The 71,243-nt window shown below is 38.9% G+C and overlaps 1 protein-coding gene and 1 non-coding gene across 2 annotated transcripts; both read left to right on the forward strand.

Moving 5' to 3' along the window:
* The first annotated feature begins 9,622 nt into the window (after window positions 1–9,622).
* LOC121483722 lies at window positions 9,623–9,747 on the forward strand. Its single transcript, XR_005985831.1, has one exon. It is a non-coding gene; the product is annotated as a small nucleolar RNA SNORA77 (small nucleolar RNA).
* Window positions 9,748–38,910: 29,163 nt separating this feature from the next.
* On the forward strand, window positions 38,911–39,700 carry LOC121483132 (ferritin heavy chain-like). The gene has a single exon (XM_041741422.1). It carries the CDS (start codon window positions 39,040–39,042, stop codon window positions 39,589–39,591), a length of 552 nt encoding a protein of 183 aa, XP_041597356.1. The 5' UTR covers window positions 38,911–39,039; the 3' UTR covers window positions 39,592–39,700.
* Window positions 39,701–71,243: the final 31,543 nt, after the last annotated feature.

Genomic DNA, 71,243 nt, shown 5'->3' on the forward strand with positions numbered 1-71,243 from the left:
AGTGAGCATTCCAAGGGCCCAGGTGGAAGCTGCAAGGTTTCTAAGATCTAGCTACATGTTTTACATCCCAGAATGCCACTTCCGTCACACTCCATTGGTCACACAGAGCCAGCCCAGATTCTGTGTGGGATGTGACTGCATAAAAGGAAGAATACCAGGAGGTAGGGAACGATGGGGGCCACCTTGTAGACTGGCTACTATTACCAGGAATTCACACACTGGGGGTGAAGTCAGAGTCACAGGCTGTAACTCAGACTCTATCATCAACTAGCTAGTCATGCTCTAGGACTCGACTTTCTCACTTGTAAGTTGAGAGAACTAGAATAGATGATCACTAGTATCCCTTGTGGCTCTATGATTCTCCATCTATTTCTCAGTCACTAAATGTCTTTTTATTTTAATCTTTTGTTTTTAGTCCATTTAATAATACTATTTCATGAAGATATTGTTTATATTTATTAGATGTTATTTGTAAAAGCCTACAAAATTTTGTAAAAGTAATTAACAATTGGAATCAAATATGTTCTTTATGGAGAACTTCAAGCCACCTAATTCTGGTATGCAGCCCTATTATCTTACTGAAATTAAAAATTGTATCAGATAAATGGTAGATAATTTGCAAAGGACTCCTAAATTTTTATAATTATAATTAGTTTTAAACTCCAGTGTGCATGCATATATCATTGATTCTCAGAATTTTGAGTGAATTCCAACATTAGAGTTTTGCTGTTTAAACTAACATTTTAAGTTTAAACTAACAAAATCAACATTTATCAGAAACATAAAGAGGACTAGGAGTATCTTAAAGTACTGTACACAGTATAGAGCATAGCTTTAAGTAACTGTCTGCCAAAAATACCTTTTCACGGAGAGTGATATTTTCACAATTTAACAATGAATTCATTATGTGGAAGTGGGATACCTCTGGAGCTTCTTCCTCTTTATCCTGCCATCTCAGGTTCCCACCTTTTGCCCCAAGGTTTGATTCACTTGTTTGGATGCATGAGGCAGCCTGTGGATCTTCTGGAACCAGAAAAATCACATTATGCTCAACATCTTGCAGTTTTATGGGCAGAAAACTACAGGTGTTCCTTTGAGGTCTGGTATACTATAATGCTTGTCAAAAAAATTTTTCCCTTTATTGATGTCACAGCCTCAGAGCTGGAAACAATGAAAAGTTGGGTTATTTTCCAGAATGCTTCTCTTACGCCAGACAGACACCATTATCATCACCTTCTTGTTTCCATTCTCCTGCTGGGTACACCACACCCTACACTCTCTACACAGAGACTTTCTTTACTTTTCAGAATTGCAGTGTCTCACATCACATGCACTGGCACTGTTTTAGATTCTGCTGTGAGACTTTTCTAAATTGTCCCTATCTCCTTAGAATCTTATTTTGTAAGGAAGTTATTTACAAATTTTATTGTTATTGCTTTCAAAGAAAGCCTGTGTTATAGTAGTTTTTTGTTCAAAACAAATAAACTTTAGTTCAATTTAGTAAATGGGTGAGATTTTTGCAGGACTGCCAGTTAGCGAACCAATTTCCCTAATATGGTACAATTTGGAATGCCTGCAACACTTGTCTACTTTAATTCCTAAGCTGGCATGTGAAATTCAGAGCTAAAGTATAAATCTTTCAGGGTTTTAAACGTTTTATTAAGAGATAAATTGCCTGCCTTTGCCTTCTGAATCATTAACATAAAGGTACTTTATATAAAGAACAACACACCCTTATGAACCTCCCCACCAATGTTCACACTCACATATATGCAGATGTTAATCCCGCTAACATACACTTTCAAGTACCTCCACCACTTTCAAACTCATTTCAAAAATTGAACTCTATTTTAGATACTCAGCAGTCCTTAATGATGACTAAGATTTTTTTAAAAGATTTTATCCATTTATTTGAGAGAGAGAGAGAGAGCTCAAAACAGGCAGAGAGAAAGAATCTTCTTCAAGCAGACTCCCCACTGGGCCTGGAGCCTGACATGGGGCCCAATCCCATGACACATGAGATCATGCTAAGCCAGAAACCAAGAGTTGGATGCTCAACCACTGAGTCACTCAGGCACCCCTGACTAAGATTTATTATTTGGAGACTAATACATAGGGATGCCTGGGTGGCTCAGTGGTTGAACGTCTGCCTTTGTCTCAGGGCATGATCCTGGGATCTGGGATCGAGTCCCACACTGGGCTTCTTGCAGGGAGCCTGCTTCTCCCTCTGCCTATGTCTTGCCTCTCTCTCTGCTGTCTCTCGTAAATCAATCAATCAATCAATCTTTTAAAAAAGAAACTAATACATATATATTAATTTATCTAAAAAGAACCACAGCACACTTGACTACCAAAATTCACTAACTCCAGAGACAATGTCAACTTTAGAAAAAACGTTAGATGACCTATCCAATTCATACCCAAAACTGACAGAAATAACTTTATCTTGATCAATGGCCTCAGGCTATTTAGAGTAAGCTGAACCATTTGTAATGTTTAAAAATCCTACGAGCTTATTCTACCATCCATTAGTTCTATTTTTATGATCAAAGAAGTTTAAATGCAATGCTATAAACTTGAGAAGGGCAATTATAAAATGAAATTTACATGTGGCAGTGAAACTCAAGAATTTAATGTCTAATATTTCATTGTGTTTGAGTGAAATCATCTTCTAATTTAGATCAAAACTCCATTCTTAGTGAAAGAACATTATCAACAATAAATAAAAGCAGTAGTTTAAATTTCAAAGTGACTTTTTTACATGTAATTCTTGTGTTTAAGTCGTCTCATTTTCACAGAGACAATAGAGGTTGAGAAACAAGCATTGAACTCAAAGGCCTGAATTAGACTCTAATCACTGCCATACTGACTGAGTGACTCTGGGCAAGTTCATCTCTCTGAGTCTTTGTTTTGTCACTTATAAACTGAAAGCACTGGAGTAATATATTAGGACATAAGTTAATCTCTTTCTCTCATGTAGATGTCTGAGCATAAGCCTCCCAGGGTAGTGTGGGAACTTCAGGTAACAGGGCCCCAGACTCCTCTCATCTTGCTAGACCCTTTGTAGGATGTTGTCATCACCTACATGGTCCAATATGGCCCACTACCACCACTCTGCATTCCGCCCAGCAGATAAAGGGAATGGAAAGTGGAGGAAACTTATTACTTCAGCTTATATCCCATTGGTCAGAACTTAGTTACCTGGCCCAACTAGCTGCAAGGGATACATGGCATAGAAGTGTTTGTACTGGTAGGCATGTGCCCAGCTAAATACTGGAACTTCTATGAAGTAGAGAGAAGAGATAGCAAAAAATATTGGGGACAATTGGCAATGTTTACCACAATGAGATAGCCTTTGAAGTCTCACCTAAGGCTGTACTTCTTAGGTGCTAAGTTGTGATTTTTGCTTTCAATATAGAGTCTTTGGATTTGTAAATCCTGCTCTGAGGAGATAGTTTACGAATTAAGAAATAGAGATATGCTACTAACAGATGGAAAGTGGTATTTTATATGAAATAAACAGACTTCCCAATGGTACAGGTTGAGAAGATATGCCAGGCTTTCTCTAAGATGGTCACTGATGTGTACATTGAGCTACATGGATGTGCCAATATTTAAATATTTTGTTGAATAAAGGAGGAATTCCATATGATTGAAACTTAATATATTCACATACTTCATATAGAAGGAGTATGCCTAAGGATAATTATAAAATAGCACTACCAATCATAATTAAATAAGTTATGACTATTTCAAGAAAAATAAAAAACTGGGTTCTTCACAGTATAGTTGACTCTTGAACAACATGGGTTTGAACTGCATGGATCCATGTATACATGGATTTTTAAAAATAAATATATTGGGAAAATTTTTGAAGATTTTTTACAATTTGAAAAATCTCAGACAAACCACATAGCTGGGACATATAAAAAAAATTGATAAGAAGCTAAGTATATCATGAATGTATAACATATATAGAAACAGCTTATTTTATCATTTACTATCATAACATATATACAAAGCTATTATAAAAAGTTAAAATTTATTGAAACTTATGGACACCTAGAGACCATACACGGCACCATTTTCTGTTGAGAGAAATAGAAACTAACATAAAGATGCAGTCTTAAATCATAATTTCATAAAATTAACTGTAAAGTATACTTCTGTAATAGTTTCATAGCCACCTCCCTCCTGTTGCTATTGCCATGAGCTCAAGTGTAGTGAATATCCACTTAAAGCACCATGCAGTGCTAACCAGGTCCAAGTGAGCAGTTTATCTCTCCAGTAAATTGTGTAGCACAGCAAAAAGTGATCTCTTGTGGTTCTCATATATTTTTCATCACGTTTTGTATAATATCTCAAACCCTGAATAACACTGTGGGACCCATACAAAGTGCTACCAGTGATGCTGGAAGTGTTCCCAAGAAGTAGAGAAAAGCCATGACATTACAAGAAAAAGTTGAATTGGTTGATACCTACTGTTGATTGAGGTCTGCAGCTGCAGGTGCCCACCATTTCAAGATAAATGAATCCAGCATAAGGATCATTGTAAAACTAGAAAAGGAAATTCGTGAAGCCACGACTGCAGCAATGCCAAAAACCTTGTACTTTTTGCAAAATACCTTTTTATCTGGTGGTGAAAATGTAGCTTTTATGTAGATACAGGGCTGCTCTACAAAAGGCATGCCTATAGATTCTAATATTATTTGCGAAAAAGCAAAGTCATTATATGACAACTTCATGCAAAAGGAAGGTGAAGGATTTAAAGCTGGAGAATTTAATTCCAGCAAAGGATGGTTTGATAGTTTTAGAAAGAAGTCTGCCTTAAAAGAAATGTCAAGATAACAGAAAATGCACCTTCTGCTGACAAAGAGGTAGCAGATGAGTTCCCAGACACCTTTAAGAAAATCATTGAGGAGAAAGGATATCTGTTTGAACAGGTTTTTAAAGCAGATGGAACTGCTCTATTCTAAGAAAAAAAAATGCCACAAAGGATGTTTATTAGTAAGGAAGAGAAATGAGCACCAAGATTTAAGGAAGGAAGGGATAGGCTAACTACTGTTTTGTGCAAATGCAGTTAGGTTTATGATCAGGACTGTCCTTATGTATAAAGTTATTAAGACCAAAGCCAAAAGGGAAAGATAAGCACTGGCTACTAGTCTTCTAGTTGTACCACAAGAAGGCCTGGACAATGAGAACCCTTTTTCTGGATTTGTTCCATTGATCTTTGCCCTTGAAGTCAGGAAGTACCTGGCCAGTAAGAGACTGACATTTAAAGTTCTTTTGATATTGGACAATGCCCCATTACCATCCAGAATCCCATGAGTTCAACATCAATGGTGTCAAAGTGATCTACCTGCCCCCAAACACAGTGTCTCTAATTCAACCTCTAGATCAGGGGGTCACAAGGACACTTAAGGCTCATTACACACATACTCTGTGGGAAGGATTGTCAGTGCTATGAAAAAGAACCATGATAGGACATCATGGAAGTATGGAAGGATTACACCATTGAAGATGCCATCATTTTTATAGGAAAAGCCACGAAAGCCATCAAGCCCAAAATAATAAATTCCTGCTGAAGAAAACTGTGTCCAGATGTTGTGCATGACTTCAGAGGATTTATAGAGAGCCAGTCAAGGAAATTATGAAGGAGATTGTGGCTATGACAAAAAAAAAAAAAAAAAAAAAGGTAGTGTGTAAAGGGTTTCTTCTTTTTTTAAATTTTATTTATTTATTCATGAGAGACACACAGAGAGAGGCAGAGATGTAGGTAGAGGGAGAAGGAGGCTCCCTGCAGGGGACCCAATTGTGGGACTTGATCCCAGCACTCCAGGATCACGCCCTGACCCAAAGGCATACGCTCAACCGCTGAGCCACCCAAGCATCCTGAGTAAAGGGTTTCAAAGTACAGATCTTGGAAAAATTAAAGGCCTAATAGATACCACATGAGAGGAATTAACAGAAGATGACTTCATGGAGTTGAGTGCGTCCCAACCAGTACTAGTGAGGAAGAAGATGTAGAGGTAGTGGTGCCAGAAAACAAATGGATATTAGACAATCTGGCAGAAGAGTCTCAATTATTAAGACTGAGTCTGACTTCTTTTACATCATGGACCCTTCTATGTGTCAACACAAAATGAACAAACCTTTTAAATCTCTAAAAGATAGAAAGTGAGTTTTATTCAAGCCCAAGTTAGGATAGCTGCCCAAGATACATAAAGAACGTGCTTTGGGGAAGGCATACTTGGTGTAGGGTTATATACATTTTTTTTACATAAAAAGTTGCAAATTATCATGATAGAAGACATTTCAGAAAATTATAGACTTTAAACTTTTAGTATGAGCAGGTCTGTATGACTTCACTATCATGAGAACCAGGGATGTCTTACTTTTATCTTTATGTTTGGAATGTTCTTTTTAGGTCATTTGTCAAAAAAGTAGATGTACAATGTGTGCTTGGGGTAGAAAAGGAGCCCATGCTTTGAAGTTTTGCCAAGTCATTCTGACCTTGGTAAATGTTTAAGTATAGCTTTCCTAAGAGCCCATGAGCAGGGCCCACAAATAATAAAAAGTTGAAATTTTCCTTTATTTTATCATATGATACAGGCACTGATTTTTTTTAACAAACCCATAATGTTAAGAATCAGTTTTATATAGCTCTTGTGTAATTGGGCTAGAAGTATGAAACTCTTAAGAACCAGTCTTCCTGGAATATATTTATGACTGGACCAGTATTGTAAGATGTCTTCTTAATATTTATAAAGGGAGGGGTGCCTGGATGGCTCAGTTGGTTAAGCATCCAACTCTTGATTTTAGATCAGGTCATGATCTCAGGATCCTGGGTTTGAGCCACATGTCAGGCTCTATGCTCAGCACACACTCAACTCGGGATTCTTTCTAGCCCTTTCCTTCTGCCCCTCCTCCCATTCACACACTCTCTCTTTAAAATAAATAAAATCTTTAAAAATATATAAAGGGGGCCTACAAATTTTTGTTTTTTTCTTTTAACACAGCAAATATAAAAGAAACTTGAGCAAGCATTTCATCACCTCCATATCTACTGGTATGAACTCGGAAATTTTATTTCTCCAGTCAGAAGGGGAAAACATAGCCAGTGACCTTTAGTTGACTGCCTAAGAGCAGTCTAAAGAACATTGTTCTTTAGAGCTGTTTCTCATATAACTGCCCATGTACCTGAAATAGTCTCTTGGCAATAATCACTCATCCAGAGCAAAACACTCTTTCTGATACTCTTTTTAAGACAGCCAAGTTTTCATATTTGAAAGGGATCAGTTTGCCTTTCCAGTTAAAAATACAAAGTTTTAAAAGCACATTTAGGGGTACCATGGTATTATTTAACAAAGAGTTCTCAGTTTTAAACATATATAGTTAAATATTTATGGATAAAAAAATAACAATGTCTTATAGTTTCTTCAAAATAATAAGAGAGGAAGGGGAGAAATATTGCCATAAATTAATAATTGTTGAAGGTAAAAGATAGGAACAAAGGAGTGTATGGTAATATTCTATTTTTATACACAATTGAAATTGACCATAATCAAGAGATACCCCCCACAGTACATATAGGTTGAACAAAATATTATTTCATACAAGTATAGGATCATCACAAAGTATTGCAAAAACAACTTTGTTTATATTTATTATTAATTTTACTATATGGTACTGTTTAAAGGTAATAAATCTTATTTATAATAAGCAAATTAACTTGGGATGCCTGAGTGATTCTCTGGTTGAGCATCTGCCTTTGGCTCAGTTCATGATCCCACCGTCCTGGGATCGACTTCTGCATCAGACACCACTCCCGTCAGGGAGCCTGCTTCTCCCTCTGCCTGTGTCTCTGCCTCTCTCTCTCTCTCTCTCTCTGTCTCTCATGAATAAATAAATATTAAAAAAATAACTTGAGAATAAAACCTAGTTAGTTCTCCCTCACATTTATACATCTTGTAAGAAATGAGTTTCTGATACTTATACCATTTTTTTATAATATATTTTAGAACTTTCCCTGGTAACTTTTTTCAATATTTATATACCATCATAGTTGGATAACTTAACCTTGAAAAAATATTTTTCCACTCCTGACAAAAACAACAATGCATAAATCTTTCATTGCACATAAAAACTATCTTAGAGACTTGAAGAAAATGGGAGAGTGTGTAGTTTTGTTTTATGTATAAGAAACATATGGCTATGCTTTTTTTGGGAATTGTTGATTGACAATATGAAAAGTGATTTAAATTTAACTTTCAAAATTAACTTTACTCAAAACAATTCCCTTTGGCAACTAAGATTTCAAAAGCAGATGAGAGTAATGACTACTTAAAAATGCAACTTTACAAGTTATTACCTGAAATACAAATGTAATGTGTAGATCATGGCCAGTTAAACCATTTCCCAGTTTTACAAAGCAACAATTTTATTCAGCACCATTAACTAAAAAGGTTACCACTGAATATGGAAACATGATTTGAAACTTGTTTCCTCAGGCAGAGTCTTGAAAGTCTATTTTGTTTCTAAACTATAAACACAATTAAGGGATTCAACTGATAAGATAAGAACCATGACTTCAGACCCTAAGCAGCTTTTCTCCCATGTAAAGATGTATTCTCTCCTCAGAGACAATATAGCTCAGGACCCTTAATCACCATCACCACCATTTTCTCCCTCCCTTCATCTCCCCCAACTGACATGGTCATGTGACATTTTCCTGCACAATCCCACACCAGAAGTTAGAATTCTATGATGCAATTTGATGGTGATAATTAAAGAGAGTTGGGGCAGTTATTACTAAGTGTTTGGTATATGATCCAATAATGTGACTCATTTCCAGCATGCCCACAGACTTATATCTACTTTTCACACATGCCCTTAATTATCTCATTCTCTACATACTGTTCATAGCCTTTTATCACATTTGCAAAAAAGTACATATTATTGGTTACTTTCATCAGGACACAGCAATGTAACATATGAAATACTATTTTTTTTAACATATGAAATACTACACACTAGCAAACCAGTATTCCAAATGATATTAATGGTACCAAAATGGTGTTTTAAAGTCTCTCTTTATTAACTTTAAAAGCCCAATCATGCCTGAAACCTCCCTTACTTGTCTTAGTAATCTTCCACCTATGAATTCATCTATACTTTATTAAAGTCATGAATATCCTGAAGCCATACACTCTCCTGGGAAATATGTCCTTCACATTTACTGTCTACTATATAGAGTATACATTGCTGCCTTTAATTTGAACTAAACTATCTTTTGCAAGCTCTGCAGGGTGACTCTTCATTCCAGAATTTGAAAAACAAACAAGCCTAAATTAATTTTCTCTCTATACATCCAGATTTTATAAACTTTAATCTTGTACTCATGTTAGGATCTGTCTTTGAAAACTGAAGAGTGTTCTTACTTAGAAAGCTTACCCAATCAAAAAAATAAAAAAATAAAAAGCAGCTTACCCAGTACAGTTCTCCAGCCCCTCAATTATACAAATTGCTGTTACTGAAGATGTTTCCAGTACTGCTAATGTCCTACTTGAAGTCTGTGATCAAAACTGAACAAGGAAATGTATGTGGAAAAAAATCAGTGTGTACAGATTCACTCTGTAGCCAGCTGTAGCCCCAGGTGGGTGCTTTTTCTGTCTGCCACAAAGACATCCCCAAGTGTTGTAACCACCTTGACCTGTCAGGGCAGTGCAACCCTCTGGGGACTCAGGGAAAAGAAGAAATATAAATCACTGTAGATTTCTATTGGGTACTGTGACATGTGGAAGCTTACATTTTGAGAGAGATACTGCCTTGCCCAGACCAAGTCCAGAGCATATGATTTCATTCATTAGACAATTGGTTTGTTTACTTGTTAAATCATTCATCTTTTAAGATCTAATATTTATTGAGCTGCTACTGTGTGTCGTTCCCTGATCTGGGTGTTGTTGAAACAATGGTGACCTTGCCTTCATGGCATTTATGGTATAGGTAGTTGTATGTCTTTCTCTTTTTTTTTTATAATTTTTTTTTAATTTTTATTTATTTATGATAGTCACAGAGAGAGAGAGAGAGAGGCAGAGACACAGGCAGAGGGAGAAGCAGGCTCCATGCACGGGGAGCCCGACGGTGGGATTCGATCCCGGGTCTCCAGGATCGCGCCCTGGGCCAAAGGCAGGCGCCAAACCGCTGCGCCACCCAGGGATCCCTGTCTTTCTCTTTTTGAAAGAAAATTTAATTGGCTAGCACTCGTGTATTTAGAGCACTGTGTGTTAGAGGGCTGTTAAAAATGCATAGCCTAATAATGAGGATAAGGAAGAGAGGGAGCAAAGTTACTTAGCATTAGTAACAGAGATATCCAGGTATTGTTAAACTTCACGTCCAAAAAAGTTTTAGGTGTAAGAACATTCATGAGGACCCATAGTCGCTTTTCTTTGAGTCCATACTCCTAATTTTATTGTGTTTAAGGACTCTTTTTAAAAGCAAAATAAGATTCATATCCATTCCCCACCCCCACCCCCCATAGAATAATGTTTGTCATACTTATAAAAGAAGGCCCAAAATAAGGAAAATTCCTGGTAATGAATAAGGTTTTGTCTTAGGGTTCCCTCAAGCATATCCTTGAAACAAAGATTGGACTGCAAGTAATTTATTTTGGAGGTGACACCAAGAAACACAATAGGGAAATGAGGAAGTGAGACAGGGAAGGGAAAGAATCTAATAGATTAAGTTCACAGGCAGGTTGCTGCTATAGGCAACTGAAGCTCAATACCAATGGGTAGTCTCAGAGAGACTATGAACTATGTACCTCAGAATTATCCCCTCCATGAAAAAAGAACCTGGAATATTTATGTACCAACTACTGTTCCTCCTTGTATGAGGGCAGTTCCTATGGGCATTAACTCTCCAGCCCTTCTGACCTGTCATCCATGAACTGAGCTCACTCCTGCAGACAGAGAAAACTCTAAGGCAGAAAGCATAGGAACTATCTTCAGATAACCCCAGGGTAGGCCTGGGTATATTGGTATTTGCCAGCAACACATTTTAAAATAAATTTTTATTTTCTTAATCACAAGAGTATTCATATACTTATGAGAACAGCAGTCCATTGTGAGCCATTCTTCAGTCTTCAGACAACCCTCTACCAAGGTCTACGACCCAAAATTAGGACTATTGTTCTATATAATTCGAGAAACAAATGTTATAAGAAAATGGAAATATTTCTCTTCTTAAAACATAATAGAGAAAAAAATCACATTGCACACTTAATTCTTTAGAGGATAATCCTATTCCTTCAAGCATTTTTGCAACTAAACTCTGCCTTAGAGGATGTAAAATAAGATGTGGTACCTTTATGTAGGGCAGCTCCTACCACCAAGATTTTTGCTATTCAATTTTATCCTATAGTGGTTCTTCCACATTCCCCTTTGGGTCAAACTGACCATTTGATAAGTAGTAAGAGGTCACTGGAGTCATTGCTAGTCTAGAACTTTCCACAAAAAAGTCACAGCCTCTGGCCACATGTGACTGAGAAATCATTATGGTCCTTCTAGAATAAAAAATACAACTGGGTTATTGGATATTTGAACCACATGTGCTCAATCATAAAATAACTGTCAGGAGAGTATTAAGGACCATGGCACTTTGAGCTCATTTCTGTAAGAATTGAGCTTGAGTCTATTGGAGGCTAGAAAATACTGAAAGCAGGCCATATTTTTTTTCTTTTTGCCATACCACCCCTACTTCTCACTCCTAGACTAAAAAATGGCAGTGGTACTTCTGAGTCACATTTAAAGTGTTGGTTTAGTTAATCCACGTGGTGGGTATATCCATTAGGCAATTATTTGAGACCTATTATGTGCACCAAACAGTTTAAAGGGGGAAGAGTGAAGAAAATATTGTCAAGACCTCACAAAATTACATTCTTATTGAAAATAAGCATACACAAATAGCAATGGTTATTAGCTGAATTGACCAAGGAACAACAGGTTGGGAATGGGGGAGCTAAATAACTTTCTAGAAAACTACTTTTAGTTCTACAAGGAAAGGCAATCCAAATCTCTTCTCTATCTTGACAATGAAATATTGATCTTTCCAAATGAAGGATAGAAGACCATGTCTACATATGGAAATGCCACCTATAAAACAGAAGCACAGTATCAAAATCAAGAGTAATAAAAAAGTGTGATGCTGGTTAGACAGCACATGAGAGGAGAGCCTGCCCAACGTAATCTCCCTTGTCCTATCCATGGCTAGAGGCTTGGCAGCCCACTGAGGAAAAGTACTGTTTATTCTCAAACAATAGTCTTTCATAATTTTTAAAACTTTAAACTCGTCTTCTAATAGAAACTGAGCAAGCAGAGACTATTTCGTTTAGCTGAATAGGAGAAAACTGGCCTTGCCAAAGGTTAGGACAGTCCCAAGAAAGCTGAGCTGGAGGTAGGTGGTGTTAGTGTGCTACTATGGAATCACAACAGCTTTTTCCTGCTTCTGGCTGTAATTCTCTGTTCTCACATTACTTAAACTGGGAGAGGCCTCAAGAAAGTACATAGCCCAGGGTCCTGTTTATACTCCATTTACTAAAGATGACTGAGGTTACTATGGGGTACAGTTGAGAGTCAGATCTGACTTTAATCTAGTTTTCAGATCATCTTGGGCAAATAATTTATAATCTGTATTTCAGTTTTCTCATGCTGGAAAATTATAAAGAAGCAATTCCTACTTCACAGAATTGTGAGGTTTAGTGAGAATGCAGGAAAAAAGTTAGTCTGGACTCATCACATCTTTCATTTATTATCTGGTCACAGCACTGGGACTGGCTCCCTGGTCACCTCTATCACTGGCACTAGTCCCTGTGGAAACTCAGAGCTTAAAGCACTATAATTCATTCCTGAGGAAGTTTATCTAACACATGTATTCTCTGTAAGGCACATCACAGCCTTCTTGAACTTAGGAACATTGGCAGTTCTTCAGCACTACACTTGGGGACAACTTTAAGTGGCTAAATCACCAAAAAAGAACAAAAGGGGGCAAAAAACTTGGTTTAGAATAGACCATGAAAAGACTTCTTTACAGTATGAAAGCTGAATCAAGAAGGCAGAAGGGGGGATGCCTGGGTGGCTCAGTAGTTGAGCATCTGCCTTTGGCCCAGGGCGTGATCCTGGAGTACCAGGATCAAGTCCCACATCGGGCTCCCTGTATGGGGCCTGCTTCTCTCTCTGCCTGTGTCTCTGCCTCTCTCTCTCTCTCTGTGTCTCTCATGAATAAATAAATAAAATCTAAAAAAAAGAAGGCAGAGGGGGGTTCTGGTTCAAGATGGAGACATAGGAAGACTGAATTCACCTTTCCACAGACACATCAAATTACACCTATTAATAGAACAATTCCTCCTGAAGAAGAATAGAGGGCTGACTACAAAACTACTGAACAGCCAAAGACAGAGAGAATGGTAAGAGAATAGCAAGAGAAATGAAAAAATGGTAACAAAGGTCACCTCCATCCCCAAAACTGTGAATGGCAGTGGGGATAGAACTGAGGGACCAGGAACAGATCCCTCTGTCCTTGGGCACAGGAAAAAACCTTCAGCTTAAAGGGGCAACTAGCACATAAAAGAGACAACACTAAAACTCTGCCAAGTAGTAGAGGAGCTATGGGAAAGCTCTTCAGGTTAGAGGGAATAGAGAACCACACAGTTTACATTCCATCTCACCATAAATGCCTAGACCAGAGCAGAATTCAGACAGCATCAAGGATCAGGCCAGTCATTTCAGAGAACTTGCTAACTTCAGGGTCCACAAGCTGGGAGTCCACAAGCCTACACCCACTCTAGATCTGCTGGGACACAGAAAAAAAGCCTCAGTTTAAAAGGGCCGAAGAAGTACAGGGAAGTTCTCTCCTTCTCCCCCTTAAAAGCTCAAACCAGAGGAGGGTCTGGCTCACAGTGAGCCTGTGACCTCAGCGAGCCCAGGCTTCACAAGCCCATACAAATTCCCCTGCAGTGCTAGGACACAGAAAATAAGCTGTGATTTGTGTGTGTGTTAATTTTTACTTTTTAATTTCATTTTCTTTTAAAATTTTGACTTCTTTTGTTTTTTTTTTTTTCATTTTGTTGGGAGAAGAAGGAAGAGGAGGAGGAGGTGGAGGAGGAGGAGAATGATGTAGAAAATTTGAAGAAAAGAGTTAAAAATAGATCTGCCCTACGACCCAGCAATTGCACTGCTGGGGATTTACCCCAAAGATACAGATGCAATGAAACGCCGGGACACCTGCACCCCGAAGTTTATAGCAGCAATGTCCACAATAGCCAAACTGTGGAAGGAGCCTCAGTGCCCATCGAAAGATGAATGGATAAAGATGTGGTCTATGTATACAATGGAATATTCCTCAGCCATTAGAAATGACAAATACCCACCATTTGCTTTGACGTGGATGGAACTGGAGGGTATTATGCTGAGTGAAATAAGTCAATCAGAGAAGGACAAACATTATATGGTCTCATTCATTTGGGGAATATAAAAAATAGTGAAAGGGAATAATGGGGAAAGGAGAAAAAATGAGTGGGAAATATCAGAAAGGGAGACAGAACATGAGAGACTCCTAACTCTGGGAAACGAACAAGGGGTGGTGGAAAGGGAGGTGGGTGGGGGGTGGGGGTGACTGGGTGATGGGCACTGAGGGGGGCACTTGATGGGATGAGCACTGGGTGTTATGCTATATGTTGGCAAATTGAACTCCAATTAAAAAAAAAAAAGAAAATTTGAAGAAATAACAACTGAAAACTTCCCTAATCTAGGGAAGGAAATAGCTATCTAAGTAAAAGAAGCAGAGAGAGCTCCCAACAAGATCAACATGAGGAGAGGCAGCCTGGGTGGCTCAGCGGTTTAGTGCCACCTCCAGCCCAAGGCATGATCCTGGAGACCTGGGATCAAGTCCCATGTCTGGCTCCCTGCATGGAGTCTGCTCCTCCCTCTGCCTCTCTGTCTCTCTCTCTGTCTCTCATGAATAAATAAAATCTTAAAAACAAGATTAACATGAGGAGGTACATGTCATGGCACATAAAATGTCAAATATTAAACAGGAAAAGATAATCTCAAAAGCACCAACAGAGAAACAAAAAGTTGCCAACAAGGGAAAACCTATAACACTATCAGCAGAAATTTGTAGGCCAGAAGATAGTGGTGTGATATACGCAAAGTGCTGAAAGGGAAAATATCCAGCCAGTAATACTCTATCCAGCAAGGCTACCATGCAGAATAGAAGAAGAGATAAAGAGTTTCCAAGATAAATAAAAACTAAAGGAGTTCATGACCATTAAATCAGCCCTAAAGAAATGTTAAACGGGACTCTTTGAGTGGAAAGGAAGACCATAAATGAGTATGAAAAGTAAAAAACACAAAAGCAGTAAAAATAAATATTTCTGTAAAAATCAGTCAAGGGATTCATAAAATGCAAGAATGCAAAATATGACACCATATACCTAAGATGTGGTGGGGTGAGGAGTAAAGAATGGGTTTAAACTTAAGAAACCATCAACTTAATATAGACTGCTATATGTGGAAGATGTCATATACAAATCTAATGGCAACCACAAATCAAAAACCAGTAATAGATATTCAAATAAAGAGAAAGGAATCCAAGTATATCACTAAGTAAAGGCAACAAACTATGAAAGAGAGCAAAAGAAAGGATCAGAGAAAATCTAAAGAAAGAACCATAAAACTAGTTTAAAGATGGCAACAAATACATAAATATAAATAATTATTTTGAATGTAAATGGACTAAATGTTTCAGTCAAAGACATAGGGTGACAGAGAAGATAAAAAAAATAAGACCCACTTATATGCTGCCTTCAAGAGACTCATTTAAGACCAAAAGACCCTGGAGATTGAAAGTGAGGGGATGGGGGACACCTAGGTGGCTCAGTTGGTTGAGCAACTGACTTGTGGTTTTGGCTCAGGTCATGATCTCAGGGTTGTAGGATCAGGTCCTGTATTAGGCTCCATGTTCAGCAGGGAGTCTGCTTGATATTCTCTTCCTTTCCCTTTACCCCTCACCCCACTGGAGTACACACTCTCTCTTTCTGAAATCAACAAATAAGCTTTCCAAAAAAAAAAAAAAAAAGAGGAAAGTGAGGGGATAGAGAAATATTTATTATGCAATTGGATGTCAAAAAAAAGAGCCATGGTAGCAATACTTATATCAGGAAAAATAAACTTTAAAAACAAAGACTGTAATAAAGACAAGGAAGAACATTACATAATATAAAGGGGACATTCCAACAAGAGTATATGATTGTGAATATCTATGTACCCAACATGGGAGCACCCAAATACATAAAAATAGTTAATAACAAAAATAAAAGAAATAATTGGTAGTAACTCAATAATAGTAGGGGACTCTAATATTCCACTTACAACAATGAACAGTTCATCCAAACAGAAAATCAATGAGGAAATAGGAGCTTTAAATGACATACTGGGGGTGCCTGGGTGGCTCAGCAGTTGAGCATCTGCCTTCGATCTCAGAGTCCCGGGATCAAGTCCCACATGGAGCTCCCTGTATGGAGCCTGCTTCTCCCTCTGCCTGTGTCTCTGCCTCTCTCTCTCTCTCTCTCTCTGTCTCTCATGAATAAATAAAATCTTAAAAAAATAAATAACATACTGGACCAGATGGATTTAACAGACATATTCAAAATATTCCATCCTAAAACAGCAGAACATACATTCTTTTTCTTTTCAAGTGTATATAGATCATTCTCCAGAACAGACCATGTATTAAGTCACAAGTCTCAACAAACTCAAAAAGGTCAAAGTCATACCATGCGTCTTTTCTGACCACAAGGCTATGAAACTAGAAATCAACCACAAGAAAAAATCTGGAAGGAGCACAAATACATGGAAATTAAATAACATACTACTAAATACTGAATGGAGCAATAAAGAAATCAAAGAAGAAATAAAAAAAGTACATAGAAACAAATGAAAGTGGAAATGCAATGGTCCAAAGTCTTTGGGATGCAGCAAAAGTGGCTCTAAGAGGGAAGTTCATAGCAATATGGGCCTACCTCAAGAAGCAAGAAAAATCTCAAATAAATTATATTTGGGATATAAATCTACTTTTGCCAAAAAGAGATAGAAAAAGAACAAAGCCCAAAACCAGCAGAAGGAAGGACATAATAAGTATTAGTGCAAAAATAAATGATATAGAAACTAAAAAAATAATGGAAGAGATCAATGAAACCAGTAGCTGGTTCTGGAAAAAAATCAATAAAATTGATAATCTTCTAGCTACATGTGATATATATATATATATATATATATATATATATATACACACACACACACACACAATGGAATATGTGAGATATATATATATATATATATATACACAATGGAATATGATTCAGCTATAAAAAAGAATGAAATCTTGCCATTTGCAATTACTTGGATGGAGCTAGAGGGTATAATGCTAAGTGAAATAAGTCAGTCAGAGAAAGGCAAATACCATATGATCTCACTCATATGTGGAATTTCAGAAACAAAACAAACAAGCAAAGGGAGGGGGGAAGAGAGACAAACAAAGAAACAGAGTCTTAATTATAGAGTACAAACTGATGGTTACCAGAGAGGGAGCAGATGGGGGGAAGGGTTAAATAGGTGATGGGGATTAAGGAGTGCACTTGTTGTGATGAGCACCGGGTGTTGTATGGAATTGTTGGTTCACTATATTGTACACCTGAAACTAATATAATACTGTGTGTTGGCTAATTGGAATGAAAGTAAAGACTTTAAAAATAAGATGAGGAGCACCTGGGTGGCTCAATTGGTTAAGTGTCCAACTCTTGATTTCAGCTCAGATGTTATCTCAGGGTAGTGAGATCAAACCCCATTTGGGCTCCATGCTGGGTGTGGAGACTGCTTAATTTTCTCTCTCTCCTTCTCTCTCTACCCCTCCCTCACACACACACTCTGTCTCTCTAAAAAAATGAGTTAATACCTATCCTCTTCAAGCTATTCAATAAAATATGAGGAAAGCTCCCAAGTATATCCTACAAGGCCAGCATTATTCTGATACCAAAACCAGACAAAACCACCATGAGAAAAAGAAAACTACAAGCCAATAACACTGATGAACATAGATACAAAATTTCTCAAAAAAAATATTAGTAAACTGCATGCATTACATTTAGAAGATCATTCACCATGATCAGGCAGGATTTATTCTTGGGATGCAAGGCTGGTTCAATATTTGCAAATCAATGTCATACACCATATCAACAAAACAAAGGACAAACATCGTATGAACATTTCAATAGATGTAGAAAAAGCACCTGACAAGATCCATCAAATATTCATGATAAAAACTCTCCAAAAATGGGGTTAGAAGGAACATACTTCTACTTAACAAAGGCCATCTAAGAAAAACGCATAGTTAACATAATCCCCAATGATGAAAAATTGAGAACTTTCCCTCTAAAGTCAAGGACAAGGATGTCCACTGTTTGCATTTTTATTCAACCTAGTACTAGAAGTACTAGCTACAGCAATCATAAAATAAATGTAAATAAGAGGCATCCAGTAAACAAGTTAAACTATCACTATTCACAGATGACATGATACTATACATCTATACATAGATACTATAGATATCTATGTATAGATACTATACATCTATACATAGAAAATCCTAAAGATTCTACCAAAAAACTACTAGAAGTAATAAATGAATTCAGTAAGATGGCATGATAGAAAATTAATACCCAAAAATTGGTAGTGATTCTATATACTAAAAATGAAGTCTCAGAAAGAGAAATTAAAAAAAAATCATTTACAATTGCACCAAAAAGAAAAAAAATACCGAGGAAAAACCTCAACCAAAGAGGTGAAAGACCTATACTCTGAAAACTATGACATATTGATGAAAGAAACTGAGGATGACCCAAACAAATGGAAAGATATTCCATGCTCAGCGACTAGAAGAATTAATATTGTCAAAATGTCTACATTACCCAAACCAAACTAAAAATTCAATGCAATCTCTATCAAAATACACCAACATATTTTTGCAAAACTAGAACAAATAATACTACAATTTGTATGGAACCACACAAGACCTTGAATGGCCAAAGCAATCCTGAGAAAGAGCAAAGCTAGAGGCATTGCAATCCCAGATTTCAAGATATACTACAAAGCAACAGTAATCAAACACTATGGTACTGGCATAAAAGAGACACATAGATCAATGGAATAGGGTAGAGACCCCAGAAACAAACCCACCTATATATGGTCAATTAACCTATGAGACAAGAATATACAATGGGGAAAAGACAGTCTTTTCAATCAATGGTCCTGGGGAAACTGGACAGCTACATGTAAAAAAATGAAACTGGGCAGCCCGGGTGGCTCAGCAGTTTAGCGCCGCCTTCAGCCCAGGGCATGATCCTGGAGACCCAGGATTGAGTCCCACGTCGGGCTCCCTGCATGGAGCTTGCTTCTCCCTCTGCCTGTGTCTCTCATGAATAAATAAATAAAATCTTTTTTTTTTAAAAAAAAAAAAAGAATGAAACTGGACTGCTTTTGAAGACCATAACAAAAATAAATTCAAAATGGATTAATGACCTAAATGTGAGACCTAAAACCATAAAAATCATAGAAAAGAAAACAGGTAGTCACTTCTCTGACATCAGCCACAGGAATACTTTCTAGAAGTGTCTTCTAAAGCAAGGGAAACAAAAGCAAAAATAAACTATTGGGATTATATCAAAATAAAATGTTTCTGCACAATGAAGGAAACAATCAACAAAACTAAAAGACAACCTACTGAATGGGAAAAGGTATTTGCAAGTGATATTTCCAATAAGGGGTTAATAAACTATAAAGATCTTGCACAACTGAACAACAAAATAGCAAACAGTCTGATTAAAAAATGACAAGACCTAAAAACTTTTCCAAAGAAGATATACAAATGGCTAACAGACACATGAAAAGAGCTCAACATCACTCATCAGGGAAATACAAATCAAACTCATAATGAGATACCACCTCACACCTGTCAGAATGGCTAAAATTAACAACATAGGAAACAACAGATGTTGGTAAGGATGTGGAGAAAGGAGAACCCTCTTACACATTGCTGGTGGGAATGCAAACTGATGCAGCCACTCTGGAAAACAGTATGGAGGTTCCTCAAAAGAATCAAAATAGAACTGCCCTATGACCCAGCAACTGCACTTTTAGGTATTTACCCAAAGGATACAAAACTACTGATTTGAAGGGACATATGCACCCTGATGTTTATAGCAGCATTATCAACAATACCCAGATTATGGAAAGAGCCCAAATATCCATCTACTGAAGAACAGATGGTGGTATAATCTATACAATGGAACATTGCTCAGCCGTCAAAAAGAATGAAATCTTGGAGGGGGCAAGATGGCAGAAGAGTAGGGTCCCCAAGTCACCTGTCCCCACCAAATTACCTAGATAACTTTCAAATCATCCTGAAAACCTACAAATTCGGCCTGATATTTAAAGAGAGAACAGCTGGAATGTTACAGTGAGAAGAGTTCCCACTTCTATCAAGGTAGGAAGATGGAAAACAAAACAAAACAAAACAAAGAAATAAAAAGCATCCAAGGAGGAGGGGCCCTGCAGGAACGGGCTAAGGCTGCGGGGCAAGTGCCCCCAGGACAGGAAAGCCCCGCCTGGAGAAGCAGGAGCTTCACCAATCTTCCCAGATGGAAAGGCACTAGCAGGGAATTGGAGCAGGATCCCAGGAGGGGCGGGGATGGCCTCAGGCTCTCAGGGGCACTAACAGAGCACCTGCACCCCGGGGGAGAGCCTGCCACACCCCCGCAGCAGAGCTCCTTAAAGGAGGGCCTCGGCCCAGGAACAGCTTGGAGGCGGCTTCGTGTGGAGGGGGCTGCACAGCCGGGAGCAGATTCCAGCAGCACAGGCCCCAGAGCCCAGGGTGCTGGGGGGACACAGCCTAGGACCTGGCGCTCCCCCCGGGACAGGCGAAGGCCGGGAGGACACAGGACAGCAGGGACGCCCCTGCCGCTGGGCATCCCTGAGCTGTGCAGATCAGCGGCCCCGCCCCGGAGCATCCAGGCCCCTGCAGACTGGGAGCCGCAGGAGTTACTGCGGGAGCTGACTCCAGGGCTGGAGAGCTGGCCGCTGCCACTGTTGTTGTTCTCTGGGGCCTCACAGGATAAACAACCCCCACTGAGCTTCACAGTGGCCTCACCGGATAAACAGGATAAACAATGCCCACTGAGCCATGCACCAGGCAGGGGGCTGAACAGCTCCCCCAAGTGCTGACACCTGAGAATTAGCACAGCAGGCCCCTCCTCCAGAAGACCAGCTAGACGGACAGGGGAAAAGCAAGTGATTGACCAAGCAGCACTGGAAAGTTCCAGGGGAAGTTGAGGGATTTACAGTATATAGAATCAGAGGATACTGCCCCTTGTTTTTTGTTTTCTGTTTGCTTCCCCCCCTTTTCTTTTTCTCCCCCCCCTTTTTTTCTCTTCTCTTTTTTTTCTCCTTTTCCCATTACAACTTGTTTTTGGCCACTCTGCACTGAGCAACATGACTAGAAGGAAAAACTCACCTTAAAGGATCAGAAACAGTCCTCTCTCCCACAGAGTTACAAAATTTGATTATAATTCAACGTCAGGAAGCCAATTCAGAAGCACAATTATAAAGCTACTGGTGGCTCTAGAAAAAAGCCTAAAGGATTCAAGAGACTTCATGACTGCAGAATTTAGATCTAACCAGGCAGAAATTAAAAATCAATTAAATGAGATGCAATCCAAACTAGAGGTCCTAACGACGAGGGTTAATGAGGTAGAAGAACAAGTGAGTGACATAGAAGACAAGTTGATGGCAAGGAGGGAAACTGAGGAAAAAAGAGAAAAACAAAAGATCATGAAGATAGGTTAAGGGAAATAAATGACAGCCTCAGAAGGAAAAATCTACTTTTATTTTTATTTTTTTAAAAAAGATTTTATTTATTTATTCATGAGAGTTACACAGAGAGAGAGAGAGAGAGAGAATGGCAGAGACATAGGCAGAGGGAGAAGCAGGCTCCATGCAAGGAGCCCGATGTGGGACTCAATCCCAGGGCCTCCAGGATCACACTCCGGGCTACAGGTGGCACTAAACCGCTGCGCCACTGGGGCTGCCTGGAAAAATCTACTTTTAATTGGGGTTCCCGAGGGCGCTGAAAGGGACAGAGGTCCAGAATATGTATTTGAACAAATCATAGCTGAGAACTTTCCTAACCTGGGAAGGGAAATGCATTCAGATCCAGGAAATAGAGAGATTCCCCTCTAAAATCAATAAAAACCGCTCAACACCTCGACATTTAATAGTGAGACTTGCAAACTCCAAAGATAAAGAGAAGTTCCTTAAAGCAGCAAGAGGCAAGAATGAAATCTTGCCATTTGCAACAATGGATGGAGATAGAGTGTATTATGCTAAAATAAGTCAGAGAAAGAGAAATACCATATGATTTCATTCATATGTGGAACTTAAGAAACAAAACAGTTGAACATAGGGGAAAGGAAAAAAGAGGGAGAGGAAAGCAAACCATGAGAGACTCTTAACAATAAAGAACAAACTGAGGGTTGATGGAGGGAGGTGGGTGGGGGATGGGCTAAATGGGTGATGTGTATTAAGGAGAGCATTTGTTGTCCTGAGTACTGGGTGTTGTAAGTGATGAATCACTAAATTCTACACCTGAAACCAATTTTACCATGTGTTAACTAACTAGAATTTAAATAAAAACTTAAAGTAAAAAATAAACTACAAAGAGATAGCACCTTACACCTGTTAGAATGGCTAAAATCAATGGATACCTGGGTGGCTCAGTGGCTGAGCATCTGTCTTCAGCTCAGGGCATGATCCTGGGACCTGGGATACCGTCCTACATCAGGCTCCCCACAGGGAGCCTTCTTCTTCCTCAACCTATGTCCCTGCCTCTCTTTCTGTGTCTCTCATGAATAAATAAATAAAATATCTTAACAAAAAGAATGGCTAAAATCAAGAAGACAAGAAACAAGTGGTGAGGATGTGGAGAAAAAGGAACCTTCATGCACTGTTGATAGGAATGTAAATTGGTACAGCCACTTGGAAAATAGCATGGAGGCTCCTCAGAAAATTAAAAATAGAAATACTATATGATTAATTCCACTAATCAGTATTTACCCAGGAAAAACAAAAATACTAATTCAAATACCATATAATTCCATTCATAAATGGAATCTTAAAATTAACAATAAAACAAGACAAAATTAGAGGAGACAAGCCAAAGAGACTCTTTTTAAAAATTATTTATTTATTTATTCATAGAGACACACACAGAGAGAGAGAGAGAGAGAGAGAGAGAGAGAGGCAGAGACACAGGCAGAGAGAGAAGCAGGCTCCATGCAGGGAGCCCGATGTGGGACTCGATCCCAGGTCTCCAGAGTCACACCCTGGGCTGAAGGTGGCGCTAAACTGCTGAGACACCCGGGCTGCCCCAAAGAGACTCTTAATCACAGGAAACAAACTGAGGGTTGCTAGAGGAGAGGGGTTGGGGGATGGGATAACTGAGGGATGGGCATTAAGGAGGGCACATGATGTAATGAGCAGTGGGTGTTATATATAACAGATGAATCACTGAACTCTACCTCTGAAACTAATAATACACTATGTTAATTAAGTGAATGTAAATAAACTTAAAAATAAAAATCGTCAGTGGTATGTAAAAAAAAAAAGCAGAATCAGAACTATAAATACAGAGAAAAAACTGATGATTGCCAGAGAGAAGGGGGGTGTGGTTTGAACAAAATGGGTGAAGGGAAGTGAGAGATACAGGCCTCCAGGTATGGAATGAGTAAGTCAGGGGAACAAAAAGCAGAGCATGAGAATATAGTCAACGATATTGTAAGAGCAATGTAATAAGACAGCGGGTAGCAATACTTGTGAACATAGCATAATGCATAAACTTGTCAAATCACTAAATAGTACACAGAAAACTAATGTAACATTGTGTGAGCTATACAATCAATCAGGTAAGGGGCGGGGCAAGATGGTGGAAGAGTAGGGTCCCCAAGTCACTTGTCCCTGCCATCTTACCTAGACAATTTTCAAATCATCCTGAAAACATTAATACGGCCTGAGATTTAAAGAGAGAACAGCTGGAACACTACAGAGAGAAGAGTTTGTGCTTCTAACAAGGTAGGAAGGTAAATAAACACATATACATACATACATACATACATACATACATACATACATACATAAGAATCAAGTGGGAGAGGGGCCCACGAGGAGCCGCGGGGCTAAGGCAGCGGCGAAAGCTTCTAGGACAGGAAAGCCCAGTCCTGGAGGAGGAGGAACTTTAACAATCAGCCCTGGATTCTTCCTGGAGGGAAAGGCACTTGCAGGGAACTTGAGCAGGATCCCAGGAGGGGCAGTGGAGCCTCCCAGGTTCCTGGAATCACTAACAGAAGATACACCCTGGAGAGAGCACCCCACACACCACAGGCCGAGCACAGTAAAGGACTGGAGCACGTGCCCGGTGGGGCCTTGGGAGAAGCTCAGGTGGTGACTCCAGGTGGAGGGGGCTGTGCCCTGCTGCCTTTGGGAGCCGCAGTCCCGGGAGCGCGATTTCAGTGGTGCAGGCCCCGGATCCCATGGCACCAGGCGACACAGCCCAGGATCCTGCACTCCCCCCAGAACAGACAGAGGTGGGGAGGGCACAGGACAGCAAGGCTCTCCTGCCGCCAGGTGCCCCCAAGCTGTGCAGGCCAGCACCTCCTGCCCGGGAGCATCCAGGCCAGTGCAGACTGGGAGCTGCGGTAATTACTGTGGGAGCTGACTCAAGGGCTGAAGAGTTGGCTGCCCTCAGTGGGATTGTTCCTCCTGGTGTCCCCTGTGCCTGGGACGGAGCAGGGCCCCAGGGGACAGAGGCCTCACAGGGTAAACAGCTCCCACTGAGCCGCCACCGGCAGGGGGCAGGGCAGCTCCCCCAGGTGCACACACCTGAGAATCAGCACAGCAGGCCCCTCCCCCAGAAGACCAGCTGGAAGGACGGGAAAAGCAAGTTATTGACCAAGCAGTGCTGGAAAGCTCCAGGGGAAGTTGAGGGATTTACAGTATATAGAACCAGAGGATACCTTGCCTTGTTATTTTTTTTTGTCTCTTTGTTCTTTTTTTTTTTTTCCTTCTTTTTTCCAGTACAACTCGTTTTTAGCCACTCTACACTGAGCAAAATGACTAGAAGGAAGAACTCACCACAAAAGAAAGAATCAGAAACAGTACTCTCTCCCACAGAGTTACAGAATTTGGATTACAATTTGATGTCAGAAAGCCAATTCAGAAGCACAATTATAAAGCTACTGGTGCCTCTGGAAAAAAGCATAAAGGATTCAAGAGACTTCATGACTGCAAAATTTAGATCGAACTAGGCAGAAATTAAAAATCAATTAAATGAGATGCAATCCAAACCGGAGGTTCTAATGGTGAGGGTTAATGAGGTAGAAGAAAGAGTGAGTGGCAAAGAAGACAAGTTGATGGCAAGGAAGGAAGTTGAGGAAAAAAGAGAAAAACAATTAAAAGATCTTGAGGACAGGTTAAGGGAAATAATTGACAGCCTCAGAAGGAAAAATCTATGTTTAATTGGAGTTCCAGAGGGCGCCAAAGGGACAGAGGACCAGAAAGCGTATTTGAACAAATCATAACAAACTTCCCTAACTTGGGGAGGGAAACAGGCATACAGATCCAGGAGATAGAGAGATTCCCCCCCCTAAAATCAATAAAAGACGTTCAACACCTCAACATTTAATAGTGAAACTTGCAAATTCCAAAGATAAAGAGAAAATCCTTAAAGCAGCAAGAGACAAGAGATCCCTAACTTCTATGGGGAGAAGTATTAGATTAATAGCAGACCTCTCCACAGAGACCTGGCAGGCCAGAAAGTGCTGGCAGGATATATTCAGGGTCCTAAATGAGAAGAACATGCAGCCAAGAATACTCTATCCAGCAAGGCTCTCATTCAGAATAGAAGGAGAGATAAAGAGTTTCCAAGATAGGCAGAAACTGAAAGAATATGTGACCACCAAACCAGCTCTGCAAGAAATATTAAGGGAGACTCTGTAAAAGAAAGAGGATGTCCAAAGAAATAATCCACAAAAACAGGGACTGAATAGGTATTATGATGACACTAATTCATATCTTTCAATAGTAACTCTGAACGTGAATGGGCTTAATGTTCCCATCAAAAGATACAGGGTTTCAGACTGGATAAAAAAGCAAGACCCATCAATTTGCTGTTTACAAGAGACTCATTTCAGACCTAAGGACACCTACAGCCTGAAAGTAAAAGGTTGGAGAACCATTTACCATTCAAATGGTCCTCAAAAGAAAGCATGGGTAGCCATCCTCATATCAGATAAATTAAAGTTTATCCCAAAGTCTGTAGTAAGAGATGAAGAGGGACACTATATCATACTTAAAGGATCTATCCAACAAGAGGACCTAACATCATGAATATTTATGCCCCTAATGTGGGAGCTGCCAAGTATATCAATTAATAACTGAATTAAGACATACTTAGATAATACCTTTTTTTTTAAGATTTTATTTATGTATTCATGAGAGACAGAGAGAGAGAGAGAGAGAGAGAGAGAGAGAGAAGCACAGACATGGGAAGAGCGAGAAGCAGGCTCCATGCAGGGAGCCTGACATAGGACTCAATCCTGGGTCTCCATGATCACACCCTGGGCTGAAAGCAGCACTAAACCGCTGAGCCACCCGGGCTGCCCAGATAATACACTTATACTGGGAGACTTCAACACGGCACTTTTTGCAAATGACAGATATTCTAAATACAACATCTCCAAAGAAACAAACAAAAAAAAAGAAACAAAAGCTTTAAATGATACACTGGACCAGATGAATTTCACAGATATTTACAGAACTTTACATCCAAACGAACTGAATACACATTCTTCTCAAGTGCACATGGAAATTTCTCCAGACTAGACCACATACTGGGTTACAAATCAGGTCTTAACCAATACCAAAAGATTGGAATCATCCCCTGCATATTTTCAGACCATAATGCTTTGAAACTAGAACTCAATCACAAGAAATTTGGAAGAAATTCAAACATGTGGAGGTTAAAGACCATCCTGCTAAAAGATGAAAGGGTCAAACCAGGAAATTAGAGAAGAATTAAAAAGATTCTAATGAAAATGAAGTGAACCATTCAAAATCACTGGGATACAGCAAAAGCAGTCCTGAGAGGGAAATACATCGCAATACAAGCATCCCTCAAAAAACTGGAAAAAACTCAAATACACAAGCTAACCTTGCACCTAAAGGAACTGGAGAAAGAATAGCAAATAAAACCTACACCCAGCAGAAGAAGAGAGTTAATAAAGATTCGAGAACTCAATGAAATAGAGACCAGAAGAACTGTAGAACAGATCAACAAAACCAGGTGTTGGTTCTTGGAAAGAATGAATAAGATAAATAAACTATTAGCCAGCCTTATTAAAAACAAAAGAGAAAAGACTCAAATTAATAAAATCATGAATGAAAAAGGAGAGATCACAACCAACACCAAGGAAATACAAATGATTTTAAATACATATTATGAGCAGCTATACGCCAATAAATTAGACAATCTAGAAGAAATGGACGCATTTCTGGAAAACCACAAACTATCAAAACTGGAACAGGAAGAAATAGAAAACCTGAACAGGCCAATAACCAGGGAGGAAATTGAAGCAGTCATCAAAAACCTTCCAGGACACAAAAATCCAAGGCCTGATGGCTTTCCAGGGTAATTCTATCAAACGTTTAAAGAAGAAACAATACCTATTCTACTAAAGCTGTTCTGAAAGATAGAAAGGGATGGAATACTTCCAAACTCATTCTATGAGGCCAGCATCACCTTAATTCCAAAACCAAAGACCCCACCAAAAAGAATTATAGACCAATATTCCTGATGAACACAGATGCAAAAATTCTCAACAAGATACTAGCCAATAGGATCCAACAGTACATTAAGAAGATTATTCACCATGACCAAGTGGGATTTATCCCTGGGATGCAAGGCTGGTTCAACACTCATAAAGTAATCTATGTGATAGATCATATCAACAAGAGAAAAAACAAGAACCATATGATCCTCTCAATAGATGCAGAGAAAGCATTTGACAAAAGACAGCATCCATTCCTGATCAAAACTCTTCAGAGTGTAGGGATAGAGGGAACATTCCTCAACATCTTAAAAGCCATCTACGAAAAGCCCACAGCAAATATCATTCTCAATGGGGAAGCACTGGGAGCCTTTCCCCTAAGATCAGGAACAAGACAGGGATGTACACTCTCACCACTGCTATTCAACATAGTAGTAGAAGTCCTAGCCTCAGCAATCAGGCAACAAAAAGAAATAAAAGGCATTCAAATTGGCAAAGAAGAAGTCAAACTCTTCCTCTTTGCAGATGACATGATACTGTACATAGAAATCCCAAAAGACTCCACCCCAAGATTGCTAGAACTCATAAGCAGTTTGGCGGTGTGGCAGGATACAAAACCAATGTCCAGAAATCAGTGGCATTTCTGTACACTAACAACGAGACTGAAGAAAGAGAAATTAAGGAGTCAATCCTATTGACAATTACACCCAAAAGCATAAGAGACCTAGGAATAAACCTAACCAAAGAGGTAAAGGATCTATACCCTAAAAACTACAGAACACTTCTGAAGGAAATGGAGGAAGACACAAAGAGATGGAAAAATATTCCATGCTTATGGATTGGAAGAATTAATATTGTGAAAATGTCAATGCTACCCAGGGCAATTTACACATTTAATGCAATCCCTATCAAAATACCATGGACTTTCTTCAGAGAGTTGGAACAAATCATCTTAAGATTTGTGTGGAATCAGAAAAGACCCTGAATAGCCAGGGGAATATTAAAAAAGAAAACCAGAGCTGGGGGCATCACAATGCCATATTTCAGATTGTACTACAAAGCTGGGATCATCAAGACAGTGTGGTACTGGCACAAAAACAGACACATAGATCAATGGAACAGAATAGAGAACACAGAAGTGGACTCTCAACTCTACGATCAACTGATATTCGACAAAGCAGGAAAGACTATCTACTGGAAAAACGACAGTCTCTTTAATAAATGGTGCTGGGAAAATTAGACAGCCACGTGCAGAAGAATGAAACTAGACCATTCTCTTACAGCAGACACAAAGATAAACTCAAAATGGATGAAAGATCTAAATGTGAGACAAGAATCCATCAAAATCCTAGAGGAGAACACAGGCAACACCCTTTTTGAACTTGGCCACAGCAACTTCTTGCAAGATACATCCACGAAGGCAAAAGAAACAAAAGCAAAAATGAACTATTGGGACTTCATCAAGATAAAAAGCTTCTGCACAGCAAAAGAAATAGTCAACAAAACTAAAAGACAACCTACAGAATGGGAGAAGATATTTGCAAATGACATATCAGATCAAGGGCTAGTATCCAAAATCTATAAAGAACTTATTAAACTCAACAGCAAAGAAACAAACAATCCAATCATGAAATGGGCATAAGACATGAACAGAAATTTCACCAGAGAAGACATAGACATAGCCAACAAGCACATGAGAAAATGCTCTGCATCACTGGCCATCAGGGAAATACAAATCCAAACCACAATGAGATACCACCTCACACCAGTGAGAATGGTGAATATTAACAAGACAGGAAACAACAAATGTTGGAGAGGATGTGGAGAAAGGGGGACCCTCTTGCACTGTTGGTAGGAATGTGAACTGGTGTAGTCACTCTGGAAAACTGTGTGGAGGTTCCTCAAAGAGTTAAAAATAGAGCTACCCTACGACCCAGCAATTGCACTGTTGGGGATTCACCCCAAAGATACAGATGCAGTGAAAAGCCGAGACACCTGTACCCCAATGTGTATAGCCCCAATGTCCACAATAGCCAAACTGTGGAAGGAGCCTCGGTGTCCATCGACAGATGAATGGATAAAGAAGATGTGGTCTATGTATACAATGGAATATTACTCAGCCATTAGAAACGACAAATACCCACCATTTGCTTTGATGTGGATGGACTTGGAGGGTATTATGCTGAGTGAAGTAAGTCAATCAGAGAAGGACAAACATTATATGGTCTCATTCATTTGGGGAATATAAAAAATAGTGAAAGGGATTATAGGGGAAAAGAGAGAAAATGAGTGGGAAATATCAGTGAGAGTGACAGAACACGAGAGACACCTAACTCTGGGAAACCAACAAGGGGTGGTGGAAAGGGAGGTGGGCGGAGGGTTAGGGTGACTGGGTGATGGGCACTGAGTGGGGCACTTGATGGGATGAGCACTGGGTGTTATGCTAAATGTCGGCAAATTGAACTCCAATAAAAAAAAGAAATATATTATTAAAAAATCAATCAATAAATAAAATTCTGTAGTGGATATTTAGGAATGCAAGTGACATATGTAACCCCTCTTTTATTGCTCTGTATTAGTAAGAAGAGACTTATTCCCATTGACTGATTTTATAACAAATTCATTTTATAGACACCCAGAAAAGACAGTGTCGGCATGTAAATTTGAGTACCTCAAATTTTTTGTCACTCTATCTGTGAATTCCTATAATTCACAGATTAGAGGTATTAAGATTAGAAAATAGATTTTAGTGAACAGGCAAATTTACGAATGACAGAATCTTTAACAAATAAGGGTCCATTGCTAATTGCAGAAATCCAGAGACAGATATCATAAAAGACAACCATAAATGTTTCTAATGTGCTTTTTACCTCTAGAAAATATTTAAGAGAAAAAAGTCCACATAAAAATCCTCAATACAGGAAAGATTTATTTCATCTACCCATTTTCTATAATATAGAGATTTCAAGATGAATGTTTTTTTCCCCAAATTTATTTATTTATTTCAGACAGAGAGAGAGAGAGCACAAGCAGGGGGAGAGGCAGAGGGAGAGGGAGAAGCAGATACCTTTTCGACCAGGGAGCCCCTATATGGGGCTCAATCCCAGGACCCTGGGATCATGACCTGAGCCAAAGGCAATGCTCAACTGACTGAGCCACCCAGGAGCCCCAGATGAATGCCTTTTAAGAAACTCTTAATACCTTAAAAACTATCCCTTTGAGAGAGATTGTTGTAATATATGTATTAGTTATTTAGTGCTGCTGTAACAAGTTAACACAAACTTAGTGGCTTAAAACAACACAAACTTCTTACCATATGATCCAGTAATTCCACAAAGAAAACAAAAACACTAATTCAAAAAGATATGTGCACTTCTATGTTTATTGCAGCATTATTTACAATAGCCAAGATAATGGAAGCAACCACAGTATCCACTGATAGATGAATTGATAAAGAAGATGTGGGGTGGGATCCCTGGGTGGCGCAGCGGTTTGGCGCCTGCCTTTGGCCCAGGGCGCGATCCGGAAGACCCTGGATCGAATCCCACATCGGGCTCCCGGTGCATGGATCCTGCTTCTCCCTCTGCCTGTGTCTCTGCCTCTCTCTCTCTCTCTCTGTGACTATCATAAATAAATAAAAATTAAAAAAAAAAAAGAAGATGTGGGGTGTAAAAAAAAAAGATGTATATACACAATAGACTATTACTCAGCTATAATAAAGAATATCTTGCCATTCATGACAACATGGATGGACAAGAGGTATTATGCTAAGTAAAATAAGAGAAAGACAAATACTATGTGATTTCACTTATATGTGGAATCCAAAACAAAACAGACTGAAATACAGAGAACTAGGGGATGCCAGAGTAGAGTTGGGGGTGGATGGGTGAAATAGATAAAAGGGATTAATAGGAATAAACTTCCAGTTATAAAATAAATAAGTCATGGACATGTAAAGTACAGTATAAGAAAACAGTCATTAATATTGTAATATTAATACTTTTTACATTATAATACGATACCTTGTAATAACATTGTATTACAATATTGGTGATTACACTTATCATGGTAAGCAGAGTATAGAATTTGAATCAATGTGTTACACCTGTGAAACTAATATAACATTATATGTTATACTTGAATGAAAAGAAACACAAATTTTGCGTTGGTCAGTTCTGTAGGTCAGAAGTCTGACAGGTCTCACTGGGTTAAGATCAAAGTGTAGGCAGGGCTTAATTCCTTCAGGAGGCTCCAGGGTAAAATCTATTTCTTTGCCTTTTTTTTTTTTTAATATTTTTATTTATTTATGATAGTCAGAGAGAGAGAGAGAGGCAGAGACACAGGCGGAGGGAGAAGCAGGCTCCATGCACCGGGAGCCCGATGTGGGATTCGATCCCGGGTCTCCAGGATCGCGCCCTGGGCCAAAGGCAGGCGCCAAACCGCTGCGCCACCCAGGGATCCCTTTCTTTGCCTTTTTTAGCTTCAAGAGACTGCCCACATTCCTTGGCTTGCAGGCTTCTTTCTCAATCTTCAAAGTCAGCAATGCTCCATCTCTATGATTATTCTTCTTCCATAGCATATCTTCCTCTGACCATAACTGGGAAAATTTCTCCTTGTTTAGGACTCATGTGATTATATTTGTCCTACCCACATAATTCACATAATCTCCCTATTTTAAAACTCTTAATTTAATCAAATGTACAAAATCCTTTTTGTCATGTAAAGTAACATATTCACAAATTCCAGGGATTGGGATGTAGATATCACTGGGAGATCATTATTCTGTCTACCATATGCTACTTTATAAAGAAAACTAACTTAACACGCCTTGTAAGGAACTAAAGCCAAATAACATGCACTTAAAGAGGTATTTTTTCTTTGCATGTATAGAAAAGGATTATGGTGTTCTTTGAAGCTTAGTATTTTTCATGATAATTAGGTCTTGGAAACTACATAAAGTTAAACTTTTGTTATTTGACAACATTTTATTAAATCATTTACTGAAGTGAATTAGAATCTGAAAATTGACTTTACCAGGCACTAATTTGTAGTGACTAATAGCCATCATCTATTTATAGCTGAGAGTAATAAAAATCTGGCTGTTATCATTCCATGTAGGGGGATCATATCAGTAAAAGAACTAGGTATGAAACTTATATTTTGGGGAGTTGTCTTAGGCAATTTTGCTGCAGGAAAGCTAACAAGGAACTTAAAAATCTTATTCACAGGTCTACAGAATGACTTTTTCAGGTCTCAGCTGGTACTTTCTAGGCTTGGCTGTGGATTGAGTTTAGTTGTGTCAGGTTCATGTCTACTCTATATGTCTCCTCATTTTGCAACAGGCCCTGGATATGTTATTCAAATGGTGGATCCAAGAAACATAAGGGGCCAAGCCCAAACATGCAAACACATTTATATCTTTTGGCCAAATCTGGCAAACCTTATGTCTTCTTGAATAGCATTACCCAAAACAAATGACAAAGGACACCCAAAATCATTGGTCAGGAAAGTATTCATGGACGGAGAGGGAAGAAATAATTGTAAGTAAATAATACAATATACCATAAGGGAAAAGAGAATACAACAGAGTTCCTAGAGTGACATGGAAAAGGCGAATGGTAAGATTCTAGTCTCACTCCATCTTGGATCTCCAAATCTGTACACTGCCTAGACTGACTTACGGCTTTGACGATCACAACGACTTACAGCAACAGCAATAAATTACTCACACTGGGAAATTATGCAATAAATACAGAGGAGAATTCAGATTTTAAAAGCCAGGCAAACAACTAGGATGGGCAGACAGCATTTGTTCATGCCACAAATATAGCTGGAACGAATGAATAATTTTCCAAAAGGCACTTGAAAACGTGAGTGTTGTTATGCTTCCATCTAGTGGCCACCAAGAGCCATTGTTCAAGATGGATAATAAGTAAAGCAGGTTAAAGGCAAATAAATGAATGAATGAATGAATGAATGAATGAATGAATAAATAAATAAATAAATAAATAAATAAATAAATAAATAAATATCTAGAACAGGGGAGATTTTGAGGATGACAGCAGAGTAGGCTCATGTTGTCCCATGAGCACAACTAGAAAACTATTAAATCATCCTAAATACCCCAGAAATTGACCTGAAGACTGACAGAACAAACTCTACAACTAAAGAGAGAGAAGAAGCCACATTGGAAAAGGTAGAAGTGCAGAGACATGGTTTAGGGGGCAAACGGATCACAGGTGTTGTAGAGGAGAGGGAGTTGTGGTTGCAGAGAAGGGAGAGGGAGGGAGGGAGAGAGAGGGAGAAAGAGAGAGAGAGGAGAAGAGAAGAGAAGAGAAGAGAAGAGAAGAGAAGAGAAGAGAAGAGAAGAGAAGAGAAGAGAAGAGAAGAGAAAAGTACACAGGGGGATGTACAAGGAGAACACTTCCCCAAAGCCTTTGGCTTGGAAAATGAGAGGGGCTGAATTTTGTGAGTTTTTATAACCAGCAGGGCTTAAAGCCTGGAGTTTTAAAGGTCAGCTAGCTTGGCTAGGATAGAACCTACAGAACACTGTGCTGCTCTTGGAGAGAAGGCAGGCAAACAACTAGGATGGGCAGACAGCATAGAAACAGTGATCTGAAAATCACCTGGGGCACACAGTGGGGAGATCATTCACACTTCTCAGAGTATATCCCTGAGAGGCAGCATTCACAGAGATGTCTCACTGGGATCAAAGGAGTTGGCTGATGCCATTTCCCTTCCCGCCCCTCAGCATAAACACAGAGCAACCTGAGGGGAGCAGCATAGTACCCAAGGGCTGCCTAACTTGCTTACACCAAGCTGTACCCCACTGTGCTCAGGGGGGGACTGCCCTCTCAGTCAAGCTTGCATCAGTCACAGCACAGTGAGCCCCTCACCCAGAAGACCAGCACAAGCCCCTGCCCACACCATGTCTCTAAAGCCTAGAGTTTTAAAGTTCAGCAGGCTTGGATGGGATAGAGCCAGGAGGGCATTGCATTGCTCCTGGAGAGAGGCACATTTCATGCAACCCCTATCAAAATACCAACAGCATGTTTCACAGAACTGGAACAAACAATCCTAAAATTTGTATGGAACCAGAAAAGACACTGAATAGTCAAAGCAAGCTTGAAAAAGAACAGCAAGCTGGAGGCATCACAATTTCAGATTTCAAGTTATCTTACAAAGTGGTAGTGATCAAGACAGTTTTGTACTGGCACAAAAATAAACACATAGATCAATGGAACAGAATATAAACCCAGAAGGGAACCCACAACTATATGGTCAATTAATCTTTGACAAAGCAGGAAAGAATATCCAATGGGAAAAAGACTGTTTCTTCAACAAATGGTGTCAGGGAAAACTGGACAGTTACATGCAAAAGAATGAAACTAGACTGCTTTCTTACACCAAACAAAAATAAATTCAAAATGGATTAAAGGCCTAAATGTGAGCCAGGAAACCAACAAAATCCTAGAGGGGAACACAGTAACTTCTTTGACATTGGCTATAGCCACTTCTTTCTAGATATGTCTCCTGAGGCAAGGGAAACAAAAGCAAAAATAAACTATGTGACTTCATTAAAATAAAAAGTTCCTGCACAGCAAGGGTGACAATCAACAAAACTAAAAGGCAGTCTATGGAATGCAAGAAGATATTTGCAAATGACATCTGATAACAGGTTAGTACCCAAAATCTACAAAGAACTTATCAAACTCAACACCCAAAAATGAATAATCTAATTTGAAAAATGGGCAGAATACATGAACAGATATTTTCCCCAAAAAGACATACAGATGTCCAATAGACACATGAAAAGATGCTCAACATCACTGGTCACCAGGGAAATGCAAGTCAAAACTACAACGAAATATCACCACACACCTGTCAGAATGGTTAAAATAAAAAACCATATTGGTGAGGATATGGAGAAAGGGGAACTCTTGTGCACTGTTGGTGAGAATGCAAACTGGTGCAGCCACCCTGGAAAAAAGTATAGAGATTCCTCAAGAAGTTCAAAATAGAAGTACCTTCTAATCTAGCAATCGCACTCTGAGGTATTTACCCAAAGAATACAAAAGTACTAATTTAAAGGGATACATATACACCAATGTTTATACACCAGCATTACCTATAATTGTCAAATTATGAAAACAGCTCAATGTCCATCAAGTGATGAATAGATAAAGAAGAGGTGGGTATATACATACAATGGGACATTACTCAGCCATAAAAAAGCATGAAATCTTGCCATTTGCAACAACATGGATGGAGCTAGAGAGTATTATCTCAGCTAAGTGAGGTAAGTAGTCAGAGAAAAACAAATACCATATGATTTCACTCACTGTGGAATTTAAGAAACAAAACACAGGAACAAAATAAAAAGAGACATACCAAAAAACAGACTCTTAACTATGGAGAACAAACTGATGGTTATCAGAGCAGAGGTGGGTGGGGGATGGGTTAAATAAGTGATGGAGATTAAGGAGTGTACTTGTGATGAGCACTGGGTGATGTATGGAACTGTTGAATCACTATGTTGTACACCTGAAACTAATACTACACTGTATGTTAACTATACTGGAATTTAAATAAAAACTTAAATAAATAAATAAATAAATAAATAAATAAATAAATATCTAGAATAGCTGAGGCCTGAAAGTCCAATTAAGCCTATTTTAAGGCCAGAGCATTTATAGGTAATTTTAGGTTCAGCTTATCAATTTTTGCAAAAAAATAAATAACAATAACAAACCAGAGTTTTTAGAGACGTGTTGAATCTGTAGATTGCTTTGAGAACTACCATCTGATTCTGGGTGGTGAATATTGAATGAAGGAATGAAGAAAGTAAATAAATATTTCTTAATGAGTGAGCCCCAGGTACTACAGAAGTACAAATAATGTGCACACTTATACAGATATGACTTTGGATATGTTGGTGTTTGATATATGTGAATTATTTGGGGTATAAACTCATGCTGAGGCTGTATTTTTAAGAATTTATACAAGGGGTGTCTGGGTGGCTCAGTTGGTTAAGTATCCAACTCTGGATTTTGACTCAGGTCATGATCTCAGGGTCCTGGGATCAAGCCCTAAGTTGGGCTACTTGCTTAGCAGGGAGTCTGCTTAAGATTCTCTACCTCTGGGGTGCCTGGGTGGCTCAGCGGTTGAGCATCTGCCTTGGGATCAGGGCATGATCCAGGATTGAGTCCCACATAGAGCTCCCTGCATGGAGACTGCTTTTTCTCTCTGCTTGTGTGTCTGCCTTGCTCTGTGTCTCTCATGAATAAATAAATAAAATCTTAAAAAAAAAAAAAAGATTATCTACCTCTTCCTCTGTCCCTTCTCCCTCCTCAAATAATCTTTAAAAATAATTTATATGAGATAGGGCTGAGAATAAATCGATAAAATTTAAAAATGTGGCAGGGTTAATTTTGACTATGGAATAAATAACATTGATGATAGGAAGTAAATTGCCACGTTAGTAGTGTTAAGTTTTCTGATCCATGAACATGGAGTGTCTTTACATTTATTTAGGTCTTGTTCATTTTCTCTCAACAATGTTTTGTAAAAAAAAAAAAAAAAAAAAAAAAAAAACAATGTTTTGTAGTTTACTGTGTGCCATCTTGCACTTCTTTTGTCAATGTATTCCTTAGTATTTTATTCTTTTTGATGTTATTGTGAATGGAATTGTTTTCATTTAATTTTCAGATTGTTCATTACTGGTGTTTAAAAACACAACTGATTTTTGTGTATTGACTTTGTATCCTAAAACCTTGCTGAACTTGTTTATTAATTTCAATAATTTTGGGGGGAAATCCTTAGGGACTTCTACATAGCATCTGCAAATAAAAATAGTTTTACTTCTTCCTTTCCTATTTGAATGCCTTGTATTTCTTTTGCTTGTCTAACTTACCTGGCTAAAACCTCCAGCACAATGTTGAATAGATATGGTGAGATCAGATATCTTTGTCTTGTTCCTAATCTTAGAGGAAAAATTTCATTTTTCACCTTTAAGTATGATGTTAGTTATAGGTTTTTGTATATATCTTTTTCAAGATTAGGAAGTTTCCATTTATTCTTAGTTTGTTGGCTGTTTTTATCATAAAAAGATAGCAGATCTTGTCAAATTCCTTTCTCATTTTTATTGAGATGTTTTTGTCCTTTATTCTATTAACATGGTGTATTGCATTGATTGATTTTCACATACTGGAACAGTTGTGCACTCCTTAAATAAATCCCACTTGCTTGTGGTGTATAATCATTTTTATATGCTGAATTCAGTTTGCTAGTATTTTGTTCATAATTTTTATAGCTCTGTTCATTAGCACTATTTATTGCTTTCTTTTCTTGTGATGGCTTTGTCTGGTTTTGATACCCCGCCATTTTATTTTTTATCATTTTTTGATACTGTGCCATTTTATTTTATTTTATTTTTTTTTTTTAAAGATTTTATTTATTTATTCATGATAGAGAGAGAGAGAGAGAGAGAGAGAGAGAGAGAGAGAGAGAGGCAGAGACACAGGCAGAGGGAGAAGCAGGCTCCATGCACCGGGAGCCTGACGTGGGATTCGATCCCGGGTCTCCAGGATCGCGCCCTGGGCCAAAGGCAAGCGCCAAACCGCTGCGCCACCCAGGGATCCCAGAGAATGAGTTTATAAAATAAAATTAGGCTGCTAGAATGAGAGTACTTGGAAAATAGACACATTATCCCCAAATTAGAAACTTTATTAGTAAATGCCAGGTGCTCAGCACAGGGTCACTCTGCCTCACTCAGGCTCCAACAGCACCTAGAACACAGTCTTCGCGGCCCTCACTGAGCCGGAAGTGCACCCCCTTTCCCTGGACGACATTTCCGGTCCCCTCCCAGAGCTGTCTCCCATCTCAACCGCCACTTCCCTCAGATCAACCGCTACTGATTCGGCCTCCGGCCTCCCTCACCACTCACGCTGGGCAATCTCCGAGGCCACCACCGAAGTCGGCCCCGCCGTTGCCCACTCCGTGGCTCTCGTTTCCGCGACGTGTTCGCCCTCGTCCTGGTACCCGGGCCGCCAGCCATGGCCACCGCGCCCATCTCCCAGGTCCGCCAGAACTACCACCCCGACTGCGAGGCCGCCATCAACAGCCAGATCAGCCTGGAGCTGTACGCCTCCTACGTCTACCAGTCCATGGCCTTCTACTTCGACCGCCACGACGTGGCCCTGAGGAACTTCGCCCGCTTCTTCCAGCGCCAGGCCCGCGAGGAGACCCAGCACGCCGAGATGCTGATGGAGCTGCAGAACCAGCGCGGGGGCCGCATCCGTCTGCGCGACATCAAGAAGCCCGACCGCGACGACTGGGAGAGCGGCCTGAGGGCCATGGAGTGCGCCCTGCACCTGGAGAAGAGCGTCAGCCAGAGCCTGCTCGACCTGCACCAGCTGGCCACCGACAGGAACGACGCCCAGCTCTGCGGCTTCCTGGACGCCCACTACCTCCGCGAGCAAGTCAAGGCCATCGAAGAGCTGGGAAGCCACGTCACCAGCCTCTGCAACATGGGGGCCCCGGAAGCCGGCCTGGCTGAGTACCTGTTCGACAGGCTCACCCTGCGCGACAGCCACAAAGAGAACTGACCTGGGACTGACCCCTCCCCCAGGCAGGGCCCAGGGGGACTTCCCCGGGGCACCCTGCCGAGCGTGCCTGTTGCAGTATTGCCTTGGCAGAACGTAGAACGTTCGGGTTGTTTTCTTCCAGTTCTGCCATAAATAAATAAATAAATAAATAAATAAATAAATAAATAAATAAATAGAAAGTTGTTTGGTTTCAATAAAGTTATTTGGTTCAAAACTTAAAAAAAATGGTCTCTGGTTGATTCCCGCGCAAACCCTTCACCTTTTAAGTTTTACAACAGGTATTCAGGAGTCTCTCCACCCACCCAACCCCATCTGTATGCAGCTCAGGATCTCTGAAGATGGAGAGGAAAGGTATTCCATGGAACCTGGAAAACAAATCCGTCTTCCCTTTATACACGATGTGGGGCGGGCAGCCCCGGTGGCTCAGCAGTTTAGTCCCTCCTGCAGCCCGGGGCGTAATCCTGGAGACCTGGGATCGAGTTCCGCATTGGGCTCCCTGCATGGGGCCCTCTGCCTGTGTCTCTGCCTCTCTCTCTCTCTAGCTGTGTCTCTATGAATAAATAAATAAAATCTTAAAAAAAATCTATGTGGGGAAGCAAGGATGGGGTGAAGTGAGGAGGGTGGCCTGGGGCCCCAGTGCGAGTGGGAGCATGTGTATGGTAAAAGTATGAAACAACATGGTCTAGAATTCACCACGGTGGTGGTCCCTATGGAAAAAGTGAAGAATGGGATTAGTCTAGTATTAAAGGGAGTCTTCAACTTTACCTGAAAACATTTAGCTTACTAAAAAATGCAAATGTTCATCATTGTTGCATCTGGGTAGCAACATGGGAATCTTAAGAGCCAGAAAGGCAGGATATTTCTTTAACAAGTTTGCCCTGGGCAACAGGAACAATGTAACTGAACCTTAGCCTGGCTTCCCATAGACAGGTACCTGACTTCTAGGTCACCATGCGTATTGCCCTTACCCAATATGCAAACATGGTTTTCTCCTTCAACTGTACCCTTTCTTCCATTAATGTAGTAGGAGTACCCAAAACCCCAAATTACCTGCTAGAAAAGCTGACAAATACAAGGTCAAGTTTGAGGCTCAAATTTGTAATATGAATATGAAGGGGAATAAATTCCCCTGAATGTTAAGCCAGTGATCTGGCTGCTTTGAAGAATATAGGGGGTGGGCAAAAGTTGAAGCTGGGAGACCAGTCAGGAGATGCTGTAGCAGATCCAATGAAAGACACTGGTGGCTGAACTGGAGTAGAAGCTGAAGAAGAGGTGATGGAGACAAATTCTAGTTGGATTTGGATGAATCAACAAGATTTGCTCATGGACCACAGGGGAAGAATAAGAAATGAGGAAAATAATCCAGGTTCTGGTGTTTGTACTTGAACACCTGACTGGATGGAACTCATGCAGGCAGTCAGAAAAATGAATCTGAAGCTCAGGTGGGGTGTTGGGTTTGGAAACAGACATATATATGAGAGACATGAGTCACACATGGTGGTAAGATCATGGGACTGGATAAGGTCAGCAGAAGTGTAGAGAGAGTGAGGCACAGCCAGCCCTGTGCCCAGGCACTACCATTAGAGGATGGGTTGAGGTGTTACAACACCCAGAGGGCTGCTGGCCCCACCTTGACCATTAGCTCATTCCAGACTGTGACCATCTGTGCCCATACCCAGTGTCCCCAAGGCAGCCTGTTCCTGAAGTAAGTGTGGTTTTTGGTTGCTCCTCTCAAGATGTGGAGAGGAGTTAGCCTATTATTTTTTCCTCATGGTTATGGGTAGAAAGAAATTATTTCTCAGTAAAAAGATTTCCCAAGGAAATGATAGATGCATCTCTGGATTTTTTCTGCTTCCGTTTAAGAACTCCTCCTCTCTCAGTCAACTCTCTGTTTGACCAGATGAAATCCGTACCCATGTAAACCTTAAGGCTGTCCATGTCTAGAAAAAATACTCAAAACATTAGTTTCTCTGCACTACATGTAGTTTACAAAGATCAAAATTAAAAATGTATAGACATTGTAGTCTATATTCATACACATGGGTAGCTTGAGTCAATTTAAAGCTAACAGATTGCTTTGAAGTTTTAGTAAAATATGAACAAATTTAGCTAAGCAATAATATCCTTTCACATTTCCCTGTAAATACTTTGTTTAAAATGAGGATTATGGGGGTGCCTGGGTAAGCTCATTTGGTTAAGCATCTGCCTTTGGCTCAGGTTGTGATCCCAGGGTCCTGGGATGGAGCCCCATTGGGCTCCCTGCTCAACACGAAGTCTACTTCTCCTTCTCTCTCTGCCCCTCCCCTGCTTGTGCTCTCATTTTCTCTCTCAAATAAATAAAAAAAAACCTTAAAAAATAAATAAAATGAGGATCATAGTCCTTTGAATTTTGTTTCCAGAAAATGTTATTACCCTTTTAATTTTTCTAGTCAAACTTGATCTTTTTTTTTTAAGATTTTATTTATTTATTCATAGAGACAGAGACAGAGACAGAGAGAGAGAGAGAGAGGCAGAGACACAGGCAGAGGGAGGAGCAGGCATCATACAGAGAGCCTGACGTGGGACTCCATCCAGGGTCTCCAGGATCACGCCCTGGGCTGCAGGCGGCGCTAACCCTCTGCGCCACCGGGGATGCCCATCAAACTTGATCTTTTCACTCTTTCTCTGCCTGGTTTGAAGTTGTGTGCGCTCCCTGACATTTTCTCAAGCGTGTGTGTGTGTGTGTACATATACATATATATACACATACATACATATGTATATACATATATGTGCATATATAACTTCTCTAGATATGAGGAAGCATAGGGTGAGCATCAATATTTGAGTATTTAAAAACTATAAATTGGCTGAGGACCCTCTTACTTCCCTGCTTTGGAGAAACAGTGTAGTGGTTTCTTAACCTCACTTGCCTGGGTTCATATCCCAGCTTAGCCACTTACTAAATTGGGCGAATTTGGGCACGTTACTTCACTTTTTTGTGCCTCCATTTCCCCCCATGTAAAAGAGGGACAATAAAAGCATCAACCCCACTAGGTTGCTGAGAAGACTAAAGTGGTTGATATTTTTAATCTTGTTTTTTTAAGATTTCATTTATTTATTCATGAGAGAGAGAGAGAGAGAGAGAGAGAGAGAGAGGCACACAGGCAGAGGGAGAAGCAAGCTCCATGCAGGGAGCCCGACATGGGACTCGATCCTGGGTCTCCAGGATCACGCCATGGGCCAAAGGTGGCGCTAAACCACTGAGCCACCTGAGCTGCCCAGGAGTTGATATTTTTAAATGCTTATGACAGTACCTGGCACACACAGTACATGCACCATGTATAAGCCATCATTCAATCATCACTAGCTTCATCCACTTATTTCTGAGTTCTTCCTGCTGTTCTTTTGGGGGAGAAGATTTCACGTATGTACTTTACCACTGGGGGTTTCTCTTGTGTTTCAACCAACTGTGTCATTCTGCATCCTGAGAAGGAAAAATCCTTGATGGCTGCTTGGTTGTCAGGTGCTGCCAGGATTCAGGAGGGCAGATTGCTGTTTTCACTGTCCCAAACTCAGGCCCAAGCCTGGAGGTGCGTTTGGCTGTTTCAAACAGCCTCCCCCTCAAATGACCTCCAGAACATCTTTTGTTTATTTTTCCCCAAACCAGGTTGCCTCCTGAGCCTCCTCTTTCCAACTTAACTACATTCCACTCCTCAGAGGTGGGAAAGAAAGGATGAAGTGCTAATCCTGATTCCACCATCATCTGAATGTTTGGGCCTGAACTGGAAAGGAATGGGTAGATTGGGAGGGGAGAATGGACAAAAAGGCTACTAATAACACAATAACTAAAATTGATAAATCACTTTAGCACAGAGGTTCTCAAACTCTGCTGCACATTAGAACCACTTGTGGAGTATTTAGAAATCTCAATATCCAGGCCACATCCCAGACCAAATAGATCAGTCTCTGGGGCAGGACCTAGACATCTCAGGCATGAACAACGGTTCAAGCACCTTACTACTCAAAGTGTGGTCCTCTGACCAGCAGGTCAGTGTCATCTGAGAACTTGTTAGAAATGCAAAATCTCCAGCCCTACCCCAGACCTACTGAATCAGAATCTACATTTTGGCAGGGTGGATTAAATAGGTGATGGGAATTAAGGAATATACTTGTGATGAGCACTGAGTGTTTTATGGAAGCGTTGAATCACTATATTGTACACCTGAAACTAATATAACAATGTATGTTAACCAACTGGAATTTAAATAAAACCTTAAAAAATAATTTTAAAAAGAATCTACATTTTAAAGACCCCAGAAGATGAATATTTTGAACAGCATTCTTGGCATACTCCTTGGAATCACCTTGGGAGCTGGAAAATAATTCTGATGAATGGATTTAAACAACTCACTGGGCAGCCTGGGTGGCTCAACAGTTTAGCGCCACCTTCAGCCCAGGGCCTGATCCTGGAGGCCCAGGATCGAGTCCCATGTTGGGCTCCCTGCATGGAGCCTGCTTCTCCTTCTGCCTCTCTCTCTCTCTCTCTCTCTCTCTCTCTGTGTCTCTCATGAAATAAATAAAATCTTAAGAAAAAAACAAAAACAATTCACTGGGCCACACCCTCGTGTAAGTACTGGTCCAAGCACAATAAGAACATACTTATAAGTTAACAACAATTATTGAATCAAGAGTTATTGATCACACATATACAGGCATGTGTGCATACACACACAATTTTACCCAATTTGTTCTTTTTTTTTTTTTTTAAGATTTTTATTTATTCATGAGAGACAGAGAGAGAGAGAGAGAGAGAAGGACAGAGACACAGGCAGAGGGAGAAGCAGGCTCCATGCAGGGAGCCCGACATGGGACTCCATCCCGGGTCTCCAGGATCACAACCTGAGCTGAAGGTGGCGCTAAACCGCTGAGCCACCGGGGCTGCCCCCCAATTTGTTCTGTTATCACTATCTGGTTTGTTTCACAGTATGGGTTGGCAAACTATAGCCTACAAGCTACATCTGGCCCTCTTGTGATTTTACAAACAGAGTTTTATTGGAACAGAGCTATGCCCATTCAATTACCTATTTTCTGTTGTTGCATTTGTACTATAAGGGCACAGTCAGTAGTTGTAACAAAGACCATCTGGCATGCAAAGCCTAAAACATTTACAGAAAATCTTTACCAGCCTGTATTTTATAGTAACTTGCCACAGGCCCTGAAATTCATCCAAATCTGCCAAATATTTTAAACTTTTCACCCACCTTTATGCATTTGTCTTTTTCTGTTTTATTTTCTCTCACTTTCAGTAAATATTCTAGAATGCTCTGGATATATACAATATTTTGTAATATTATAAATATTGCAATTGTCACCTTCCAGACTGACATCTTTGTGTCTTTTAGCAAGTCAACCTGTGGATTTTCTTTGTGTCTTCAGTTTTGCCAGTCCCTCAATGTGCCTTTGTTAATTGAGGGCCATCAGTCATCCTGCTTCTGGGAGCACCAGAGTGGAACAATGCCTGACTAGCCTTTTTGACTGATTCTCCATAATCACATATTCATCACAGAGACTGTTTAAAGTATACTTATTTTTAAGTTATTGCAATCTATTCCAATCATTTTTCTTACTGTGAAGCATTTAAATTTCATTAATATGCAAAACTACTGCCTTGCCTGAGGAGGAATAGACTCCTTCCCTTTTATCTGTATTTCAGTGTTTATTTTTTGTAATGTTGCCTTTGCTTTATAATTTAGTATGCATGATATTAACTTTGCCAACGCAACAAGGATATTTATTCTCTTTCTTCCTGTGGGATAATTCTCTACGTATTATTTTTTTCTCTCAAAGTTTAATTCTTCTATAAAGTTTATGGAGAAGTAAAAGTTCCAATTTAAAATATATTTTAGATCTATAAATTATAAGATGAACCTAAATTAAAACATTCTAGGAAAGGAACATTCATGCCGTTTGTGAATTTTTTGGCCAAACCGCCATTCTTTTAAGAAATCATATTGAATCTGTGACATGTTATGCACTATGCTTGGCACGAGGAATATAAGGTGACGAGGGCACAGTTCCTGCACACAGTATGGTGGAAAAGACAGATACAGATACATAAGTAGATACCTCTAATCTATTTGGGTAAGATCTAAAAGAGGAGGAAACAAAGTGTTATGTGAGTCCAGGAGAGGAAAGTAGTCTAAATTCTACCTAAGACTTAGGAAACATCCACTGTGGAGGTGACATTGAGTCTTGAAAGATGAATTGGAGTTCTTTAAGGAGAGAAGAGAGGAAAGGGTATTTTAGCTCAGCTTATTTGCTGCAAAGGAGCCAATATAGAGGAAAAGGCTACAAATTCAGGGGTGTAAGGGGATACAGTTAATGAAAGAAGATCTGGAGGAGGGATGGTAGATTTACCTTATACAGGAGGAGGGATAGTTTTTTCTTTTAAGACACAATAAAAACTCTTCTCTCAAAGGTAATCACTGACTTAGTAATTAATATCACCAATGGTCTTTTATTAGCACTTGTTCTGCTTAATAACTCTGTAGCAAATAGCAGTGTTGACTAGTCCTTCCTTCTTTGCCTTCTCTGTCTTTTCATAATTTACCTAAGATACATCTGTAAAGAAATATACAGACCTGACCACTGTAGGGGAGGAAAATTTTCTTTCTACCCTTCTAAGTCCTGTGGCTGGTCAGACAATTAAAATGACATAAGGCAGATTAACAGGAGAAAAACAAATTTAATTTCACACATATAGGACCCCCAAAGATACAAGACTCAAAATGTAGCCAGATAATTGAAGTTTGTATAAAATATAAGAAAGAAAGGGGGTTACTTTTTATTTATTTATGATAGTCACAGAGAGAGAGAGAGAGGCAGAGACACAGGCAGAGGGAGAAGCAGGCTCCATGCACCGGGAGCCCGATGTGGGATTCGATCCCGGGTCTCCAGGATCGCGCCCTGGGCCAAAGGCAGGCGCCAAACTGCTGTGCCACCCAGGGATCCCAAGAAAGGGGGTTAAAAAAAGAAAGAAAGGGGGTTACGAGTCTAGAAATACAAAGGAGCTGTTTGGAAAACAAAGGTTGCCCTGTTATACAGATAAATTTCTTAGGTAAAAAGGTATCTCTAATTATTTTTTAAAAGGTATCTCTAATTAATAGCTCTTTTCCTAGTACAGGCAAGCAGTTGAGCAGGGAGGTGAAGAGATTTTCCTGAAACTGCTGGGTTTTGACTGCCTTTAGCTCAAAATAATCCTTATGCCAAGGAGGCATATTTTGGGATGGCAGATTCTGCTCCTCTTCCCTACCCTTTTAGATTCTGCTGTCGACCTTTTCAACTCTTATTTTTTGTATATACTCCCCCTTGAGTTTGGCCACATCCATGGCCAATGTTGGTATCTTTATCTCTGTCTCTTTCTCAGTCTCTCACCTCCCAGATGCTTTTCTTGACTATGAGACTTGTACAGTTACCTGTAAAACATCTCCTTATGGATGTTCTCAGAAAACTAAGACTCACAAGTCCCCAGATGAAGTCAGTCTTCCTTCCCCAAACTAGGGAGCTAGATTTGCCACACCTTCCCATAGTCTTACAAAATAAATTCCAGAGTTATCCTAGACATCTGGCTCTTACTCATTCTGAACATACTTGACATCTCTCCTTTCCATGTTCCTTTCCTACCTAACAGCCCCCATCTTTTTTCTACCTAACAATTTTTCCCCACCTAACAATTTCCATAATCTCTGAATCTGTCAGGGTTCTTGGTGGCAAATCAAAAAATCTTACTCTGGCTAATAAAAACAGAAAATGAATTTTTTTAGAAGGATACCTGAAACATATTGGGAAGGCCATAGAGCTTTGCTCAGAAAATTGGAAGGATCATAGTGTTAAAAAAAAAAAAAAACCAAAATGCAACCAAATAAATTTGAAGGTCTAATTGGCTTTATTAAATGATTCATGAATTGGACAGCATCCTACCTTCAAGTAGAGGGAGGCTTCATAGGTTTAAAGAAGGGGAAAAGTTTTTTTACAGACAAGAGAAGAAAGTCATAAACAGAAAAAAGCAATATTTTGGGTGAGGTTACCTTCCTTTAGGGACAAAAGAAAAGGGTCTTTTTTTTTTTTTTTTTTTAAAGATTTTATTTATTTATTCATGAGAGACACACACGCACAGAGAGAGGCAGAGACACAGGCAAAGGGAGAAGCAGGCTCCATGCACCGGGCGCCCGATGTGGGACTCGATCCCGGGTCTCCAGGATCGCGCCCTGGGCCAAAGTCAGGCGCTAAACCGCTGCGCCACCCAGGGATCCCAGAAAAGGGTCTTAATAAGTCAATTACCTCATCTTCCTTCCAGAGTTGGAGAGGGCCCATGTAACAGATTACTTTACTGGTAAAGACCAGGAAATTTCTGACTGATTGGTTAAGACTATATTGCTGAGGGAGGTTGAAAGTGCAATTAGATTAGGTATTAAGGCCTAATGTCGTGACCTGACCTAACCAATGCCATTTGGGGCCTATAGTTTTCTTTTTAATAAAATGTGGAGTTTTGTCTCCCATCTGCCTTGACATTTTTCCTCAAACAGGAAGGATGCTCAGATGTTGGACTGCCCAAAATGATAAACATATAATTTAGTTCTTCTAACCCTCTTTTAGTAGATGCTGTTGATGATCTGCCCAGATCAACTTGACCAGCTAGGACACCAAAACCTCCAGCTGTTTGTGAATACACTGAAGCTGACAGCTTATACCTGTGACCTTCTCAGAAAGTTTGACCTTGACTAACTGGGGCAGCCAAGGACAGAGGTATAAGTGGTTGGACCCTTTCTTCTGTCTCTGCAGTGACATTTATGCTTTAGAATCTGTTTTATATCAAGCCAAGGTTAGATTTTGCATGAGATTATATCCTTGCTTGGTTCTTCCTCTGTCCTATTCTGCTCTCCTTACTCCTACACAGATTTCTCTTGCGTGTACTCCTTTGAAAAATCCCTATCTTAGGCTCTCTTTCCAGGGAACCCAGCCTATGGTCCACCCTTAAACAGAATTGACCACCCTCTCTTTTTGTGTTACCAAAACTCCTACTTGATTTCTTTTTAATGGCACTTACTACTGTGTCTGACAACTTTTTTCACATGTGTATATCCCTTAATAGTGTAGGGGCCAAGGGCAGGTGCCCCAAGGTGGGCCATTTTGGCATGAAGATTATTTTGAGTTATAAGCAATCGAAACCCAGAAGATTCAGGAAAAGCTCTTTATCTCCTCCTCAACTGCCTAAATGTACATTGGAAAGGAGAGCCTGTACTAGATATTCCTGTTCACCTAAGAAACTTATCCACATTATAGGGCAACTTTTGTTTCCTAAATATCTCCTCTTACCTTCCTGCTAATTGTCTTCCTCCCCCTTGCATCTTTAGAACCTTCCCCTCTCCCTAGCTTAGGATGTCATTTAAGCCTCATGTTGCCTGATTATCTTTGGAATTTCATGTCTATGTGGATTCTCTGTATTACAAAACTAAATTGGATTGTCTCCTGTTGATCTGCCCTATGTTAATTTGATCCTTAGCACAGCTAGAAGGACAGAGGAAATTTCTTCCTCCCCAACAGTAGGTTAGGAAATTCTTGAGTGCAGAAAATGGATATATTTTTGTTCTCTCCTTAAGCCCTAGCCTATATGTAATGGAGACTTTTAAAAATGGTAAGGTGAACTTAACTGAAAATAAAGGCCAGATCAGGGGCAGCCCTGGTGGTGCAGCGGTTTAGCGCCGCCTGCAGCCCAGGGTGTGATCCTGGAGACCTGGGATCGAGTCCCACGTCAGGCTCCTGCATGGAGCCTGCTTCTCCCTCCTCCTGTGTCTCTGCCTCTCTCTCTCTCTCTATCATCAATCAATCAATCAATCAATCTTTTAAAAAAATAAAGGCCAGATCACGGTGGATTAAAGAATGAATGGAAGTGAGATAGTGAAGACAATAAACACAGTGGTAGGCTATTCTTTGCAATGTCTAAATGTTCCTTGGAATATTGTTATTGGCTTACCTATTTTATCCCCCTACTAGATTGTGGATGAAAGAGTAAAAAACCAGTTTTTAGTAATTAGTCTCAGGCCAAAAGGACTTCTTACAAGATATAAAGTTTATGCAATCTATCTAATTTCCCAAATGCGTTAAATATATTCTTAGTTTCTTTGCTAGTTTCATTATTAGCTACTCAGAGAGGGTTCAGTTTTAAAAGTTTTTGACTTAACAATTTGTTCCTTTCAAATGTCTGAAAATAAGACTGCATGACCAGAACTAAGGATTTCACACACTGTTTCAGCATTTTTGAAGTCTATATTCCTTATCACTCACCTATTTTGCATAATTATTTCATATTTGGCAAATGATTCCAGTTTTTTTTTTTTTTACCATGTTGCCTCATCTAGAGGAGTCTGTGTGCAGTGGATATAGGATAGTCATAAAGTAACTGAGCATTTGTTATGTATAGAATACTTTGCTATCAAATGTTGGGGGCCAGAAGGTTGTTAAGAAAGAATAGAAAGTGTCTCTAGGGCAGCCTGGGTGGCCCAGTGGTTTAGCGCTGCCTTCAGCCCAGGGTGGGATCCTGGAGACCGGGGATCGAGTCCCACATGGGGCTCCCTGTATGGAGCCCGCTTCTCCCTCTGCCTGTGTCTCTGCCCCTCTCTCTCTTTGTCTCTCATGAATAAATAGATGGAACCTTTAAAAAAAAAAGAAAAAAAAAGAAAGTGTTTCTATGTTGAAGGAGTTTAAGCTTGCTAGAATCATGGCATACATAACTTAGGATCTTACTGAGGACCTCAACAACCAGTTTCAAGTTAATTCATAATTAATATTGAGCCTGTAGGGTTTAAGAAAGTATAGTATGATGAGATGATAAGCAAGCACCAAGTCAATCAAGAAAATAAGTTTTTTTGGAGAGAAATTATTCTCAAATGTGCTGATGAACCTCATTTAAAGATTTTATTTATTCATGAGAGACACAGAAAAAGAGGCAGGGACATAGATAGAGGGAGAAGCAGGCTCTCTGCAGGGAGCCTGACACGGGATTCCATCCAGGACCCTAGTACCCCTCTGATGAACCTCATTTAAAAAGACACTTTCTCAATATTCTTGTGTAGCCCATGCCCTGCTTCTCATTTCTACTGTAAAATACTCAAGACATGATTCTGAACATGCTATATACAAACACTGAAACAAATTAAGTGTGTGGTGAACAGTCTCCATCTCAGGCTAGGAGTTTCACTGAGCTGCTGCCACTTGGTAAGATACTACTGGTCCACGTTCTAGTTCTCATATTTATAAATTTAGATTTCTTTTTCTCAATGAACCCAAAGGTGACCAGGTTTTACATGAGGAATCAGCAACCTTTTTCTGTAAGGTATAAATATTTTATAACTTACAGTCTTTGTCACAACGATTCAATTCTGTATGACAGTAGTCACAGACAATATGTAAATGATGGATGTAACTATGTTCCTATAAAACTTTATTTATTAAAACAGGTGGTTGGCCAGAATTAGCACACAGGTTGTTGTCTGCCAACCCCTGCTATAGAAGACTGACTCACACCAATAATATTTCTAAAAGTCATTAATCATCTGCAGATAGGACTCACATATAACTAGGACAGATTACCTGAATAAAATATCTTACTAGAAATTAGCCACTAATGTATGAAACTACAAATTATTAAGCAATGGATCAGGCAAATGGCATTATTTTCTTGGTTTATATTCTCCCAGAAGTGACCTGAGAAAATGGTTTAAACGCAAGTATCTTTTTGGCAGATAATCCCTGGAAATACCAGAAGGAAGTACAGAAGTAAAACAGGGAAGAAAAGGAAGCCAGCAAAATTTGTATTTACAAGTAAGACTACTAAGGGCAACTACAGTATGTTTCGGCTTTATCCCACTCATGAGGGAAGGGAGCTGGGGAATTTATCCAATAATTCTGTCTGTCATTAGTTGAGGGTTGCTCCTGGGAAGGGAGAAGACATAGAGGGCTCCACTGTCAAGAGAGAGACTTCAGGCAAAGCTGGAAGTTTGACAGCATAGATGGACATAGTAAATGTCAGGTGTATACGAGTAGGGCACCAACAGTATCTGCTTCACCTGTTTTCTCCCAAATGATATTCATAACAAGGTAATATGAATTAATGAGTTAATTTTCTATTATAGGAATTTTTCTGAATAAATGGAATTGGCACTATAGAAACAAACCAACCTTCTCCTCCATGGATTGGGTAGGTACTAACATATTTTAAATAGCTAACCTCTTTTTTGAAATATTTCTCATCAGGCAATCATAGTTTATTTAATCTTAACAGGAAACAGAATTGTCATGATTATAGCTTATTTTTTATTGGCTTATATTTTTCTTAATAGTTTCTTTTTTGAGAATTAGAAAACCATGAGGCTTGCTGATCAGAAGTGGATTACCACTTGCCCCACTTTCATTTGGCTTTGGTCTATGGTAGTTTAGTGCCCTATATCTACTGTGCTGCTATCCTTATCATGATAGGACACCAAAGGCTGGCCTATGGCAAAGCAGAAAGTGGATTATCAATGGAAGAGGAAAAGTGAGCAATAATGCAAGGAAATGAGTACCCAGGAGTATCAGAAGCCAAAGGGTTGGAGAGAAGTAGGGTGAACAATAATCACTCCAGCCTGTGGCAAAAGGAAGAGATAAAAACAGGCCTTTTCTGACTCCTAATATATATATATTTTTCTATTTACTATTAGTAATAACAATAGTGATGGTGATGGGAAGATTTGGGGGTATTCATTTTATGGGAGTTTGGGTGTTTGGTTTTTCTCTATTGCTCTTTACAGGGATTTTTTAAAAAGATTTTATTTATTTATTCATGAGAGACACAGAGAGAGAGGCAGAGACATAGGCAGAGGGAGAAGCATGTCCCCCTGTGGGGAGCCCAATGCGGGACTTGATCCCAGGACCCCAGGACCATGCCCTGAGCCAAAAGCAGCCGTTCAACCACTGAGCCACCCAGGGCCTCCAGAGATTGTTTTTTTTTTTTCTTTCTTTCTTTTGGTTTGGCCACTTGGGCTTATAGTTCTACCTAGAAGGACTGGCTGCTTCTGTTCACCTATAAGTTATTACAGGAGGACCTAGATAAATTCCATGGTCACAGCTGAATGCAAAGATAAGGAGGATCACAATTATCTTCTTTGTCAGGTCATGTGGACCCTTAGGGATTAAGCAGGTAGAATTACTCTGGGAGCAACTATGGAAAACTAGAGTGGATACGTACTCTCTGGGTCCACCCCAGTTTTCAAATACAACCATGTAAGAGAAGGAACTCCATAATGCTGGCATACTCAGAGCAAAAGAACTCTGCTTTGAAGTCAACCAACAGCAGTATAAGCCAAGCTGTTGAGAGCAGAGGTTTTAGCATCATGCAGATTTGAGGCAGACCACTCAGTTACTTAGCTCCACTGCATGGTATATTCATCCAGACATAAATATCAATGCCTCATTGAGTATACTGTGAAGAATCCATTCTCACAAAAGCATTTGAGGGCAAGGTGGACTTTCTTAAGATTCCATGATGGAGATCAAAAAGGAATTTACATCATGCTATGCAAAACAATTAAATTTAAAATCTCTATTTAACATTTATATTCTTTCAAGCCCCTGCTTAGCCTTCCCACTACAATGATTTTCTTCCTGTCCTCCCTCCATACAACACCCATTGTCATAGGCTCCATGTTTCTCATTCTCACCCCTACTTACTTTTTCTTCCATCTTGCTATGCAGTTGAGCCCCCTTCTAGATCTCCAGCTCAACAATCCAAAAGATTCTCCAGTTAACAGGATTCATCCTCCTTAGAAGGCAAGCAAGATTATGTGTTACTGGTTGCAAGGTGTGGGGGGTATTATTTCTTATGCCTCATTTTTCCATAAAGGACTTTTCCCTGATATTTTTTCTGTGTTTCCATTTCATTAACTGAGAAAGAAACATGGGAGCAACACTTCCAGCTTCTCTCTGCTCCCTTGTCCACTCCTCTCCAAGGGTGAAGGAATAATTTTCTGATTAGGGATATTAGGAAAAGGAACACTGTCGGTGTGTGTGGCAGCCATGGAGGTGTGTCACTCAGATCTCCCTTAAGGAACGAACTTGCCATTCACTTGCAACAAATGAAGTTAGTTGACAGCCTCCAGATTTTGAAGGCTATGTTCTTGGGCAGCCCCAAGCAATGACCAGACATAACAGGAATGCTAAGGCCTGAACATTTCTGCCCAATGTAATGTACAACTCCTTTAACAGGTAAAGTTTATTCTAGAGCTCCCTAAAGGGTTGATTGATGTTCTGTAAAATCTGCATTGAGATCCCAGGCTTTTCCTGACCAATTCTGCTTCCTGCCTGTTTTATCATCCACAGGATTTACCATCCAGTCCTAAAAGCTTCTGCATTTCTGTGTCTCAGAGTTGGCCTCCCAGAAGACCCAACTAACATGATATGGCTCTATAGCTCCTCTCTTTCTTTCTCTCTCTCCCTCTCTCATGGACTCAGTTTGTCCAAAGGGCTCACACACTCATACACTCCATGTGATGAGTTCCCCAGGGAATGATTTCCCCTGCAAGTGGAAAGCTGCATTCTTGAATGTGCTGTTAGGGAGGAAGTTTTGGTGGACCCATTATGGCCATACATTCAGTTTCATTCCACAGTTCAATCTTAAAGTAACAAAGCTAATATTTTTAACTTTATCTGTTTGATTCTTATGTCTTAATTAGTTTTTGACACAAGAGGGAAACAAGAAAAAAAAGCTGATTTATTTATCTCCTTAACTTTAGTATGAATAGAAAAAAATTCTTACACACAATTTGAAATATTTGACTGATTTTCTGGAGGCCACGTAGGGTATTCCTTCTGCTCTTTTGTAATGAATTTATTTCTTTAAAAATTCATCAAAGGCATGATCTTAAAAAGTGATGAATATTTAGCAGAATGACAGAGTAAATTGACTAAGAAACTATTGCAGTAATCACTTCTGTAGATAGACCTATTACTTCCTTGAAGATTTGAGGATATAAAAATAGAATGTCTGGACCATGAGCATGAGACTTTCTTAGGATGTTTGTATGTGTGCATGCATTATAGGAGAATTGGTTAGTCCTATATAGGTTGTTCAGAAAGGGGCTTTAGCAGACAGATTTTAGGGTACCCGTCTTCTCATAATCCCTATCTTTGGGAACTACCCTGCATATAGCCTTTGCTAATGTGTTGGTCTAGGCAACCAAGTTTGTGCCATGGCACTTCTATCTTCACTCTACAATGCCTAGCCCATTTTGCCTCAGTGCCTACCTGAAGAATCATTCACTGTTGATGTCCCACTTACCACCTCTTAGTTCACCCAGAAGACTATAGCTTCAGTGAACTTGTTCCCATACTTAGCAGATGCTTCCTAACTTGATTGTCTCTATTTTTCTAACTAAGGGCATTCTCTGGCTACAGGAATATGCTAGGTCCACTTGTGAGGCAGGCCAGAAATACCAGGAAATTTATTGCCCCAGGAGTGACTTCTGATTAATAAAGGACAGAAGTTGGTAGGTACATCCCCAATTTCCTCACTCTCTTGGAGGGACAGTTCTGTAGTATGATCTGCAGAGGCTCTCAGAGGGTCCCCAGTAGAACTGCACTCCATAGCAATAACCCACTTCTTAACAAATATTTTTTTAAAAATATTTTTATTTATTCATGATAAAGACAGAGAGAGAGAGACAGAGACACAGGCAGAGGGAGAAGCAGGCTCCATGTAGGAGCCCGACGTGGGACTCCATCCCAGGTCTCCAGGATCAGACCCTGGACTGAAGATGGCGCTAAACTGGGCTGCCCTCTTAACAAATCTACTGATTTTTCCCCATCTCTTTTCCTTCTCTATGCTTCCTGGTATCATTTTGATAATTACTTTTACATAAACCCTTTTCTCAGGATCTACTTTTGGGAGAACTATAAGATGGCACCTAGTCCTATCAGACTTCCTTCAAGAAATTAAAAAAAAAATAAGTTGGTGAGAAACAGACAGAACTAGACATATAGAGTGCAGCTGCATCAAAGAAACTATGGAGCTTTATGGTGAAGAAGCAAGGACTCTTATGTCTGTCTTCAGAAAAGCCTTGAATACAGAACCCCTCTCTAGTTACAACTCCTATGAGACCCAGTCCCATATCCGTGAGCTTGCCTGCTGCTAGTTTAAGTATGTTTCTATTCCTTGCAAACTAAATAGCTTTCACTTGACTAGAAGGCCAAATGAATTCAAGCTTGTTCCAAATATGTCCCTTCATATCAGATTATTTTCATTTGTAATGGAGAAACTGGGACAGCTTGTAGGTTCATCAGTAATGACAATCCTTCTTAACCATAACATTCTAAAATATGGGAGAAGCTCTGGTCCCAGCAGCAACTCATTATTAAATCATTTTGAAGTTTGGAAGGTAGGCCTGGAAACATTTCTATAGAGAACTACTTGGTTTATTTTATTTGATTCTTGTTAGTTTCCAAACAGGCCCTAAAGAGGGTAGAATATCCTATTTGAAGTCCCATGGTCCCATATGACTTTACTGTTTTTAGACAGTCTGGTGATCACTAATAAAAAATATTTCTGTCAGGTCACTTTTTAAAAATTATTCCATTATTCCAGCTTAGTAAGAGAAAGTGCAGGGCATAGCAGGTAGGGCCTCCACCAGAATGAGATTGTTCCTCTGAGAAAGACAATTACAACCATGTGTTTAAAAATCCCTTCTATTCTAATTATCTCAGTAGAGGAGAGAGTAGGAGAACCCAATGGTAAAAACAGGTCCCTGAAAGCACAGTCAGATCCTTGGGAAATACATTCTTTGGGTCATTATCAACGCCTATTCCATAAGTAAGCTGAAATAGATGAAGTTAAGCTTGTTGGCAAATATCTCCACAACCAATCAATAAAGAGCTCAGGTTATACAGATCATGCTTTCATCCAGCTTGAGTGTTTTTAGATTTTGAGATAATGATTTGTGAGTTCCTATCCTCTAAAGGGATATCTACACAGTTTTGGCTTCCTAGGAAAAAAAAAAACTTAGCAGGCCCCAACGAGGATTGCCATGAAAACATTGCAGACCATATTGTTTGGCAGGAGAAGGAGGCCTGCAAAAACTATATGATCTGAGATATTTGGTGTGGACCCCTAGCTGCAGGGCTGAGTCATACTGGCTGTAACTGCAAGGAATCATATTTAACCTTACCTCATGCCAAGTTTTTATCTAGTGCAGGTCACAGAGGGATTTTAGGTAGCTCCCTTTATGCAGACTTTCTTGCTCCTCATGATGTGCTGAAATATTCTGCTAAGAAATCAGGAAGACCTCACTTAGCCAAATGTCAAAGATGTTATTACCAATAATGGATAAACCAATACCATGTGTCTCATGATGTGATACTCTAAGGACACAGTCATTTATGTAGTATTTCTACCAGAAGAGTACAGAAATCAATCTAACCATGAGGCAACATCAGACAAACCCAAACTGAGAGACTCCTGCAAAACAGCTAGCCTGTATTCTTTAAGAATATCCATGTTATGAAAGACAAAGAGAGGTTAAGAACTAGTCCATATTAAAGAAGGCTGAATACTCTGGTTTCTCTTCAGATCCTATAAATCTTCCATCTTTTTTTTTAAAGATTTTATTTATTTGAGAGAGGGAGAGAGAGTACACACATGTGAGCATGAGTGGGAGGGGAGGGGCAGAGAGAGAGAGACAGAAGTAGACTCCCCACTGAGCAGGGATCCTGATGTGGGGCTTGTTCCCAGGACCCCAAGATCATGACCTCAGTTGAAGGCAGATGCTTAACTGACTGAGCCACCTAGGTGCCCCAAATCTTTCATCTTTTAGAGGAGGCTAGAGAGACATGACAGTTTCATGCAATGCATAAACCTGGATTGGATCTAGGAGAAAAAAAGAATTGCTCTACAGTCATTATTGTGACAATTGGTGAAAATTGATATGGAATGTATATTATATGATAAATAACATTGTGTTATTTTTTAAAATATTTTATTTATTTATTTATGAGAGATCCAGAGAGAAAGAGGCGGAGGCACAGGCAGAGGGAAAAGCAGGCTCCATGTGGAGAGCCCAACATGGGACTTGATCCCGGGACTCCAGGATCATGCCCTGGGCCGAAGGCAAGTGCTAAACTGCTGAGCCACCCAGGCTACCCCACTATGTTGTTAAAAAACAAAATTCAACCAAATAAATTTGAAGATCTAATTAGCTTTATTAAATGATTAATAAATCAGGCAGCATCCCATCTAGCAAGAAGAGAACTCTAAGGAGTTGTACAAAAAGGAAGGTTTTTACTGGAGGGAGGGTTAGAAAAGAAGATTTGTTCAGGCAAGGTAGCTTTCTCTTAGGAGGAAGAACAAGGGATCCTATCATGCAGATTACCTCATCTTTTCAGGGAGGGGGTATAGAGAGGGCCCATGTTTAGAATCAAGATCTAATTCATTTCACCCACAAAATCAAGAGAACACACCTGAGGTATATAGAACATCAGCACATCTGACAGATTATCTCATTGGTACAGAAAATTCCTGACCAGTTAAAACTAAATTTATAAAGGAAGTTGAAATCACAACTAGAGAAGGTATTAGACCCCAGTTTGGTGACTTGGACTAAGTGACACCATTTTGGGTATGTGGTTTTCTTTTGTTGTGCCCAAGATTGTGAATCCAAGAAACCACCAAGGAGCTGACACCGATGCAAGTACATGAGGGTTTATTTACAAGCTCGAGCTTGGGTCCAAGTATACTCCATATAGCAGAGCAGGGACTTGGCCCCTGAAGTGGGTTACAGCTGGGTTTTTTATGGGCTGGTCTAGGGGATCTTCAGAAGGGGTGGAGGAATTTTTTTCCATTCCAATATGGGGAAAAGGGTGGGGGAGTTTCTTAAGATCTGATAGGGGATTCTCTGCCTAGGGCATTCTGAGCTTTACTGTCCTTCCGATATGGGATTCCCTGCCTAGGACAATCCGCAGTTTTTCCTGTAAAGTTCAGCTCTTATTCCCAGACAACTAAGATGGCTGTACTTGTGCTAATGCTAAACTTGAGGTGGAATGGCCTTAATTTTTCTAGGCCTCCACACTTTTTAGCAGTATTAATGTCAATATCCCTGAATTTGATATTTATACTATAGTTTTGTAAAGAGAATTTTCCTTGTTCTTAGAATGTATATGGTGAAGTGAAGTAAGCTGCATCCATCTGCCTCTTCAATCTGAAATAATTAAGTGTGTGTGTGTGTGTGTGTGTGTGTGTGTGTGTCAGTACACAGTAGGGGTGAAAAAATTTTCCTTCTACCCTTCTAGTTTCTTTGGCTGGTCTAATAGTTAAATTGACTTAAGATAGATTAACAGAAGAAAAATAAAGTTTAATAACATGTACACTTCCTGTATACATGGGAGAAAGTCAAGAAAACTGAGTTGCTCTCCAAAATGGCTGAGGCCATCACCTTAAATATTATCTCCTGCTAAAGACAAAAGATGTTGGGGAAAGGGGAAGCTAGTTATGGAAGGTTACCAAGCAAAGCAGTATAATCAAGGGTAAGGTTGTTATGCAAATTTAGGTCATTGCCTTTTCCATTGAAAAGAGTTTCCAGAGATTGGGTCATCTGCCTCTTACTGGTACAAACAGAGAAACACACTTACAAATGGAGATTTTCATTATACATATAAATGTCTCTTACAAAAGAGTAACAACTTCCACTAGGTTTTCCAAGATTCTCCTGTGTTTGCAGTTTCGTAAAAAATAATTAGCCTAAAACAATCCATAAGCCTAAGTTACATAGTCTTTCTTAGGGGGTGGCAAATTCTGCTCCTCTATAGTACAAACACATATAATGCACATGTGGAAAAATGTTGACAATTGATAATTAGATAAAAGGTAAAGGCAGGAAGTTATTTGTACTTTATATGCATTTTTTCTGTAAGTTTTATATTATTTCTCAAAAAAATTTTAAAATACCAATTTATTTATTTTATTAAAAAACATAGGTTTTTAAAATTTAATTTTTATTTTATTTTAAATCCAGTATAGTTAATATACAGTGTTATATTAGTTTCTGCTGTACAATATAGTAACTCAACAATTCTATACATTACTCAGTGCTCATCACTGTAAGTGTACTCTTAATCTCCTTCACCTATTTCACTCATCCCTCTACTTACTTCTCCTCTGGCAACTACCAGCTTGTTCTCTATAGTTAAGAGTCTGTTTTTTGGTTTGTCTCCTTTTTATCTCTTTGTTTTGTTTCCTAAATTCCACATACGAGTGAAATCATATGGTATTTGTCTTTTCTTATTGACTTACTTCTTTTAGCATAATGCCCTCTCTAGTTCTATCCATTTTTTTTCTATCCATTTTTTTGTGAATGATTAAGAGTTCATTCTTTTTTGTGGCTGAGCAATATTCCATTTAAATACCCTGATGTACTGTAAAGTGAAAAGAGAATGGGTCTGAGGAAACTAGATTCCTAGCCCCACCAAAAAATAACTGAGCATTGTGAAATAAAGTCGTTAAATCATTCGGACTCAGTTTTCTGTAAAATAATTGAGCTGGTCTAGGTAATTTCCAGGAGGATTCTTGTTGCACTTTGCAGGACTTTTCTTTCTACATCTGTACTCTAAAAACACAATGTCATAAAGTATTTTTCAAGTGTATCTATTCTTTATTGATTCATTTAAATATAGCAGCCTTCTTCCTGAGAGCAGAACCACGAACTGGCAACAATGACCAGTTTCAATATAAATGTCTGGAAATACAATTTAATGCATTTTAGAATAGAATTGCTCTAATAGGAAGTATAATTAATTCAGAGGCATTCTTATAGAGTAACACTAGGTTTTTTGGTATAGTCTTATTTCACCTTAGAGTCAAGAGAACACAATTGAGGTGTATAGAACATCAGCACATTTGATGCATTTTAATAGGGGAGATGCAGTTTATATCTCACATAAATTAAAAAAACGACAGGAAAAATAATGAATAGTTTCATCAACAGATTATGACATTATCTGCTGGCAATATTATCTGACTTCTAGTGATGCAATATAAGCCCGACAGCTGTAAGAATAATGAATCCGAGCAAAAATTGATTGTGAAATGTTCTTGGCTTAAACCTGGAATAACCATCCTGCTGACCTAAGAGAAATCTATGCAGTAAATCGTTTCAAGAGACCTAAGGATCCAGAAAACTCTGCTTCTAAAGGGTAAAGCATCATTTTCATTTGGAGACCTACTTTCAGGTACTAAATTAAATTTTAGATGGCCTCAGCTTTTTTTCCTGTCTTTGAAAGACCCAACTCTCAAATTTGTCATGCCTCCAGTTTTTGAAAGCTGGCAATGGTTAAGTCTTTTCTCAGATGAATTTCAAGTCTCGTTCAGCTTGGTGAGTTAATTACAGTCATTATCATGAAAAATACTAGGTCACATTAGTTCCTTTTTTTTTTTTTTTTTTTTTTTTTTTTGCTGAAGAGAGTAATGTGCGAATGTTTAGCCTGGTCATTTTGTATTCAGCAACTAATGCTGGCTTTTATTGCTTGGCGGTGACATTGGTCGAGGTCAACTGAAACAATGAGCAGGCAGGATAGAGTAACTTATGTCAGGAATGTGGCAACTGCATAATGTTACAGCATGTTTTTTTTCTTCAACACAGATGCACTAAGCCACCGCCCCTTCCCCAACTCTATCATTTTGGAAAAATGACTTGGCTTTTCTGTCCCTAAAATATTCTATCTGTGAAATGGGGATATGATTTTATTTCCTGAAGAACAATGACTGAACTACTTTCTTATGATAATTAAGAGTTCCCATTTCAGAAGAAATTGTGAATCTGGAAATGCAGGACCTTCCATTTCTTCTTTCCCAAAGCTTCACTGAAACAACAGGAAAGGGATTTTTTTTAAAAGAAAGAAACCTAAACAGAAGGTAAGGGTAAGTACAAAGGGAGATAAGACAACAGCGACAAAATTTGGAAACTGGAAGGCAGTAAATGACCTAGAGAATCTGAGAAATCTGAATCCTAAACTAGAAGCAGGGAGAGCTGAGAACCAAAATGATTTATGTAGCAGCACTTGAAAAGCTTAGTAACTGGTGAAAATAGCTAATCCTGAAAGTTGGGGTATAGGTGGAACTGACTGAAGGAGGACTGGGTGAAATTCTTTTTATGAAGCATTTCACTATGTACAACACTTGATTGCCTTGTCTGCATTATGGCAACACCTAGGGGTTGGTCATTGGAGAGGATAGGACAGGCCATTTATGGACAGGGAAAACCAAATACAATTGAGGTCAGGAGTACTGTATGAAAAATAAGGAAGTAAGTAAAAATTTATGTACTGAATTTGATATGCTACTTCTCCTAGGCCTCTTACTCCACTCAGACCCTGTAGCAAGCAATGGCATCCAGCCTTGTGCCTTCTAGGCAGGTTATCGGATAAGTCTTCTTTGTGGATATAGATATCAGATGTCACCTAAGGGAATATGCCAGTCATGTTACTACATTACCATGTCACCCATTCTCAACAAAGAGTGCCCACTCCCATAGAATTTCTAGTCAGCTTTTTAGTACATCATTCATAGTATGAACAGACAAACCGAAAAGAGTGATCTTCTGATGAAAGCCTCGAACCTGAAAGACAGAGGCCAAACAAAACAAACATACAGACAGAAAAAGGAGTGTGGGAAGAGAAACTGAATTTGCAAGAAGAAAACTTTAAAGAAGAGAATTTCATTAGTATGTTCAGAAAGAAAATATTGCATCCATGAAATAATGAGGGTGCTAGTAAAAAGAATATTCACAGAACAAAAAAGTATTTCAGAAATGAATATTATGATAGAGAAATTAAAAGTTTGTAATATGACGTTGAAGAAATCTTCCAGAAAGTAGAGCAAAGAGATAGTATGGAAAAGATAAGAAAATTAAAGGACAAATCCAGATGGTCCAACATTCAATTAATGAAAATCACAGAAAAATGGCACAATGAAAATGGAGAGGAAGAGATTATTAAAGAACTGGTAACAAAAATGTCCCATAATTGAAGAACATGGGATTTCAGATTAAAGGGTTTATCCAGATGCCTGGGTGGCTCAGCGGTTTAGAGCCTGCCTTCGGCCCAGGGCATGATCCTGGAGTCCCGGGATCAAGTCCCACATTGGGCTCCCTGCATGGAGCCTGCTTCTCCCTTTGCCTGTGTGTCTCTGCCTCTTTCTCTCTCTCTCTCTGTGTCTCTCATGAATAAATAAATAAAAAATCTTAAAAAAATAAAATAAAGGGCTTATCAAGTGCCCGGCAATCTTTATAAAAGACCTACATCAAGGCATATCAAACTAATTTTCAGAACCCTAAGGACAGAGATGATCCTACTTGCTTCCAAAGAGAATAAACTGTTCGTATTCAAAAGGTCAGAGATTAGCATGACTTCAGACCTTTCACAACAGCCCAGTAACTAGAAGGCAATGGGGAAATACCTTCAAGATTCTAAAGGAAAATTACTCCCAAGCTAGAATTCTATTTAATTATCAATGCAGTGTCAGTGTAGAATGAAAATATTTTTGTACAAGCAAAGTCCCCCCAAATTTACCTCTTTTATGTCCTTTCCCAGGAACCTACTAGAGGATGAGCTTCAACAAAATAAGGGAATAAATCAAGAAGAATGGAAATAAGGAAACTAAGAAACAATGGATGCAGCTAAAGAAGCCACCGAAATTCACAGGCTAACAGGTGAGGGGAGATCATAGAATAACAATCATGAACCAAGAGTAGAGACCTAGCAGTACAAATTGCAAGTGGTTGGAAGATGTTAGAGAGATTATTCAAGATGTTGAAATGGAGAGAACACTGGATTATCAAAAGTGTTAAGAAGAGATTTTGACAACTAAAGGAGAGTTCAGGTTTGAGTTGGTAATAAGAATGTAGAAAATTAAGCAAGAAGACAGTGGTAAAAGAAAAAAGCTGTGCAGAAGTGGAAAAATAACCATAGCTTTCTATGGGGCTCAGTTGTGAACAGTATTTATATAGTCAAGGAGAACACTTAATATTGAACTCACCATAATTATGCTGTAACTATATGAAGATGATAAATGATGGATGTGTGTGGTAGGTACTGGAAGAATGAAAGCAAGCTAAATACTCATCTTGAGTAATGGTAAGTCAATAGAAAATGCTAAAAACTGAAAACAAAGAAAGCAAAAAGCAAGTTAAAGATATCAAACTAATTAGCTAACATAAATTAAAAATTGTTGCCATTAGAAGGGGAAATGGGGAAATGATTTGACTTTTTATACTTTGTGCAAATATAGCTTTGATATAAATAAAAACTCAATTATAAGAAAGAAGGGCACATCAATAAGAATAATAATAATTAAAGCACATCAAATATGTTTAAATTTATGCCAAAAACCAACTTATTATTTTATTTTTTATTTTATTTTTATTTTATTTTTATTTTTTTTATTTTTTTTTAAATTTTTGTTTATTTATGATAGCCAGAGAGAGAGAGAGAAAGAGAGGCAGAGACACAGGCAGAGGGAGAAGCAGGCTCCGTGCACCAGGAGCCCGACGTGGGATTCGATCCCGGGTCTCCAGGATCGCGCCCTGCGCCAAAGGCAGGCGCTAAACCACTGCGCCACCCAGGGATCCCCCTATTTTTTATTTTTTAAAAATATTTTCATCCATTTATTTGACAGAGAGAGCACAAGCAGGGGGAGTGGAAGAGGGAGAAGCAGGCTCCCTGCTGAGCACGGAGCTGATGTGGGGCTGAATCCCAGGATTCTGGGATCATGACCTGAGCCAAAAGCAGACATTTAACTGACTGAGCCACCCAGGTGCCCCCAACTCACTATTTTAAAAGCTGAAAAATAAAAGAACCAAGCATTTATCTTATTTATTTTTCCTGTATGCACTATATGTCAAAGTAAACAAATAGTTGATGAAGGAAAATTTTTGTTTTTAGAAGTATTCCAGCAATAAATGAAAAAGGAACAATAGAGTTAGAATATGACCATTTTGTGACTCTAATGATATAATGAATCTAAAAAGTGACCATCAGTGTCTGCTAACTGCATAAAAAGAAAATTAGACGTTATGAATCTCATGATGGAAGTACACAACCCACCTATAAATTACTCTTATCAAAATTTCAACTCAAGCAAACTAAACTTCTACAGAAACTTGAACACTAATTGGCGGTGTAAAGGAATTGTTATTTAAGCATGTCAATGATATTGATGTGTTTTAAGTGCTCTTATGTTTTAGGAGAGAGCTTCTTAAACTTAAATGGACATCAGCACACGTGGGAGGCTAATTTAAAATCAGATTGCTTAGCCCCTACATCTAGAGCTTCTGATATGATAGATCTTTGGTAGAGCCTGAGTATCTGAATTTTTGACTAGTTCCCAGGTGATGCTAAAGCTGCTAATATGGGACCACAAATTGAGAATCACTGTTTTAGACCTACATTCTGAAGTATTTATAGATATAACTATATGATGTTTGAAATTTGTTTTGAAACTATCTGGGAAGGAGAAAAAGGAATAAGTAGAGGGTAATATATTAAAAAGATTAGCCATGAGTTGGTAATTTTGAAAACTGGAAGATTAAAACATAGAAGTTTATTATAATTTTCTGTCTACTTTTGTATATGTTGGAAATTTCCTATTTTAAAAGTTTTTAAAGGAAAGAAGGAAGGTAAAAATGACAACAAAATGAAATAAATAAAGCAAAATGTTTACAAGGATTTTCTCTGATAATTTCAGTTTTTTTAGTGACCATTACTTTTGTATTCAGAAAAACTATTAAAATTTGTTCATGCTTTAAAAATGTTACTAGTCTGATATATTATTACAATAAATAAAGGAGAGTTTAGCAAGGTTTCTGGACATATGGGCAACACACAAAAATCAACCGCATTCTTACATACCAGCAATAATGAGTCAGAAAGCATAATTTTCAAAAAGAACTATCAATATTACCAATGAAAATATAAAGCTCCTTGAAGGGATATATGTAACAGAAGTTGTGCAAAACTTCTAGTCTAAAAATTTTAAAATTATTGATGGACAATAAAGATCGAAGTAAATGGAGAGAAAAATTAATTCAACAGATAGGAACACTCAGTATTTTAAAGATATCTACTTCCCATATTAATCAATAGATTCTATGCAATTTCAATCAAGATTTCAACTGCATTTTCATGGGACTTTAGAAGCTGATTTTAAAATTAATATGGAAGAACAAAGGACCAAGAATAGCCAGGATTATTTTGAAGGAAAGAACGAGAAGGAAGTTGCTTTACCAGATATCAAGATATTAGAAAGTTACAGTATCTAGTAAACAGGGGTACTGGTTCGGAGACAGATAAACAGACAAATGGAACTGAGTAGAAAATTCAGAAATAGACCTGTGTGTTTATAGAAACATATATGACGGAGGTAGTATTGCAGTTTAGTGGGAGAAAGATAAATGGTTTAATAAATTATATAGGGCAGTTGGTTAACAATAGAAAAAAATTGAATACATACCTCATATCATGCATCAAAAATGATTTCAGTAGATTGTGATTTTTAAAAATGAAAAAGCAAAAGTCCAAAACTTTTAGAAGAAAATTAAGATAATCTTTAAAAATTTTTTCTTTATGATTGGAGATAGGAAAGGGTTTATTTTATTTTTTTAAAAGATTTTATTTATTTATTCGTGAGAGACACACAGAAAGAGAGGCGGAGAAGCAAGCTCCCCACAAGGAGCCTGACCTGGGACTCAATCCTGGGTCTCCAGGATCACGCATTGCTAAAGGCGGTGCTAAACCACTGAGCCATCCGGGCTGCCCAGGAAAGGGTTTTTAAACAAAAACATTAAAAGTATCAGCCATAATGGAAAAGATTGATAAATTTAAAGTTTAACTACATTAAAATTAAAAATATCTATGCATCAAAAGACATCATAAAATACTGACAAGACAGACTGTGAGAAGATTTTTGTAACATGTGTCACTAACAGAATTAGTTATCAGAATAAATTAAAAGTTGCTACTAATAGAAGAAAGACAAACTACTCAATTAAAAATAGGCAAAAGATATGAACAAGCAATTCATAGGTGGAAAACTCATTGACCAATGAACAGAGTAACAATGCAATAATCTAGGAGACAAATATTAAAACAACCACAGATACCATTATATATTCATCAGATTGACAAAAAATAAAAAGTTTAATAATACTATGGGTTGATAAGGATGTAAACCAATGCAACCTCTCAGTTAGTGCTGGTAGTGATTATAAATTATAAATTATCTCAATTATTTTGGTTTAAAATTTGGCAAAATCTAGTAAAATGCATGATCTTATGTCCTAGCAATTCTGATCCTAGGTATACTCCTTAAAGAAACTCTCATACATAGAAATAAGTAGATGGTTTATAGCATGATTTTAGTAGGAAAAGGAGCAAAACAGCTCTAATATTCATCAGTGCAAACTGGATAAGTATACTACGGTATAGCATGGTCATACAATATAATACTGGACAGCAATGAAAATGAATGAATTCAAGCTACATGTATCAATATAGACAGATCTCAAAGACCTATATTGATCCAAAAAGTAAGTTACAGAGGTTATGTACAATATTATACCATTTGTATATAGTTTATCAACATGCAAATATACACACATATATAAATTATATATATGACATACATAAAGTAAATGGCTATAAATGGAAATAATACCAAATTTAGGGTTGTTGGACCTTTAGGGTAGGAGAAAACAATGCCCGATAAGGATATAGTCTTAAAATTAACCAACTAAAAATAATAGTAAGGGAATGATTAAAACACCATTTTCAAGTTTCATCACTGATTACTTTATATACATGAAGTATTTAGGAGTTTTAATGAAATGATAAAGCCACCAACTGCTAGCCTGAGCAAATTGTAAAAAGCCATCACTAGCACCCTAACAAACCAAATAATGAGAGCTAGCAATAAGGAAGATGATGATGATGATTCTTCCATCAGACAACTTAGAACAAAGCTGATTGCACTTTTTCTACTAATGGCTACTTTCATTGCTTGGCTTGTGCTATTTTAAGCATCTGTCAGGTGTTGAGCAATTTCTACGTATCTCTTTGCAGTAGTCCCAACATCCAAATTAGCAGCTAGATGTATGAATAACCAAGCAAGATAAGAAATTGTCATGTGTGTTTAAGCTAAGCCTCATTTGTCCAAAGGGAAAATAAAACCCAACCCACTAACAATGACAAAAATATTTTTGTATCATAGCTTAATTGTGCTGTCATTTATAAAGTTACATAATTTTCGTATTGAGATTTCACAATAGTTCTTTGCTTTTAGCAACAAGAGAATATGGAAGTGTAGTAAAAATTATTTAATTGAACTATTTAAATTCTACTGTGATATATATTATGATGAACCACTCTGCCAAAGAAGGGGAAAGAATATTACGTCTGATCTTGGCTTATAAAAAAATGAAATACTAGATAAACAATAGTAGAGGAACGCAGCCATTAGAATTATTCTTTTAAAGTGCTTTTAACAGGGCAGCCCAGGTGGCTCAGTGGTTTAGCGCTGCCTTCAGCCCAGGGTGTGATCCTGGAGACCCGGAATCGAGTTCTACATTGGGCTCCCTGCACGGAGCCTGCTTCTCCCTCTGCCTGTGTCTCTGCCTCTCTCTCTCTCTCTCTCTCTCTCTCTCTCTCTTTCTCTGTGTCTCTCATGAATAAATAAATAAAATCTTTTTAAAAAATTAAGTGCTTTTAACAAAAAATACAGCAATTTCACAGCTTTGTAAAAATCAAGACACCTTGTGTAAAGGCATAAAAATTATGAAAGGAAATATATAAAAGTATTATAGTTCTCTAGCTGTTGGGTTATATTTTTAAAATTTTCTACCATCAGCACATATTAATTTTCTAAATGGAAAAATATTTTTATTAAGAATTCAGTATTATAATGTATGTAAATGTTTAAAGGATATACTTTCAATTCTAATTGCTAAGTCATTAATATGAATGATTGACTATTGCAATATTAAACTTCATTTGCATGCCTTGGTAATCTTTGTTTAAATATGTTAAGTATTCTATTCCAATCAGAAGTGACTTCTTCCATTTTCCAAAATCATCTCTTTGACAAATTTTTTCTTCTCTGAACTGTGTTTTGTCCACATGTCAGAAATACTCTTTAGTCATTTACCTGTGCTTTTATAACTAATTATAGTAGTTCTCAATCTTTGCTTATTGAAATCACCTTGGGAATTTTAAAAAATTCCAATGCTCATGCCACACCCCTGACACATTAAATCAGAATTTATGTGGGTGGAACCCAGGTGTCAGCAGTTTGTAAAGCTGTATGGTGATTCCAATGTGCAGCCAGTGAACGACAGTCTTATTACTCAAAATATGATCTATAAACCAGAAGCATCAGCATTACCTAAGAACTTATGAGTACAATCTTGGATTCCATCCCAAACCTACTAATCAGAGCATTTTAACAAGATCCTTATATTATTCATACCCATTAAAGGTTGAGAAGTGCTGTTCTAGAGTCCTCAAATGAATAACTGAAGATTTAGTAAGACCGAAGTAATGAGTGTGACCCATAGTTGCAATCAGTAGTTTGGCTATGTTAGAGGTAGGTAGTCAGTCACTAGCATTTGTGTTTAATATTTTCTGATTTTAAGATCATGTGTACGGATAATCTTTTGTGTCCACAAGAAGATGAGTGCTTGTAATGACCACCCAAAGTTAAGGATGTTTCTGTTCCTTGTTAGGAGTTTCTTATTACCCCAGGAAAGCAGTCAGTTAATGATACTAATTACTCTCACACCACTTATGAACTTCATCACACAAAACTTCACAATCAGATTCTACCTACTTCAGTCACATTCCTGTTGGACCCCAAAGTCTTTTACACATGATGATTCACATTGCACAGAGGAAGTCTTCAATAAATGTTAGCTAGACATTATTATCATTATTCCTGCCTTCAAATGAGCAATCTCCCTAACTAGAATGTCCATCTCTCTCCTTCCTCACCTGGCAAAAGCCAACTTAGTGTTCAAATACCAACTTGCTGTGGAGCCTCCCCCTAAGCACCCTCGGGTGATGCACCCTCCTGCATGTAGCCTTCTGTGACAATTCAGCTGTTGTGAGGCTGTAGTTCCTCCTACTCCGCATACTCTTTCAGGAGAGAGACCACATGTCCTTGAACTCACAGGCCCTCCATAAATACATATATAATGAATCAATAATTGAAAGAATCATCTGGGATCCCTGGGTGGCGCAGCGGTTTGGCGCCTGCCTTTGGCCCAGGGCATGATCCTGGAGACCCGGGATCGAATCCCACATCAGGCTTCCGGTGCATGGGGCCTGCTTCTCCCTCCGCCTGTGTCTCTGCCTCTCTCTCTCTCTCTCTGTGACTATCATAAATAATAAAAAAATAAATAAAAAAAAAAAAAAAAAGAAAGAATCATCTCCCCTCATGGAGATTTGCCAAGTGCATGGTAGAAGTTTTATTCAGGCAGAATAGAAAACCGCTAGAAAGCATCTGGGTTTTAAAATGATAGAGTTATGAGATGTATTTTTTATGAAGCATTTACTATTTAAAGGAAAAATTTTAAATAATGTATTCTTTAAAGCCCTAAACTATAGACTCTTATTTCACATGGCTCCCGAGGAAAATTTCATATTATGAGAATTGGATTTTTATCTGTTCCTTGTGCATTAATTAATCTACTCATTCATTCAACAATAAATCATTTTAAATATCTACTCTAAGGCATTATATGTTTTAAGCGCCTACGTGAGGGCATAACAACATGAATGTATCACTCCTTAGTAGGATTAAGTAGAAATAGTATCATCATATTATAATACCTTACAATAGGAGATTATGTATATTTTACAATTAGGCAAAATAGCCTACACTTGCTGTAGAGGGCACAATGATCCCTTTTTATGGGTTTTTCTATGTTCCTGCCTCAACTTTTGTGTGCTTTCAACAGCCAGGCTAACACCTACAGCTTTTCTTCAGGAGGAAGACTTCCGTCAGGCTACTGGAAATGCTTTGCAAAGATTGTGGATGTGGAAGTATAATAACACAACTTCTATGCTTCAGGTTGGAACAACTCTAAAAAGTGTAACTTATACCCCAGAGCTCCCTCATGAAAACAGGTTGAAGCTATTCTTTATGTAATTTGACCTAAAATGGCACACTTACTTGGCATTTTCTTTTTTCCCTTCCTACTTCTTCCACTCTCATTATTGGTGTCTTTTCCCAGCTCCTCTCCATACCACACGCTGCCATAGGAGCATGTCCTTAATAAATTACTTGCATGCAAATCCTCTTCTTAAGGTTTGCTTCTGAGGATTATGACCTAAGGCAGTTTTTTATGCTGTATTTCTATATATAAATATACACACATACAGGGTTTTACACATTCAGCACTCTTTAGTCTATATTTTATTTTGCCCTTATTGACTAGTCATTTATATTATTTATACATCTATATTTCCCACTGGGTTAAAGGGTCCTTAAAAAGAGGAAATGTTCTCTTCCCGCCCCACCATCACAACATCTCATAGACTAACCATACAGA

Source organism: Vulpes lagopus, chromosome X, assembly GCF_018345385.1.
Source record: "Vulpes lagopus strain Blue_001 chromosome X, ASM1834538v1, whole genome shotgun sequence".
In the NCBI taxonomy this organism is placed as follows: domain Eukaryota; kingdom Metazoa; phylum Chordata; class Mammalia; order Carnivora; family Canidae; genus Vulpes; species Vulpes lagopus.

Coding starts and splice junctions, on each gene's coding strand:
- LOC121483132 (XM_041741422.1), top strand. CDS start 39,040: ATGGCCACCGCGCCCATCTCCCAGGTCCGCCAGAACTACCACCCCGAC.